Here is a 71,373-nt window from a genome sequence, read left to right on the forward strand (position 1 = left end):
AGTAGTATTTACACTAGCACACTCGAGCACTCTATTAAGTGCTTGGGAAGGGTTCAACTGCCCTAAGATTCGTGCATTTTTAACACATTTTTCTGATCCAGTCCCCAGGGAAAAATAACTTGGTCCTTCTGGCTAGGCCAAAGGACTAGCTAGGTGGTATGCTGGGGAAATTCACAATAATCTGCAAATTCAGAGTAGCTGAGAAGTATTCTTATTTGGGACAAATTAATTAATTGACTCATTCACTGGTATTTATTGAGGGCTTACTGGGTGCAGAACACTGTACTAACCGCTTGGGAAGTACAAAATAACAATAAACAGATACATTCCCTGCCCGCAGTGAGTTTACGGTTTAGAGGACAAAGTGAGGTGGGTGGAAGCCATCATTTAATTCTCTCTGGGTAAGCAGCCTGCCTTAGTGGAAAGAGCCTGGGCTTAGGAGTCAGAGGTCGTGGGTTCTAATCCTGACTCCGCCAATCTGTCTGCTGTGTGATCTGGGGCAAGTCACTTAACTTCTCTGTGCCTCAGTTACCTCATCTGTAAAAATGGGGATTAAAAACTGTGAGCCCTACGTGGGACAATCTGATTACCCTGTATCCACCCCAGCGCTTAGAACAGTGCTCTGCACACAGTAAGCGCTTAACAAATACCATAATAATAATAATGCCTCCATTTCCTCCTCCAAAAGTATGAACGGCTAAAGGGCCCTCAGAGAGCTAAATTGCCTCGATCCTAAAAAGAGAGGCCGAGGTTGCCAACGACAAGCCTCAGCTCTCTGCCATGAACTTTTAACAGACAAAGCAAGATGTGCAGAGAACCAGTAGCATCTTTAAGGAAGTGAATTATACGAACCTAGTGCTTATCCTGAAAATGCTCCAGTAATATGATAACAGTCCTGCCTTCTACCTTGGTTGCCATTTCTATTTTTATAGAGGAAGCCACTGGATCAGCAAACGAGCACCCAAGCGGGAATCAGTTGTGAAAGCAGGCCCGGCCTGAGTTTCCAGCAACAGCAATTCCCAGAAGGGGCAGATCCAGTGTCGGTTCCTGCGCTGGAGGGGTCTCGGACACATCGAGCTGGAGGGAAAAGGCTGGGGTGAGGTGGTCGGGGGAAGGCACTTTGGCTCGCTTTCAGGGCGGTCTAGTGGAAATAGCACGGGCCTGGGAGTCAGAAGGTCACACAGCGAGACCGGTGGCAGAGTCGGATTTAGAACCCAAGTCTTCTGACTCCCAGCCTCTGCTCTTTCCATTAGGCCACACCGCTTCCCTTCCGTAACGATTTCCCTTTATGAAATCACATTACCCCCAGGAGTCCTCCCCAGATAATCTTTTATCTCTCCACCTTCTTTCCCTTCTAACGCCACTTCAGTACCTCTGGGCCCTCAAGCACTTAAGTACTCACAGCCCCCAGAGCGCTTCTGTCCTCTCTACTAATTACTTCCTCCTATCAGCGATGTATTTCATTTCTGGCTCCCCCAGAGGACTGTAAGCTCCTTTAGGGTAGGGATTGTCTACTAACTCTTGGGGACCCCCCACATGCTTAGTACAGCTCTCACCACACGGCAGTTGTGCCACCGATACTGTTGATGGACTGATTATCTGGAGGATGGATCCTTGTGCCCCTCTCACCCTGTCCTCGTTATGGATACGAGGGCAGTACCTTGTTTCTCCTGGCAGGAAAGTGATTGGCATAGCTTCCTGGCAGCCTTGTCCTGGGTGCCAGCTGGCTTTGCAGGCAGAGCAGAATTCCAGGTGGCAAGCTTGGCACTGGACGAGCTGGGGAGCCTGGGGCCCCGCCTCCTGGAGCTGGCAGACTGCCTGGCAGGTCGAAGACGGGCACCAGGTCCGGCAGGGGTCCATGAGCACCTCTAGCAAGGAAACACAAAGCCAGTCCGTCAGTAGCAACCGGGAGATATGATCGATCCATCCATCCATCAGCTGGATTTACTGAGCATTTACTATGCGCAGTGTGGCTCTCCCTGAGGGACAGGGACCAGGTCTAATTAATTCCCACCTATATTTTCTCTCCCAGTGCTTAGTATAGCTCTGAGCACTTGATTCATCCATCCATACTACTACTATTAATAATAATAATAATAATGATGATAATAATTTTGGTATTTGTTAAATGCTTACTCTGTTCCAGGCACTGCACTAAGCGCTGGGGTGGATACAAGCAAATCGGGTAGGACACAGTCCCTGTCCCACATGGAGCTCACAGTCTCAATCCCCAATTGACAGAGGAGGTAATTGAGCCACAGAGAAGTTAAGTGACTTGCCCAAGGTCACATAGCACACAAATGGCAGCGTGGGGATTAGAACCCATGACCTTCTGACTCCCAGGCCTGTGTTCTAACCATTATGCCATGATGCTTCTCTAACATTTACCACCAAGTGCTTGGTAGAATATAGAGCTGATAGACATGATCTCTGTCTACAAGGGGCTGATAGTCTACCTTCCTGCAACTGAATATTTTGGAGTCTAGGCTGTAAACTCATTATGGCCAGGGAATGTGTCTGTTAATTCAGCTGCTTTGTCCCCTCCCAAGCTCTTAGAACAGTGCTGTGCACATAGTAAGCACTCAATAAATGCCAGTGATTGACTGATTGACACTTTTAGCATCGGGCTACTCAGGTGGCAGACGATTCTGTACTTAAATCTAGAGCCAGGGCAGAATTTATTTTAGGGGGTGACCACTCATCATTTGGGATGAATGCCTCATTTTGGATGTACTAAGAGCTTAGTACAGTGATTTGCACACAGTAAGCACTCAATTAACATGATTGAATTTTGAATGGTAAAATGGGGGCCTTTTGCTAAAAAGAAGCAAATTTCCTCCTGCCAGTAGCACCAGCCATAATCAGCCCTTGCTAAGCCCTATTTAACTCCAGGGATTACACTTAAGCACTTACTATGTACCAAGCTTGGCTCAGTGGAAAGAGCCCGGGCTTGGGAGTCAGAGGTCTTGGGTTCGAATTCCGGCTCCACCACTTCTCAGCTGTGTGACTCTGGGCAAGTCACTTAAATTCTCTAGGCCTCAGTTACCTCATCTGTAAAATGGGGATTAAGACTGTGAGCCCCACGTGGGACAACCTTATCACCTTGTAGGCCCCCAGCACTTAGAACAGTGCTTTGCACATAGTAAGTGCTTAACAAATACCATCATTGTTATTACCAAGCACTGTATTATGTACTTGGTAGATACGAGATAATCAGGTCCCACACAGGACTCACAGTCTAAGTAGGAAGGAGGGCAGGCATTAAATCCCCCCTTGGCGGATAAGGAAACTGAGGTACAGATAAGCTAAGTGACTTAGTACAGTGCTCTGCACACAGTAAGCACGCAATAAATACAACTGAATGAATGAAGGAATGAATGTCACTGTTACTATGAACCCCGCTACTACAACTCTCACTACCGGTATTAGACATGAAAGACACAGATGGTTCCCATGAAAGCTGTTTTCATTTTTCGACTAGGCCTCAGCAATCTCATCTCATCAGAGAAGGGTTGGAGTCTCTACAGAGGGGGTATTTCCCTCATCATTCTCTACCCGAAGCAAAGTCTTTATACCCAAATTTGGGACAACTGGGTGATGCCGAGAGGCTCTTCGTGCCCTCGGGTAGTGATTCCCAAGATTCGTTTGGGGTATTGGGTTTGGGCTGGAGCCATCTTGGAAGAACCACTCAGGGTTTCAGGCACCTGGTGATCTGGTCTGAGCTGGATCCTCGCTCTGATTGAGCAGCCCTCTAGGGCTGGGTCAGCCCAGAAATATCTGAGATTCTACTGGGTCAGGAAAAGGAATCCAAGGAAGACAAAAAAAGAGTTCAAAATGGCAGCTGCCCTCCTCCGGGTTCAGGAGCACCAGAAGGCTGGAGGGTTACAAGTAAAAAGTCACAGGTTACCCTTGTAAGTCACCCTTACCAAGATCCTTTGGCCCCATGATGGTGCAAACCCACCAAAAGATGAGGGGAAATGGCCTTTCTGAGCCCAAACTTTTCTGGGGAACTGTTCACTTCATGCTATGAAAATTAGGCTTAATGACCCTTGGCACTAAGCAGCACGGCGTAGAGGATAGAGCACGGACCTGGGAGTTGGAGGTCACGTGTTCTAATCCCGGCTCCGCCACTTGTCCGCCTGTCTGGGCAAGTGACTTCTCTGTGCCTCAGTTACCTCATCTGTAAAATGGGGATGAAGACTGTGGAGCCCTATGGTAGGACCAGGGACAACTGATTACCTTGTATCTACCCCAGAGCTTAGAACAGTGCTTGGCACACAGTGAGTGCTTAACAGATGCCATAAATAATAATAATAATCATATTTTTATTTTAGCACAACACTCCCTGATTTTTAATTCTGTTTCTTTAGCAAAGGAATTATTAATTTAAAAAAAATGATTTATTAATCTATCCATTAAAAATTTAAAATTTATGGTCTTCTAGCAAATTTTCTTAACAAAGCACATGATACATTTTTCTCTAACTGTTCCCTGGCCAAGGCACATGGATTTAGTCTTTGAAATTTGGCTTTTTCAGAAGAATTCCCATATGTTTGTCTCAAGTGTCAAAAATGACAAATAGCAGTTCATTTTTTGCTTTGTTTTATTTTTTAGGGTTGACAGATTTTTCTTCAATTCTACAAAAATTTCTAGCTTGACTGGATCAAAACAAGAAACTTCAGTCCTAAAGATTTTTTGGATAGAAAATGAAGTTGCCCAATGCTGTTTGACAAAAACTCAAAGTCATTTGGAGTTCATGGGCTCTTGACACAAATATATGCCAGATTCTGTCAAAATTTTCTGCTGAGGAATGCATCCCCATCTTACAAAAGTTCTGATTTCTCCAATGTTAAGCCTCAATCCGATGAATTCCCTTCCCATTCACTGCCCCAAGGCATCCTGCTCTTCAAAATCTACGTAAGGCAGTGCTATTTAATTATTCCAGAAGCCTTCAATAAAATGGACTTTAAAATAGGCAAATGTTATTAACAATTTAGAAAATGTCTTGACTATCGTATACTTTTTAAAACTTATTTTCGTGCAATATGTCCTTCCCCACTCTCCTGTACACCAAAAATTGCATGAATTGTTCCATTTGTTTTTTGCAAAGTACTTGCTTTTGTTTTCCATGTACAATTTGAAGAAAAGGGCCTTCATTCACAGATATAAATAGAAACATTCAGGGCTGAATATTATAGTGACCACACAATGGTGAAAAAATAGAAAAAAAAGATGAATCTGAAGAAGAAACTTGAAAATTCATTAATGATCAAATTTTCTCTGTGCAGATTTTGCATAAACAAAATCATATAAAACAAATTTATTTTCATATTTTGTAGAATTCCCCAGTCAAAAAGACATATGATTTCAAGACACCCATTAGAAATCAAGAGGACAAATTGATCAGAGTATCATACTCAAAAACACGTCTGAAAAGATATGACTTTCTTCAGAAAGGTCTTTATTTGAGCATGATATGGGAACTCCAGATACTAGGATTTCAAACTTAGCTCTGCTTTGGGTCTGCTATGTGACCTCAGGCAAATTTAATAATAATGTTGGTATTTGTTACGCGCTTACTATGTGCGGAGCACTGTTCTAAGAGCTGGGGTAGATACAGGGTAATCAGGTTGTCCCACGTGAGGCTCACAGTTAATCCCCATTTTACAGATGAGGTAACTGAGGCACGGAGAAATTAAGTGACTTGCCCACAGTCACACAGCTGACAAGTGGCAGAGCCGGGATTCGAACTCATGACCTCTGATTCCCAAGCCCGCGCTCTTTCCACTGAGCCACGCTGCTTCACATCATCATTATTTCAGTGCTTAGAACAGTGCTTGGCACATAGTAAGCGCTTAACAAATACCACCATCATCATCATCAAATTCACATACCCATTCACAAAGTCAGTTTCCTCATCTATAAAATGGGGCTAAGATACCTGTTTTCTGTTCCTCTTAGACTGCGAACTCCAAGTGGGACAGGCTGTGTCCGATTTAATGATCTTCTATCTTTCCCAGTGCTTAGCACAGTGCTTGGCACGTAGGAAGTACTACGCTAACAACGCAACGAGCTTACAGTTCCCTCTGGACTATAGGATAGCTGCGGTCAGGGAATGTGTCTGTTTATTGTGGTACTCTACTCTCCCGAGTGCTTAGTACAGTGCTCTGCACAGAGTAAGCGCATCAATAAATACAACTGAATGAATGAATAAATACCGTCATTCTTATCATCTCAAATGGCCAGGACTTTATTAAATGTAATAACATACCTAAGTAGGACCCCGGACCCGCACTTCTGTTCTGTTCCCCTAGAGCTATTTAAAGAGGTGCACTGGGCCAGCCACGCAGAATAATAATTCTGGTATTTGTTAAGCGCTTACTATGTGCAAAGCACTGTAGCGATGCCCATTTCTGGTTGAGCTCCCCAAGAACCAGGGCTGTGGGAGGCATTTGTTGGTGGATCCTGGAGTTGCAGCAATATCGTGTCAAAGACGTGCAGCTTTTGGCTCTGCTCAAACGCTGACGTTAGGACAAGAACATTTCTCCTTCAAGGAGGTCATTTTCTGAAGCAACTAGATAAGAAATCCTCTCTTAGTCAAACCGGTTCCAGTCAATTGTATCAGCCAGTTGGGATATTGGATATTCCCTCTTGGAATCTTTAGTAAGGATGGAAAAGGGATTTTCATTCATTCATTCATTCATTCAACAGTATTTATTGAGTGCTTACTCTGTGCAGAGCACGCTTGGAATGTGCAAATCGGCAACAGATAAAACCTTTAACGGGCTTACAGTCTAATCGGGGGAGACAGGCAGACAAGAACAATGGCAATAAAACAATGGCAAATAAATAGAATCAGGGTGATGTACATCTCATTAAACAGAATAAATAGGGTGATGAAAATATATACAGTTGAGGGGACGAGTACAGTGCTGAGGGGGTGGGACGGGAGAGGGGGAGGAGGAGAGGGAAAGGGGGGAGAAGAGGGTTTAGCTGCGGAGAGGTGAAGGGGGGGTAGAGGGACTAGAGGGAAAAAGGGGGGAGCTCGGTCTGGGAAGGCCTTTTGGAGGAGGTGAGCTTTAAGTAAGGATTTGAGGAGGGGAAGAGAATTAGATTGACAGAGGCGAGGAGGGAGGGTGTTCCGGGACCACGGGAGGATCGATAGGAGAGACCGAGGGACGGTGAGGAGGTGGGCGGCGGAGGAGCGGAGCGTGCGGGGTGGGCGGTAGAAAGAGAGAAGGGAGGAGAGGTAGGAAGGGGCAAGGTGATGGACAGCCTCGAAGCCTAGAGTGAGGAGTTTTTGTTTTGAGCGGAGGTCGATAGGCAACCACTGGAGGTGTTTAAGAAGGGGAGTGACAGGCCCAGAGCGTTTCTGCAGGAAGATGAGCCGGGCAGCGGAGTGAAGAAATAGACCGGAGCGGGGCGAGAGAGGAGGAAGGGAGATCAGAGAGAAGGCTGACACGGTAGTCTAGCCGGGATATTACGAGATTTTAAGCAAGGATATTTTAAGCAAGATGGCCAGCTATTTGGATTTCTGCTGCTAGCTTGGGAGTGTCCATCCATTGCATCTGCTGCCACCTAAGTTTCTAACATGATGATGCAGCGGAAAGCAGCATGGTCTAGTGGACAAGCCAGAGGCCTAAAGAGTCAGAGGACCTGAGTTCTAATCCCGGCTCCCTCCTCACATCCACCAAACTAGCACACTTCCCCCCTTCAAAATCTCCTCAAAGCTCAAGTCCTCCAAGGAGGCCTTCTCAGATTGAGTCCCCCTTTTCCGCTAGAGAAGCAGCATGGCTCAGTGGAAAGAGCCCAGGCTTGGGAGTCAGAGTTCATGTGTTCTAATCCCGACTCCACCACCTGTCAGCTGTGTGACTTTGGGCCAGTCGCTTCACTTCTCGGTGCTTCAGTTCCCTCATTTATAAAATAGGGATAAAGACTGTGAACCTCATGTGGGACAACCTGATTACCCTGTATCTCCCCCAGCGCTTAGAACAGTGCTTGGCACATAGTAAGCGTTTAACAAATACCAACATTACTCCTCTGCTTCTCCTCCCCTCCCCATCACCCCGACTCCCTCCCTCTGCTCTACCCCCGTCCCTGCCCCAGAGCACTTGTGTATATACATAAATATTTATTATTCTATTTTATTAATGATGTGTATATATCTATAATTCTATTTATTTATATTGATGCTATTGATGCCTGTCTACTTGCTTTCTTTTGTTTTGTTGTCGCCTCCTTCCTTCTAGACTGTGAGCCCACTGTTGGGTAGGGATTGTCTCTATTTGTTGCTGAACTGTACTTTCCAAGTGCTTAGTACAGTGTTCTGCACACAGAGAGCGCTCAATAAGTATGATTGAATGAATGAATGAACTTGTCTGTCAGAGAGACTTGTTTGATCTTTCGCTAGCCATTTAACTTCTCAGTTACCTCATCTGTAAAATGGGGATGAAGACTGTGAGCCTCATGTGGGACGTAGACTGCGTCCAACCTCATTAGCTTGTATCTACCCCAGTGCTTAGTATATTGCCTGGCACATAGCAAGCACTTAACAAATACAGTAAAAAAAATAAAATAAAGGAGAAGTGACTCACCCCAAAGAGGGGAACCTAGAAATCAGTAAGGCCTGCATCCTGAGACACATAAGCATGCTGTCAGTTTCCTAGTCATTTAAATTTCCGTTACATACCTTTTTCAAACTGTAGCTTTTTATATCTCTGCATAATTTCGGTTGCAACCATACACTCGATCTATTAAAAATAAAGACAGGAAGGTCATAAGTTTAGAGCTCCAAAATTGTCTGCGGCAAGTTCAAACATGTCACATGACTTTTAACTTCGGCAAAAACATCAGTTATCCCAAAGCACAGAAGAAACCAAGGCAGGAGCCTTTCGGGCCATAAGATACCGATTTCCAAGATGACATGCCTCGTTTTCTTGCAGGTGGCCTCGTTTGGGGCAGGTAGCATCAGGGCAGCTAATTGCCGTTTCTAGTCCTTCTCTGATCAAAAGTTCAACGTACTGTTTCAGGCACTAAAGGGAAACACAGAAAACGATGATGAAACACAGAAAACACTCTTCCAGTTCTATGCCAGAACAAAGAATCATATGAATGATTTGAGAGGTAATAAGACTGGTTAGTTAAAACGACGGGCGGATAGCTAGGTAAGACAGTATTAGTAAAACAGACTTCCTCATGAAAATCGACTACTTTAGGGTCATTCAATCAAAGTATTTATTGAGCATCTACTGTATGCAAAATCACTATTAGAGGAGGCAGGCTGGTATAGTGGAAAAGTGTCGGTCTGGAAGCCAGAGGACCCGAGTTCAAGTCGGATCTCTGCTACCAGCCTGTTGTAGGACTGCAGGTAAGTCACATAACCTCTCTGTAACTCAGTTTCCTCATCTGTGAAATGGGAATGACAATACCTACCTACCTCACAGACTTGTCGTGAGGACAGAAGTGAGATAAAAACATGACAGCACTCTGGGAACAAAAGTACCAAACAAAAACAAAGGTATTATCGTTTCTATTAATAATGTTGGTACTTGTTAAGCGCTTAATATGTGCTGAGCACTGTTCTAAGTGCTGGGGAAGATACAGGGTAATCGGGTTGTCCCGCATGAGGCTCACAGTCTTAATCCCCATTTTACAGATGAGGTAACTGAGGCACCGTGAAGTTAAATGACTTGCCCAAAGTCACACAGCTGACAGGTGGCAGAGCCAGGATTAGAATCCATGACCCCTGACTCCTAAACCTGTGCTCTTTCCACTGACCCACATTGCTTCACAATATTATTAGTGAGCATGTGGGAGAGAACAATAGAGTTAATAGACATGATTTCTCTTAAAAGAGTTTACAGTCTAGCGCAGGAGACAGACGCTAAAGTAAATTGCCAGTGGGATGAGCACTTTCAATAAACAATCGCATGATCCCTGATACTTAGTAATAATAATAATAATAATAATAATAATAATGGCATTTAAATCCTTACTATGGGCCTAGCACTGTTCTAAGTGCTGGATTATCAGGTTATCAGGTTGTCCCATGCAGGGCTCACAGTCTTCATCTCCATTTTACAGGTAACTAGGCACGAGAAGTTAAGTGACTTGCCCAAAGTTACACAGCTGACAAGAGGTGAAGCCGGGATTAGAACCCACTACCTCTGACTCCCAAGACCGTGCTCTTTCCCCTAAGCCATGCTGCTTCTCTTCGATTGGGAGCCCCACGTGGAAAAGGGATTATGTCCGATGGGATTATTTTGTACCTACCCCAGCACTTGAAATAGTGTTTTATACAGAGTAAGAGTTTAACCACGAAACAGTGTGGCCTAGTGGAAAGCATACGGGCTTGGGAGTCAGGGGACCTGAGTTCTAATCCCAGATCTGACACATAAATGCTGCCTGGCTCTGGGTGACTCAACGTCTCTATGCCTCAGTTACCTCATCTGTAAAATGAGGTTTAAGATTGGGTGCACTAGTTGGGATCGGGACTGTAATCGACTGATTATTCTCTATCTACCCTACTGCTTAGTACAGTGCCTGGCACATAGTAAATGTTTAACAAATACCATTAAAAAACAAAAACAAAGAAGAAATAGCATAGGAAAAAAATACATCAGTGGGAAAATTGGGTGGGCACATCATTAAAGAATTACTGCCTCAGCAACAGTCTTCTACATAAAAAAAAATCCCTAGCATATGGGCGAGTTATGCATACAAGTTTATTTTGTCACTTAGAAGCTGAATGACTTTCATACTAATCTCCACCAGAGATATCTTTACATCACTATCACCAACACGGTGTACCTGAAATGATACACATTTGCCCTTTGACAAATCAAACACTCTATTTTTAATGATCAAATTCTGAAAGCAAATCTTCAAAGTGAAAAAAAAATCTCAGTTGTAACCAAGAGGTGTGTATGTGTGTATTCAATAATTATAGTTCTAAGGCTGTTGCTTTGTTCCCTTTGTGGAAGTTTACTCTCGAGCCAGTTTACTCTGAATTCCTGTACAGAGAGAGAAATTAAACCAGCAAACGATGAAGTCGTTTAAATACACAGCCTCAGCAGACACTACGCCCCCAAGAACCATAAATTAAGTGGCTTAAAAATACAGCCTTGGGTCCTGACTCAAACAAACAAACAGACAAGGAGTGGGTGCGTGCTAATTAGCAAGGCAGCCATTAGTCATGTACGTGTCTCTGGAGTTCAAAGACGACCTGGGTGAGGTGCAGCTGGAGAAGTCGACGTGTCACGGAAGACGTGTGTCGGGACGGTGGGAGTCGGTAAGACAGTGAGGTGGCCATTTCGGGGCAGCCAGTCAGAGATGGGCCGGGGGGGGTCCAAGATGGGAATGTATCCATGGGCCCCTCTCCCGGCATCATTGCTCGGTGGCCCGGGCCGGCCAGCCCAAACCTCTGCAGTAGTCGACACTGTGGACCCTACGGCTCCCCTAGAATGTAAGCTCCTTGTGAGAAGGGAGCACGACTACCAACTCTATTGTATTATACTCCCCCAATTGTTTGATACAGAGCCTCTGCGTGCCGTAAGCACTCAATAACTACTACTAGAAGGAAGCCGGACTGCTCTGGTGAGATGCTAGAAGGGGAATGGGAGAGGAAGCTTAGGACACTAGGGGCTAAGTTTCCTCCGCTTCAGTTTTCGGTACTGTTATCAGCGCTTTGAGGGCAGGGATCGGATATAACTCTATTACCTTCTTCCAAATGGCTAGGGCAGTACGTTGCACACAGTACTGCTGCTACTGTGCTTCCTCAACCTCTCCTTCCCTCCTAACCATCATAGCTGAGCGAAATGCATCCTGCACACTCTCAGCCCTCCCACCGCGACCAAAGAATTCTCCGCCTGCCTCGGGCCTGCTCTGTGCTCCAGCCACGTTGCCTCCTCAGGAGCCCACGTCGGCTCCCCCGCACACCAGCAAGGAGACTCCATCCCCTCCTGCTTATTATAGGAGGTCTGATATAACTTCGGGAAAGCTAGTGCTGTGGCTACGAGAATGCCGTAGACTCCGAATCATGAGGAACCTGAAATTCCCCTCCTCTAGCCACAGAGCCCTACTGACTTTCGTTTTGATTTTGTGTATCTGACCTTGATCTTCTGCTGTTCAGTGTTTCATTGTTTCACTGCTTCCAATGCATCTAATGTCATCTTCCCCACCTTGACACTGCGTGCCCCAAGTACTTAATAATAATAATAATTACACTAATAAATAACAGCCGTATTTGTTAAGCACTTACTATGTGCCAAGCACTGTTCTAAGAGCAGGGACAGATACAAGGTAATCAGGTTGGACAGTCTTAATCCTCATTTAACACTTAAGGTAACTGAGGCCCAGAGAAGTAAAGTGGCTTGCCCAAGGTCACATAGTAGACAGGTGCCGGAGCCATGATCAGACTCATGTCCTCAGATTTCCAGTCCCGTGCTCTTTCCACTAGACCATGCTGCTTCCTGAATAATGATAAATACGATTATCATCACAGAAGGTGATCAATACATCACAATGATTGATGTACAGCAAAATGATCATATTAATATTAGTAGTGGTATTATCATTATTCTATTTGTTCGGTGCTTACTTAGTGCCAAGGACTGCATTAAGCACTGGGATAGATACCAGACAATCAAATCAGATACCCATCTCTTATCTCATATGGGGCTCACAATCCAAGGGGAAAGGAGTACAGATATTGCACCCGCATTTTACAGATGAGGAAACTGAGGCAGGGGCCTGTTGAGCGATTTGCCCAAGGTCCCACAGAAGGCAAGTGACAGAACTGGGATTAGAACCCAGGTCTCCTGACTCTCAGTACTGTGCCCTATCCTCTAAGTCTCACTGCTTCTCCCTGCTTTTGGATAACTCATCATAAATATGACATTATATACTTTCTATGCATATGCAAATAAGAAGAAAAAGCCAATACATAAGTAATCAATCAATCATATTGGTTGAGCACTTACTATGTGCAGAGCACTATATTGAGCGCTTGGGAGAATACAAAAGAATCGGCAAACACGTTCTCTGCCCATAATGAGCTTTACAGTCTAGGGGGGAAGCAGACAATAATATGAATAAATAAGTAATTTATAAAATATAGTTTAAAGATATGGACATAAGTGCTGGGGGAGGGGATATCAAATGTCTAAAGGTCACAGATCGAAGTGCCTAGACGACGATTCGGAAAGGGAAAGCCTGCCAAAATTTCCCCGATTAAGCCCTCTTGGAAAAGATGTGACCTAAATAATGCTTTGAAGGTGGATAGAGTTGGGGTCTGGCATATAGGCAGGGGGAGGGAGTTCCAGGCTAGGGGGAGGATGTGGGAAAGGGGTCAGCGGGGAGATAGATGAGATTGGGGCACAGTGATTTAGCTGGCACAGGAGGAGCAGAATGTGCGGGCTGAGCTGTACTGGAAGATCAGGGAGGCGAAGAAGGATGGGGCGAGCTGACTGAGTGATCTAAAGCCAACGGTAAGGAGTTTCTATTCTATGTGGATGTGGATGGGCAGCCACTGGAGGTTCTTGAGGAGTAGGGAGACATGGCCTGAACCATTTTGTTGATAAATGATCTATGCTGCAGGATGAAGTATGGATTGGAGTGGGGAGAGACAGGAGGTCAGAGAGGAGACAGATGCAGTAGTCAGGCGGGATAGGATAAGTGCTTGGATCAGCATGGGAGCAGTTTGGCTAGAGAGGAAAGGGCAGATTTTAGCAGTGTTCTGCTAAAATGATCCACTTTCACCATAGGGACCAAATATCTGGGATATCATCAAAGTACAGTGAAAACAGTTCAAATTCATTTCATACTGAAAAACTGTCACAAAGTCTTTTTCAGTTAACAGAGAACACGGAAAGATTTTAATTTTACAGGGAAAAAAAATGAAAGCAACGACTTCTGTTGCATCATATGAATCTGATTTTGTCTCAATTCCAAATCCAATTGTCCATTAGCTCCCGTAAAATGCACGGTTGTGGCACTTTGGGATGGGTGCTTGAGTTAATCGGCAGACTGCAGCACTGGAGTTCAGTCGCACAATTGCAAAATGACTATCACTTTCTGGGCTGGAGGCAGAAAGATGAGTGTTTACGGGTGTGGCCGGAGCACCTGGGGTCACTGAAAAGCCAACCAGCCTATTCCCAGATGCTACGTGGGACAAGACTTCCAGATTATGCTTGAAAATCTAATAGCAAATGTGCTATTTGAATGAACAGAATGAATGAGTCAAATGATACATACACACGGAGGTTTCTCAAAGCCACAGTCCCATTCCAAAATGATGATTTTACTTTTCCTAGTGTGCCACTGTTATGTGCAGGGACTGCGTCTGATTATTGTTGTATTGTGCACTCCCTAGCGCTTAGTACAGTGTTCATTCAGTCAATCATATTCATTAAGCGCTTACTGTGTGCAGAGTACTGTATTAAGCACTTGGGAAAGTACACTACGACTATAAACGGTGACAATCCCTGCCCACAATGAGCTCACAGTCTGGGGGCTGCCAGGGGTGGGGAGACAGACATCAATGCAAATAAATAAAATTCAGATATATACATAAGTGCAGTGGAGCTGGGAGAGGGGGGAAGAGCAAAGGGAGCAAGTCAGGGAGACGCAGAAGGAAGTGGGAGATGAGGAAACATGGGGCTTAGTCTGAGAAAGACTCTTGGAGGAGAAGTGCCTTCAATAAGGCTTTGAAGGAGGAGAGAGTAATTGTCGGATCTGAGGTGGAAGGGCATTCCTTCACACACAGAAAGCACTCAATAAATATAATTGAATGAGTGAATGAATATCAATATATAGAAATTACCCACTTAAGCTTCTGGTTTTAAGCAGGCCTTCAGGGAGAGAACTTCATAATCTAATATCACACATATAATGGAGTCACAATTGGCACAAAAGCACAGATAAACACTGTCAATCCTGTATTTCAACTCTGGCCCTAATGATGATGATGATGATAGCCTCTGAAAGAACAGAAAAATTTGACTGATGGCAAACAGTTCTGTTGCCACTTTGCCCTGGGGTGGTTGCCTACTCCAAGGGGTGGGGAGGGGGACTCTTCCTCTCAAACACCACCCTTCTGGCACCTCCAATGAATCTAAAATGGCAGCCCTTGGAGTGGGATTTTAAGTGGGCAATGCCCTGACTCAACTACATTCCAGTCTAGGGGCTACTCCATCCCAGCTCGCTCCAGAATCATCAAATCTGTGACACTTTAAACTTCGCGACCATGAAGAATATCTACTAGTTTGTTGCTGATCTTCTGCTTAAAAGGATTTAAAGAGGTCTTACCTGATTTTTAAGATATGCAAAAGATACAGAATATTTGATTTGTGCATTTTAAATTCAATTTCCAGGTTCTTGTGAGAAAAGAAAACTACCTATATATGTATATATATATATGTATCACATAGTAGGCTCTTAACAAATAAAAAACATATACATTTGTTATGTGCCTACTACATGTGTGTCAGATACTGTTCTAAGTGCTGGGGTGGGTACATGAGAAGCAGCGTGGCTCAGTGGAAAGAGCACGGGCTTTGGAGTCAGGGCTCATGAGTTCGAATCCCAGCTCTGCCACTTGTCGGCTGTGTGACTGTGGGCGAGTCACTTCACTTCTCCGTGCCTCAGTTCCCTCATCTGTAAAATGGGGATTAAGACTGTGAGCCCCACGTGGGACAACCTGATTCCCCTATGTCGACCCCAGCGCTTAGAACAGTGCTCGGCACATAGTAAGCGCTTAACAAATACCAACATTATTATTATTATTATTATTAATTAGGTTGGACACAGTCCCTGTCCAAGATGGGACTCACAGTGTACTTGGAAAGGATAACAAGTATTTAATCCCCATTTTACAGTTAAGGAAACTGAACCACAGAGAAGTGAAGTGACCTGCCCAAGATCACAAAGCAGGCAATTGGCACCGCTGGGATTAGAACCCAGGTCCTCTGACACCCCGGCCCAGACTCCAATAGGCCATGCTGCTTCCTGTTCCCATTTCATATCTCGATTTTTCCTCTCACTCCTCCTAGCCCAATATTCTAGACCTCTTTGCATTTTCCCATAATTAACTTCTTCCCATAAATAGCTCCTTCCCTTATCACTGGTATAACTTTGGAGCCATGAATAGCCATTTTCTGCTCAAGAGAAATTACGTGCAAGTTAGGGGAAACATCAGCAAGGTTGCAATTATCAAGTACAAAACACCCCGGTGTGTTCTTGCTCAGGTAAATGGTACCCGCAAGGGGACAACAAACCAGCTCTGCTTATGGCAGGAACCAACACCGAAGCTTCACCGATGCCTGGTGGGAGGTTTAGAAAAACATATTTGGAGGCAATTTTGCATTTTGAGAACCTGAGAAATATTTTGAGGGGGTGCGTATTTCTCTTGTGGTTACGACAGGAACTCAAGTCAAAGCCTCCATTTCTATTTCTGGCTCTGAATGTCACTCTCTTTACTGTCCACATAGTATTTAACCTGGTTTTCCAACTGGGAAATCGGAATGTCAATCCAGCACTTGACTACTCTGAGATGCCCCCCAAGACACTGTCTTCTCTTTATGGCCAGCACTCAGTCCAACCACGTCAATAACCTGAGCTCTGAAATTATCCTTCCTTCCAGAGTTTGTGGAGCGCAGGGAATTTGTCCCTTTATTCTTGTATTGTCCTCTTCCAGGTGCTTAATACAGTGCTCTGCATACAGTAAGCACTCAATAAATATGACCGAATGAACGATTAAGACTCTGGACTATGGCCCTAGCTACCTACCTAGAGCAAAGCCCTTGAAAACTACTGCACAGATAAAGATTAAACTCAACTGCTGTTTATTCCTTCCCATCTCCCCCCTCCCATACACACCCTTCCGGATCAAAATCGTATTTCCTTTATCCCTGTTGGGGATGCCACATGGTGTGGGTTTGTCTAAGCCTCCTTAGAAAGCAGGTGAGACCCATAATTTAGTAGGGTATTTTTAGGGTTTTTGGTCTACTCTCATAGACTCTATCACAAGCCTATCTGGAATTTATTGAAGTGTCTGCTTTCCCCACTAGCCTGTAAGGGATCTTGCCTTTTAACTCCAACTCTTCTCTCTTGTATTTTCCCAAAAGTTTAGTACAGTGTATACAGAGTAGGCATTCAATAAATGCCACTGGATTGATATGAACTCATTCAATTGTCCCATCGATTATTCATTTGCTTACTCCATTTGTAAATACTTTTATGTAGGTCTTCTGTACAGCATAAGGTCCTGTGGATGGGGATGTGTCAGGTCTTTGTTTTGTATCTCAGTGGGTGCTCAATAAACACTACTACTACTATGGGGAATATCTTCAAATTTAATCCAAATTTGCAATATTTTAGCCTAGGCATCTCATTCATTATCTCCAACAATCTATCAATCAATACATTGTGTTTATCGAGTACCTACTGTGTGCAGAGCACCGTACTATGCGCCTGGGCGTGGCTTGGTGAAAAGAGCCCGGGCTTGGGAGTCAGAGATCGCGGGTTCTAATTCCGGCTCTTTCACTTGTCAGCTGGGTGACTTTGGGCAAGTCATTTAACATCTCTGTGCCTCAGTTACCTCATCTGGAAAATGGGGATCAAGACTGTGAGCCCCACGTGGGACACCCTGATTACTTTGGACCTACCCCAGAGTTTAGAAAAGTGCTTGGCACATAGCGCTTAACATATACCATTGTTGTTATTATTACTACAACATAATTTGTCATCTCGATCCCTCCCTTCAAGAAGCTTAAGCTCTAGCAGAAACAACTGGAAACATCTGCCTCCAAATAAAGCAACTTCCCACAATAATGTATGGAAGTACTTCTCTCCCCTGTCCCAACACCAAAGAACAAGAAATGGCAATTCTCACCCTCCTGCATGTGCGGCCTGATATCCTCACTGGATTGTCTCCATCCTCTTTCCTACTCTCTAGTATCACTTCTCTTCCCTGTGCTGATTATTCCCAAACAACTTCTCCCTTTCTCTCCTTCTACTCCCATGTCACATTCTCCCACTCCGTGTCATGGCAGACTGCAGTGACCCCCCATTAAAAAGGGCAAGGCAATGAGATAATAGTAGTAACAATAATAATAATAGTGGTATTTGTTAAACATTCACTATGTGTCAGGCACTGGTCTAAGCACCACGGTGGACACAAGCAAATCAAGTGGACAGTCCCCATTCCACATTGGGCTTACAGTCTCATTCATTCAATAGTATTTATTGACCGCTTGCTATGTGCAGAGCACTGTACTAAGCGCTTGGAATGAACAAGTCGGCAACAGAGACAGTCCCTGCCGTTTGACGGGCTTAATCCCAATTATATGGATGAGGTAACTGAGGCACAGAGAAGTGAAGTGACTTGCCCAAGGTCACACAGCAGACAAGTGGCAGGGCCGGGATTAGAACCCGTGACCTTCTGACTCCCAGGCCCATGTTCTACAGCCTACTCACAGCCTGCTAGCTCCCGCCAGATTCACACTCCCGAAGTCCCGGCGGGGAAGCACACTCATCACTTGTAACACTATCAGAGTATGTTCGAATGGCTAAAAATATTTGTCCAATTAAACAACCTATGCTCTAATACAGACAAATGAGAATTTCACCTATTCGCAGGGCCCTGGTTTAGAAACGGGTTGCACAAAAGAGGTGGTGGGACATTTTTGCTTCAATAGCAAAAATCCACTCCCTGTTTCACTGAAATGATGTGTAGAACCGCCACCGTGGAGAAGCGGGAGCCGACAATAGCCCATCCTTCCCAGGTGAGGAAGGCTGTGCTTCAGGAGGAGACTATCTTCTCTGCCTCTCGTAGTGGCACGGCTTGGGAGATGGAAGACCCTGTGCCCAATCTGTACGTTAGTCTCCGGTGGACCCTCACACACTCCCAGGCTGCCCTGAAGGAATCTCTGTGGGTCCCGCAGCATCTCAGCGACAAGGCCCGGGACTTCCTGCTTCCACCCCACCATTCATTAAAGGGTCCGGATGGGTGCTCTGAAGGCCCCTGAGGACCGGGCAGGGGGCGAGCCAGCTCGGCCTCGCGAGCCGCACGAGGTTCCCTCACTAGCTGCACAGCTCGGGGTCTCAGTTTCCTCATCTGTAAATTGGGGGTTAAGGCTGGGAGCCCCACATGGGACATGGACTGTGTCCAACCTGATTAGTCTAGACTGTAAACTCACTGTGGGCAGGACATGTGTCCGTTTGCGGTGATACTCTCCCAAGTGCTCAGTACAGTGCTCTACACACAGTAAGTGTTCAATAAATACAAATGAATGAATAAGAACTTAGCACAGTGCCTGGCACACAATAAGCACTTAACAGATACCGTTAAAGAAACCACAAAGCTTTACGACGACTCTGCCTTATCATTATTATTATTACATTTGTTAAGGACTTACTATGTGTAAAGCACCATTCTAAGCACTGGGGCAGAAACAAGTTAATCAGTTCAAACCCACTTCCAGATCCATACCGGGCTCACAGTCTAAGTAGGAAGGAGAACAGGTGTTGAATCCCCATTTTACAGGCGGGAAGACTGAGGCATAGAGAAGGTGAGTGACTTGTCCAAGATCACATGGCAGGAGATTTCGATGCCGGGATGAGAACCCAGTGCTCTGTCTCCCAGGCCTGTGCTCTTTCCACTACACCAAGCTGCTCTTGCCTAAGCCTTATTAAAGTCACATTTCTCTAACATGCCTGCGCTACGCCCTTTTTTCCCCAACTCCCTCTCCCTTCTCCTTCACCTATGCACCTGGATCTGAACCCTTTAAGCACTCGATATCCACCGCATCCTCAGCCCACCCGCCCCGGGACTCACGCCCACATCCGTAATTTATTTTAACAGCCGTCTCTCCCTCTAGACCGGAAGCTCCTTCTGGGCAGGGAACGTATCTACCAACACTGTTTTACACTATCCTCCCCAAGCGCTTAGCACAGTGCACCGTACAAAGTAAGTGCTCAATAAATAGGACTGACTGATTGCCATGAGCCCAGCCCTTTGGTCAGCGGGTGAGGGATGGCATGTGGCATGTGCCCGTGGCATGTCTGGTCTCCATCCCGTTCCCCCCACCTCCCCAAACCACCACACTGGAAAGCCAGTTCGCCCTTCCGGTTCAAAGAATGTTTTTGAGTCTGCAGCTTTTGGCCACATTACGTCTTGAGCTCATGAGACCTGGCAGCTCCTGGGGTAAACAATGAATCCAGCATCGCTGGATTCTCGACGATCCAAGGAAACTCTCCTCTGGGGACAATGGACGTCTGATCATCTCTACAACCACTCGCTTCAACTTAACTCTGGGGTCCAATTTAACAACGCCTATTAATTTTTATTACAATTCTCTAGAAATAGACAATAAGAAAAAACCCCAAAACAGGAAAATTGGCCAAAAATTCTGGAGGGAGGGAAGAGCAGGCAGAGTCTGTGGAAGCTGGACAGTCAGTAGTTCTGGGTGTTCTCATTTGGTGCCCATTAGGACAGAAGCACCATGATGAGCTTAGGCTATAAAACTATTTGCCCAAGAAAACATTTATCCAATCCACTTTCACGAGCTTCACCACTTCAGATTCCAGGAGAAATACAGGAGTCAATTCTAACCGTGTTGATGAACGGGAAGAAGGAAGGTTCGCTGTTCTAAACCTAGACAGCTCTAATAGGTGGAGGTATTCAAAGTTTATTTTAGACTTGGGTGATAAACAAAACTTGTAAGAAAATGCTCTTCTATTTGGGAGATGAAATCTAAAATTCTTTTAACTAGGACCACTATCAAGTGTTTTGCAGTGACTATTTTTAGAGAAGCAGCGTGGCTCAGTGGAAAGAGCACAGGCTTGGGAGACTGAGGTCGTGGCTTCAAATCCCGGCTCCGCCGCTTGTCAGCCGGGTGACTGGGCAAGTCACTTAACTTCTCTGGGCCTCACTTAGCTCATCTGTAAAATGGGGATTAAGACTGTGAGCCTCATGTGGGACAACCTGATTACCCTGTATCTACCCCAGGGCTTAGAACAGTGCTCTGCACATAGTAAGCGCTTAACAAATACCAACATTATTATTATTATTATTAATAAAGACATACGACATTTTAAAATGGGATAGGCAAAGTATGTTTACGTGAGATTCCTTGAAAGTGGGACATTTTAAAAATTGGGAAACGACTGTAAGTCACTAGCTTGGAGGGCTCCACAATGAGCTAGTGCATTTTGCTCTATGAAATATTCAGGTGAAATCCTTCAAGATGACATATTAATAATACTTATAAGAACTGTGGTATTTGTTAAGCACTTATTATGTGTCACAGTCTAAGTACGAGAGAGAGCAGGCATTGACTCTCTATTTTACAGAAGAGGAAACTGAGGTGCAGAGAAGTTAAATAACTCGCACAAGGTCCTACAACAGTCAAGTGGCAGGGGCAGAATGAGAACCAAGGTCCTCTGACTCCCAGGACAGTGCTCTTTCCACAAGGCCATGCCACTTCCCATGATCGATCTGTCTCATAGTTTGAATTATGAGGTCACTCGATCTCCTGAGCAGGGGGTGGCACTTATGAAGAGGGAGGAGGGACTTTTTTGGGTAGCTCAATAAGAGGAAAGAACCCAGGCCCACCACGGCCGCATGGCCTGCCCACTGAAGACATGAGCATATGGGTTCCTCTGAAATCACAGCGAGCAAGGGTGAACCAGGAGCCGACCCCCATGGCAGGGGCAGGGGAACCCTGCTCTGAGCCCCCACAGGCAGGGGAGCCCCGGCTGAGGACGGAGAGCTGTTGGGACTACCGCCGTCACTGCCAGACTGTGTGTGGAGGGGAAAGGCACGCACGTATGAAGTTTCCATCACTCCATGGGATAGAGTGGTCAGTCGGTCTGGCAGGGCCGCAGAAGGGGAAGGGGTCCATCTCCACACTAGACAGCCGGGGCTCTAAAGCAGGAAAGTCTTTTGTCCTCCCCTCACAGAAGAAAAGTGGCACAAAGCCAAGTGGTTCTGCCCCACCTTCTCGGGAGGGTTTGCTCTGCCCGAGGTCCATTTCCCTCTGAGGGAGATAAAATGAGAAGCCTCACTGTTTTCTATCTTAAAAAAAAAAGAATCGATAAAAATGAATCCCTCCCTCTTGCCAGCAGCACTCTGAGGCACAAATAACTTCCAAACTGGGCAGCGCCGTAGCCAGTGCCCAGCTGGGCGAGGCTGCATGATGGGAGTGGGGACCAGGCCAGCTCCAGATGACATACTATGCCCGGTAGGGGAAGGCGGGTAGTGCCATGGTGGATCAGAGTTCAACCCTTTTGCCTTGGGATTGGTAAAATCGATAGGGAGCCCGGATCATTTTATAAACCAACTAAACACCTCTTGTGATAATCCCACCCCGGTTACGGACCCGTTTGGAGTAGATTTACTAACAGACACTTTCAAAGAGGTCTAATGATGCTCTCAGTCAATCAGTGGTATTTACTGAGCACCTACTGTGTGCAGAGTTCCATGGGAGAGTACCATGCAAACTTTTTCCAGAATTCCTTAAAATGATCAAAAGGTTCACTAACCACTGATTGACATGTTAGAGTGCCTACGATTAAAGACAAATTACTGTTGAACATTTACACCCTAACCTCATACAGTGCTCTGCACAGAGGAGGCACTCAAATACTACTGCACTCAATTTTATACTACCAAGCACTTAGTGCTTTGAACAGAAGAGGTGCTCAGGAAATACTACTGATTGATTCCCTGAAAACTCCTTATGGGAAGGGACAATGTCTACTAAATCTACTGTACTCTTTCCCAAGGACTTAACTTTTTTGAGGGGGCAGATGGGTATTTGTTAAGCACTTACTATGTACCAGGCACTGTACTGAGCGCTAGGGTAGATACCAGCTAGTCAGGCTGGACACAGTCCATGTCCTATATGAGGCTCACAATCTTCATCTCCATTTTACAGATGAGGTAACTGAAGCACAGACAAGTTAAATGACTTGTCCAAGGTCTCACAGCAGATAAGTGGTGAAGCTGGGACTAGAATCCATATCCTTCTGATTTACAGGCTTCTGCTCGATCCACTGGGCCACGCTGCTTCTCGTGGTATTTATCATTCCTCAGGGATCAGAGATGTTATCGTGTCTGTTATCAGATGCTATCTGATGTTCCCATAAGAAATGTTATTTTCATTGGTATTTTCTGAGTGCCTTCTATGTGCAGAACATTGAACTAACGGCTTGGGGGAGTTCAGTGTAACAGAACTGGCGGACACATTCCCTGCCCACAATGAACTTACAGTCTAAAGGATGAGCCTGCAGTCTAGAGGTCTTAATACAGTCTTAAAACAGTGCTCTGCAGACAGTGGGTGCTCCATAAATACTTCTGGTTGATTAATTAACTCTTGATTGATGCTGGATTTAAAATTGTGTAAAGAACCTCTTTTTAAGAAAGAACCCCTTTTTAAGAAAGATTAAGCTAAGGTAAAATTCCTATTGCATTACTTTGGGAAAAAAATGTACTTATTTACTCGATGTTATTATTTTACTTTATATCCCTCATTAGTTCTTTCCAAAGAACGTTTAAACCACAACCTTAAACATAACGACTCAACTGCCTACACATTTCATTTAAGAACATCTTCTTAAAGGCATAAAAATAAGCTCAAACAGTTTATAAAAAAAAATGGTTCAAATATTGTTTTTATGCAAATAGAAAATAAAGGAACATCTGGCCTTGTGCTTCATTTGAAATGTTTCTACACCCTATTACCACAGTGAGGATGTGGTTAGTTAATCAGGAACTCACAATCCTCACAGTCCTCTAGACTGCAAGCTCGTCCTGTAGAGTGAAAGCTCCTTCTGGGCAGGGAATGTGTCTGTTGACTTTTCTATTTTACTTTCCCAAGAGCTTGGTAGAGTCCTCTGCACACAGCAAGCGCAATAAATTTGATTGAATTGAATGAATACTGATGGTGTTGCTCACTGCCTGCTGAAGGAGGAAGTTTCCATTACTGTCTGTATCCCCCTCTAGACCGGGAGCAGGGAACGTGGCCGTTTATCGTTGTAGCGTGCCCTCCCGAGCGCTCAGGACAGCGCTCTGCCCAGGGAAAGCGCTCAGTAAATACATCCGACTGACCGGCTCGCTTGCCATTGTTTTTACGAGATATTCTTCCCCTTGACTCTATTTATTGCCATTGTTCTTGTCTGTCCGTCTCCCCCGATTAGACCGTAAGCCCGTCAAACGGCAGGGACTTACTCTATCTGTTGCCGACTTGTTCATTCCAAGCGCTTAGTACAGTGCTCTGCACATAGTAAGCGCTCAATAAATACTATTGCATGAATGAATGAAAGTTTGCTCTGAGGAGCCCCAGCAGGAAAGACAGAAATGAGGACCAGGGAGAGAGGAAGACTTGTCCATGACCAAGGACAGAAAGGCCACGCCAGACAGGCTCCCCATGATTAACTTGCCACGGCTCCCAAGACTAGCCTGAGGCTGCCCAAGGCTTCTTCCCAGGTATCCTCAGAGCTATGACCCCTCAAGGCTCCCCTCCCCTAAACTCTGTCATGACCACGCTTGATTCCAAGGCTATTCCCTCCGACGTGCTCCAAGGCTCCCCAAGTCGAAAATGTCCGTGACCTTGCGAAAGACTGGGAAGAGGAGGGTGAGGTCAGGCTCCTCACGACTGGAGCTGTCACACTAGGTCCAGCCTCTCTTCCCCCAGGCTTCCAGGAACCGGGTTCCTCAAGGCACCTGTCCCACAGAGCCTCATACTGCAACAGCAGCTCCATCCCCCCAAGATGGGGCCCCCGGGTGAGTTTGGGGAAAAAGTCCGACCAGAGAAAAAGAAGATCCATTGGTGGGAACTACTAGCCACCTTTGGGAATGGACCAACCGATGAACCGGTGAACCCGTGAACGGAAGATCCAACGGTGAGGCCCACGGGTTAGCTTTGGGAAAGGACCAATTAGAGAACGGACGGTCCGCTGGTGGGGCCCAAAGGCTAATTTTGAGAAAGGACCAACCAGAGTACAGAAGATGCACTGGCATTGTGCTATCGTTGTCATCTGCTCCACAGGATATTCCCCAAGGCAGAGCTTACAGGACACCAGAGGATCCAGGGCCAAGTCCCACGTGGGCCTGTACCTTGCTGTCATCATCGCAGAACAACCTAGAAGAAGAGAAGCACACACGCCAACCATTACCACCAAGGCGGCGGGCCACCGGCCCGGGCTCGGTTACGGTCCCTGGGAGGAAGGCTGCCTCAGCGGGATAGGCCCCACCCTTCCTTGGACTTTGGGCCTTCTCTCATGGGCTACAGGAGGGAGACATGGCCGGGGCTTAGATTCCCTCAAATGCCACACCGGTGCCCCCATGCCACCCAACTCCCCAGTTTTCACTCTTGAGGGTATCTTCCATATCAAATTACTAAAGCACTGACTCAGAATCAGGCCCCTTGATCCGTATTCTCGTTGTCTGTCACTCCTGACTGCCAATAATTAGAATGATTAATAAAAATACACTGTGGAATTTGTGAAGCATTTACTCCAAGCACTTTTTTCCCACTACCCAACCTTCTCCCCTCTCTGTCAACTATGAACCTAGCTGTGTACCCCTTGCCACTTTGATATTCACCCCAAACCCATAGTATTTATGTAAATATTTTTATACTCTACCATTTCCCCTCTCCCTAATCTATTCAAATGTCTGCCTCCCACATAGACTTTAAGGTCCCCGTGGACAATTTCGTTGTGTTGTACCTGTCCAAGTGCTTAGTCCAGTGTTCTGCACACACAGTAATTGCTCAATAAATACCACTGACTGATTGATTGAGAGGGTAGACACAATATAAGCAGGCTGAACCCAGTCCTGTCCCTCCTGGGGCTCACTGTATTACAGAAGAGAGAACAAGTAATTCATTCCCATTTAACAGATGAGGAAACTGAGGTACAGAAAAGTCCAATGACTTGCCTAAGGCTACACAGCAAGCAAGTGACAGAGCTGGCATTATGATCTAGGTCTATCTCTTAGTCCTATACTCTTTCCACTCAGCCACACTGCTTCTCGATTGGAACCAAAAAGGCTTCTTTTCTTCCACCAGCTACTAGTTGATATTCAACCATTATTTTTTATTTTAATGACATAGTTTGGAGCTACAGAATTCCTTCTTTCCTCCATTGCTTCTGTCACCTCTCCTCCCTCCTTCCCCCACCTCCCCCCAGCCCCCGCTCCAATTCTCCCTGGCTCTTTTTCTCCAAATGTGATTCAGCTCTCTGCTATTATAATGCTCTTGTCATTATAATAATGATCTTTGACTATGGATCCATCAAATTTCACCCATCAAATGGAGAAACATCATGGTCTGGTGGATAGTGTCATAAGGACCTGTGTTCTCATTCCAGCTTGTCTGCTGAGTGACCTCGGGCAAGTCACTTCACTTCTCTTTGCCTCAGTTACCTCATCTGTAAAATGGAGATGAAGACCGTGAGCCCCAGGTGGGGCAACCTGATTACCGTGTATCCATCCCAGCACTTAGAATAGTGCTTGGCACATACTAAGCACTTAACAAATACCATCATTATTATTATTATTATTATTATCTACCCCATTGCTTAAGACAGTACCAGGCACATAATAAGGGCTCAACAAAAAAATTTTTATTTTAAAAAATCACTGTCCATTTCACCTAAATGATGTACCCTGAAAGCGGGGGTTTGTCTCTGGGCATTTCTTAGATCCAGGCACGTTAAAATGAAACAAACAGACACACTGAGTCTTGCTATGAATGCCATGGTTCGAATGTGTAAACCTATGAAAGCTATAGCTTCCATGCACAAAACATACACAAACCCCAGACAAAAGTTCTCGCACCCCTTAGGGTCTCCACGGGCAAAGTTATTACATTCCCTAAGGTCCCACAGACAAAGTTATTCCACCCCCAGGGTCCCAAAGTCTCACCCGACAATGGGGCGGTTGACACACATGTACCGACCTCTATCCCAGACGGACAGATCCTCGAACCCTTTTTCCTCTCTAGTACTCGGCGAGTGCTCTGGGTTATCCTAGCCTCCCCTCTGGGTCGCAAGGAACAGCACTTTTTGCAGTTGCATATGGCTTTTTTCACGGGGAGGAGGGGTGAAAGGGGAGAGATGCGTGGATTCCAGAGCTGGGCGCCTGCATCCCACTAATCAACCAGGCAAGGATGCAGTATCATTGCCATAGAGAAGCAGCGTGGCTCAGCGGAAAGAGCCTGGGCTTGGGAGTCAGAGGTCATGGGTTCGAATCCCGGCTCTGCCACTTGTCAGCTGCGTGACTGTGGGCAAGTCACTTAACTTCTCTGTGCCTCAGTTACCTCATCTGTAAAATGGGGATGAAGACCGTGAGCCTCATGAGGGACAACCTGATTACCCTCTATCTACCCCAGCGCTTAGAACAGTGCTCTGCACATAGTGAGCGCTTAACAGATACCAACATTATTATTATTATTATATTTTGGAAAATACTATCTGCCTTTAGCATGTGACATCAAGCTTGTTCCACATGGACCATAATCTACACATAAGCATTTCATGGAAATGGCAGACGGGAGGTTTCAGGGACTTGGGTAAGATGTTGAGTTGCCGTCAAGCGCAACCTTGGGCCATATCTACAAATGGCGGCCTTCTTCCCGCAAATTTCCAATCCGTTGCACAAAGCATTTCCCCAGGCTTAAACAACTAAGAGTACGTAACAATTCCCGGAAAGCAGGAGATGGCAGGGCTCCCCACAATGGAAACTTTGGTTGGCTCTGGTTTGGCGACTGTGGACATATCTCAGACTGGTCTCACACCTACAGCACTTTTTCATTTGGAGGTAATGCTGCAAAATTTAGCTTGGCTTATGGCTTGGTTTTTAACACCTTCCTTCCTCTCCTCCTCAACTTTTAAAGCACACTGGCCACTCGGCCCTCATTTAGATCCGTTAAAATGACACCATGCAAATATGCCCGTCCAAAGATGGCTTCAGTCAATCCAAACAGCAGCCTGAGGTCGCAAGAATGAGGGCCCCTCAAAGGCTTAGGGGACAAGTCAGCAGTGACTACTTTACATTTGATCCTGAATAAATAATGGTGGAATTTAAGTTCTTACTGTGGACCAAGAACTGCACCAGGCGCTGGGGGAGATGGAAGATAATCACGAGGGACAGTGTCCCGATTATTCGTCTCCTCCTGGCACACTTGTTGGGGAGTTCGGACAGGCGAGTGACAGAAGGAGTCAATCAATCAATGGAATCTATTGAGCACTTACTATGTTCTGAGCACCATACTAAGCAGTTTGGAGAGTAATTATACTATCTGTGGTATTTGTTAAGCACTTACTAGGTACCGAGTACTTTACCGAGCGCTGGGGTAGATACAAGTGAATCGGGTTGGACGCAATCCCTGTCCCACATGGGACTCGCAGTCTTACTCCCCATTTTACAGATGAGATAACTGAGGCACAGAGAAGTGAAATGACAGCAGACAAGCGGCGGAGCCAGGATTAGAACCCACGACCTCCGGACTCCCAAGACCCGTGCTCTATCCACTACACCGTCCTGCTTCCCGTACAATGCAATAGAACAAACTCGGCAGGCGTTCCCTGCCCGTAAGAAGCCAACGGTCTAGAGGGGGTGGAAGTGACAGGGCAGACTCTCCTCGCCACCTACTTGTCACCTTTCCATTGGGTCACCTGGGAGGGCTAAGACTGCCAACCCCCAGAACAGCACCGATTTCACCCTGGACAGCAGTCACGCTAGAGGCTCTCATTATACTGTCTTTAGTCAGTTAAAGATAGAATCCCGCAGTTGAGGGATGGGGACGGGAAATGAAAGTTTGGAGGCGGAGCGCCTATTAAGTAGAACAGATACACTGGGAATTATGAAACCCGGCAGAAATCCACCTCGTCGGATGACATCAAGGCCCTAGTTATGTAAAAGTGAAAGGAAAGAGATTCCCGCTAGGACCTGGGTGGAGTTCAGTTTGAAGTTAATGTTTCCTATTTGCTTTTCCTGATTTTTCCAGGGAGGAACACACGGTGGACTTTTAATTTCTATGGTATTTTTTAAGTGCTTGCTATGTGTCAAGCACTATCTTAAACACGGGGATGATAAAAGGCTATCAGAACGGACCCCACATGTGTCTGTTATATTGCTGTACTGTACAATCCCAAGCACTTAGTACAGCGCTCTGCACACAGTAAGCGCTCAATAAATGCGATTGACTGAGGGACACAGAGTCTAAACTGGAGGGAGTAGGATTTAAATCTTCATTTTACAGGTGAGGTAACTGAGGCACAGAGGGCACATAGCAAGCGCTCAACAAATACCATTAAAAAAGGAACGAGAGAAGTGACTTGTCCAAGGTCACACGGCAAGAAATCGGCAGAGCCCGGGATTAGCTCGGAGATCTTCTGACTCCTAGGCCAGAGTTTTTTCCACTCGGCCTCGCTGGAGTCAATGCTACTCTCTTTGTTCAGACCAAAGGCCTGTATGGGGACTGGCTTGCAGATTACAAAGCACAACAGCAGGCTCCTCCACAGGGATACTCCCCCTCTTGGGAAACAGTAAACAAACCACTTGAGATGCAGAGACAAGCAGAAAACTTGAATTATTGCAAAGTTTCATTCAGCCCATTAATTACTGTGGTTCAAATGCCGAACTGAAGGCCAAGCAAAACTTAACAGGGACAGAAATCCTCTTCTGCATTCTGGCTACTGTGGGTAAGGAATGGGTCTACCAACTCTGATACACTGAACTCTCCCAAGCGCTTAGTACAGGAGACCGTGAGTCATTATTGGCAGGAATCGTCTCTGTTTGTTGCTGAATATTACTTTCCAAGCATTTAGTACAGGGCTTTGCACACGGTGAGCGCTCAATAAATAGGACTGAATGAATTAATTTGCTTTCAGTAAGCACTCAATAATATAATTGATTGAATGAGTCAGACTGATTTATTTCACAGAACTTAAAAGTAACAACCCCAGCTCCAGGTTTTTCCATTTTGGCCGAAGACTTTCCACCACGTACCCCTGGACCTGGACTCCTGAAGTCAGTCCCTGTCTGGGGGGCTGGAAGCCCCTGGAGCCGGTCATTCACTCATTCATTCAATCAATTCTATTTATTGAGCACTTACTGTGTGTGGAGCACTGTACTATGCGGTTGGGAGAGGACAGTACAATACACAGACACGTTGATTGCCAGTGGGCTTGGAAGTCCCTGGAGTCAGTCATGAAGCGGGGCTGGACACCCCTGGAGTCGGTCACAAAGCGGGACTGGACACCCTTGGAGTCGGTCACAAAGCGGGACTGGACACCCTTGGAGTCGGTCACAAAGCGGAGCTGGACACCCATGGAGTCGGTCACTCAGTGGGGTTGGACAGCCCTGGAGTCGGTCACAAAGAGGGGCTGGACGCCCCTGGAGTCACTGAGGAATGACAGCAGCAGCCGCCAATCCCACTATCCCAGAAACCTTTTGCCACGAGAGATGGGAAGAGGACCTCATGTTCGCTTAACCACTTTTATCCACAATTCTACACTTGTACCAAAATGATCCTTTTCTTTAGCCAAGTGTTGACTTAAATCAAATTCTCTAAAGTTCCACATCAGCCCGGTGGAAATTCCTCTGATGGCACGGATGAGGCTGGGCTTTCCGTTTGGGCAGTTGATCAGGAAGGTGCATTTTCTCCCAGACTCACCAGTCCCGCCTACCCCACCCCACCCACATTCTATTTCTACCCCGATCAATTGGCCCCACTGTGAAGTTCTATGGGCCTCACTGTTATCAATCAGGGCTCTCACCCCATCTCCTCCTTGCCCCCTTCCTTTTTCCCTTTCTGCCAGTCTTTGGGATCAGCTCCGAATAACTCCGGTATTTATGAAACACCTATTCTGTGCCAGGCGGGGGGGGTAAATCCACGATGCATTCAATCGCATTTATTGAGCGTTTACTGTGTGAAGAGGACGCTAAGCAGAGGAGACAGTCCCTGACCCACATGAGGCTTTCGGTCTAGGAAGGAGGGAGAAGAGGTATCCTAACCCCGTTTCACAGAAGAAGAAAATGGGTCACAGAGCGAATAAGTGACTCTCCCAAGGTCACACTGCAGGCCAATGGCACAGCTGGGACACCCAGCCTCGCACGCCTTCCACTAGACCACACTGCCTCCCCCGAGGCAGCGAGATCTAAATCTACCCCGGCAGAATTTAACCTAGACCTTGAAGAAAACAAGCACAATCACATCGATAATAATAATCATAATGATGATATTTGTTAAGTGCTCATTATGAGTCAAGTGTGCTGCTCAAAGTGCTGCAGTAGATACGAGGCTAACAGGCTGCCCCACTTGGGGCTCACAGTCTTTATCCCCATTTTACAGAGGAGGTAACTGAGGCACAGAGAAATTGAGGGATTTGCCCAGAGTCACACAACCGACGAAGAGGCAAGGCCGGGATTTGAACCCACAACCTCTGACTCCCAAGCCCGGGCTCTTTCGGTCCCAGGGGCCCTAAACTCACACACTGCACTTATGCTCACTGCAGAAGGAGAGAGAATTTTCAGAGTCCACAGTTACACTGATATTTAAACGTGCTTAAGCCTTACTGGCAAGTGTTGAGTGAATTTCCTTAGGCAAAGTAAGCGCTTCAGACCCCAAGCTCTCTCCGAGGGTCTTCGGCAGACCAGGAGAGAGCCAGACCTCCCCCCAAGCCCCACCCGATCAAGACTATTCTATTTATTTTATTAATGATGTGCATATATCTATAATTCTATTTATTTATATTGACGCCATCGATGCCTGTTCACTTGTTTTGGTGTCTGCCTCCCTCCTTCTAGACTGTGAGTCCATTGTTGGGTAGGGATTGTCTCCATTTGTTGCCGAATTGTACTTTCCAAGCGCTTGGTACAGTTGCTCTGCGCACAGTAACCACTCGATAAATACGATGGAATGAGTGACAGGCTAAATTTTCCAACCCACCATGTAGAATCCCCCGTGTTCAAGGACCGGCACATATCCCCCTGGTTCTGGTGGCGGTCCCGGGAGCCCTCCACTCACACACTGTGCTTACGGCTCACTGTAGAAGCAGAGAGAATTTTAGGACTCCACAGTTAAACCGATGTTTAAGCGTGCTTATTATAGCTGCAGAAATGTTTCTGCTTCCAGCATGTGGTTGGGAGAAGGGGATGGGCAAAGGGTTTGGAAATTTATGGTGCTAAATTAAAATGCGGTTCAGCTGGCCACAAAAATTAATTCCTCTGGGACCAAAGGGAACCAGATGGGAGAAATGGAGGAGAAACCCTAGCCCCTTTGAGGGGAGTCTTTCCCAAACAGATGAAGGCATTCCGATTCGCCTCTTCTCCCGCCCGCGTCCTTCCCCCGGCGCCTCCTCCCTTCCCACATCAAGAGCCGGACACTTTTGGTCCCGATCCCGCTGTTGCAAAGAGAAGTCAGGAGAGGAAACATTAAGATAAACGGATTCTATACAGAGAGCTTACTGTATGCACAGTCCAGTTCCCAGCTCAGCAGAACTTGGCATAATGAGAAGATCCCGTCTGTTTCCTCATTCCTGCTTCCCACATCCCTCCCTCCCTTCGATACAAGAAAATACACCGAAGAAAACCTTCAAGGACGCGTGGCACGGGTGTCCTGAGGTGACACTCAGGTCTCTTCGTAGTATGACTATTCCCTGCAATTCAAATTTTCAATCCTAAAGAATGAATTTTTAATGGTCACAATCTGATGAAAGGGGGTTTTGCATCTTCTATTTTCTTTTACGGTACTTAATAATTATGGTTTCTGTTAAGTGCTTACTCTGTACCAGGCACTGTACTAAGCTCTGGGGTGGATACAAACAAATCAGGTTGGACGCAGTCCCTGTCCCATGGGGGGCTCACAGTCTCAGCCGCCATTTTATAGATGAGCTAACAGGCCCAGAGAAGTAAAGTGACTTGCCCAAGGTCACACAGCAGACAAGTGGTGGAGTCGGTGTTAGACTCAAAGACATTTTGACTCCCAGGCCAGCGCTCGAACCACCACACCAGGCTGCTTCTGTATGTTAAGCGCTTACTATGTGCCAGGCACTGTACTAAGCGCTAGGGTAGTTACAAGATATTCAGGTTGGACACAGTCCCTGACCCCCATGGGGCTCACAGTATTAATCCCCACTTGACAGATGAGGTAGCTGAGGCACAGAGTTAAATGTGGCTCAGTGGAAAGAGACTGGGCTTCGGAGTCATGGGTCATGGGTTCGACTCCCGGTTCTGCCACTTGTCAACTGTGTGACTGTGGGCAAGTCACTTCTCTGTGCCTCAATTACCTCATCTGTAAAATGGGGATTAACTGTGAGCCTCTCGTGGGACAACCTGATCACCCTGTATCTCCCCCCGTGCTTAGAACAGTGCTCTGCACTTAGTAAGCGCTTAACAAATGCCAACATTATTATTATTATTAAATGATTTACCCAAGGTCACGCGGCGGACAAGTGGCAGAGCCAGGATTAGAACCAAGGTCCTTCTGACTCCCAGTTTCCATGCTCTGTCCACTTAGGCCACGCTTCGAACAGTGCTTGTCACAAAGTAAGCGCTTAACAAATACCATCATTATCATCTCACTTTCATAATGATAATACAACAGATGATGATAATAACAGATAACTGCCATATCTGGTAGGCGCTTACTAATGCCAACTACTCTACTCCTTCTGGGTGGGTTTGAGTGGCCCTGCAGGAGATGGGAGGAGGGGCAAGGAGAGCAGCCACGAGCGGGGGGCGTAGCCAAGCTGCGGGTTGCCAAGGAAGATCTCTGCTTGCAGAATATAAGTGAAACATTTGGAAGGGAAATTCCAGTAGGAGAGAGGCCACGTCTGCCAGCCTGGTGGGTCTTCCTCTCACATGGGATGGGTTCCCGGCAGAACTGCGCTGGAGGGTTCACACCCTCGAACCCGCGTCGCCCACCGGCTCGGGCTGTGGGACTGGGATCCCCAGTAGCCTTGAGCATCGCTCCAAAAGCCAGGTGCAACCCCACACTATGGCGAGAAACTGGACTAGAAAATAGAACTGATTTGAGAATATTCACGATGTCCTTTCTCTATGTATAAGGCAGGCATGTATGTAACAGTGTATGTAATAACGGAAGCATCGTGGCTTAGTTCTAATCCCGGCTCCTCCACTCGTCTGCTGTGTGACCTTGGGCAATCCCTTAACTTCTCTTTGCCTCGATTTCCTCATCTGTCAAATGGGGATTAAGACCGTGAGCCCCACACGGGACAACCTAATTACCTCGTCTCTACCCCGGCGTTTAGAACAGTCCTTGGCCCACAGTAAGCGCTTAACAAACACCATCATTATCATTATCATCACTAAATAGCACTTGAAAGAAACAAAATAAGGCTGCAGCACCACGAGAAAGGTTTCTCCGACAGAATCTGCTCCAGTGAGTTTGCTGTGGAACCGACAAAGCGCTGGCTGTGTCTTGACCTGATGTAGAAAAATGTGCCTGTGCCAGTCCCAAGCATGCGACAAACAGAAACAATGGATTCACAAGAAGCGTTTGCCGAGCGGGAAGCAAGATGCCAAATGACTCTAACAAACTAGAGACCGAAAATGTCTCCCCACCAGTTTCATTCAGTTGCATTTATTGAGCACTTACTGTGCGGAGAGCCCCGTATTAAGCCCTTGGGAGAGTACAACATAACAGTAAACAGACACATTCCCTGCCCATGACGAGCCTACAGTCTAGAGGACGCCAGGGTGGACGCTAACGGCCCTCGGGAATACCAGACGAGATGGCACTCGGGAGCTTACATGTGAAACGCCGGAAATGCGGGGAACGGTGCTGACATCACGTGCTGTCTAGAGGAAATAGGCCCACTGTTTTTCTGGGGCTTCCCTGGATCCCCACTTGCACTGGAGGCATCACCTCCCTTCCCAGGGGTCTCTGAACCAAGGCAGGGAATCTAAGCGGAGGCCCTGGGGGGAAGAATCGAGGAGAAGGGAAGGGGACCGGGGGCTTCTAAGAACAATGGGGGCATTCAGGGACCGGGACCAAAATCCATACTCAGCTAGGAACCTTCTAAAACTGGACGAATGACCATCCTACCTACCAGCTCTGACTCAGGCAATATGCCAAAAGCAGCAGCATGGCCTAGCGGAAAGAGCACAAGCCTGGGACTTAGAGGATCTGAGTTCTAATCTAATTGCTTGCTGCACGACCTTAGCCCAGTTACTGAACTTCTTGATACTTTGGTTCTCTCAACTGTAAAATGGGGATTAAATACTTGTGCTCCCTCCTACTTAGACTGTGAACCCCAGGTGGATCAGGGACTGCATCTGACCTAATTAATGTGTACCTACAATGAAGTCCGACACATGAGAAGCAACACGGCTTAGTGGCAAGAGCAGGGGCTTGGGAGTCAGAGGACGTGGGTTCTAATCCCAGCTCTGCCACTTGTCTGCTGTGTGACCTTGGGCAAGCCACTTAACTTCTCTGTACTTCAGCTATCTCCTCTGTAAAATGGGATATAGGCCGTGAGCCCCACATGGACAACTTGATCATCTTGTATTTACCCTCGTGCTTAGAATAGCGCTTGGCACGTAGTAAGCAAGGGTTTAATAAATATCCTAAAAAAAACCACCTGGAAAAGACAGTCACCCTCTCCCCTTCCCCGACCCCAAGTAGATTGCCACTGGCTACTGTCCTTATCTGAAGCGTGTTCTGGCCAAGACTTCTCTGGCCCAGAAATACTCAGTAAAAATTACTCTGCAGTAGAGGCTCAAAAACAAACACAAAAGACCAAATTCACTCCAATGAGATCCAAAATAATGCTTAGCCATAGACTGTTCTGATCAATTTTTACCACTGGTCTAATCCGATGACAACACGCGAACAAAAATTTGATAATATAGTGGCTCTATCCTTGTTCAAGTTCTCTACCTTGGGCTAAAGAAAGATGATGTACAACATGTGCAGAATATTAAGTTGATTTTCTTAGATTGGTGCAAAAGGGCACCAAAATAGCTGTTTATTGCTAATGCTGTTGAAATCTGGAAAGAACCAAATGAGATCTTGAAGGGAAAAATATGCAGTGACAGTTAAATTGCCTCTATTTTGAAAAAAATAAATGGATCAAGCACTGATCCTTGCCAATGGTCAAGATAAAGGTCAATCCCTAGCAGCTGAAGGTAAATTAGTGGTTAGAGGGGAAGCCAGCAAAAAATCCCTCCATAATATCAACAGTATTCAAAGTCAGAGCAATGAGAGAACCATCCATCAAATATGTTTGCAGAGAAGGCTTTAAGAGGAACCATGCTAATGAACCAATAGAGGCCATGGATTAAATCCCAGGTCCCAAAGATTACAAAAGGAACAAGCTGGTGTCTTTCAGCTATTCTGGAAAGTGCAGGGAAAAGATTTGCTTCTGGTGAAATAATTCCTTCGAAGTCGAGGAAGGTGACTACCAGAGGAGTGAGTTTGGCTCCTTTAGAAGGCTTGCTGGCTGGCTAGTGTTCTACTCTTTCCCTAGTCCCCTCCCCTCTGCAGGGCAGAAGGCTTAGCCCCGAAGCCCTCAGAGTTCTACCGCTACCCGGATAAGGGTGGCAGGAAGAGGGAGAAGGAGGAGTCCCCCTTTCCTGAAAGCTGCGCCACCCCCATCCTGGGTCACCATGCTCGGGTCTCCTACCCAGTTCGCTGGGCCCCCGGCACCTCCGTAGCCCAAGGGTGGACACGATGGCGGTGATGGCAGTAAAATCTGGGGGCCCGGAGAAGAAGACGCACCTCCCATCCTCTCCCACAGTCCAAAATCCAGCACTCTGAGGGAGGACGGTGACTGTGCCACCATACTGAGGGGGGGGATGGGAGGCAGTGGGCCCCCCTCCTGAAAACCTTCCCCACAGCAGCCCACCGGTTTCGGACCTCTCCTTCTCCTCCACACCTGGACTGGGCTCGAGCCCATACGGCAGACCAGGCAGTGCAGAAATGAGAACCCAGGTCTCTGGCCTCCCAGTGAGCTCTTCCCACTAGGCCACACTGCCTCCAGAGACGCCGTAAGACCCGATATTTAACAGCAGCAAAGCACGGCAGACCCCCACACAAAAATCCAAATACTGAATGCTCGGGAGACTACGACAGTTAGCAGTCGCAAGCCCTGCTCTTGGGGTGCTCGCAGTTAAGGTGTGCAGAGCACCGTACCTACACTTTGTAGGGTAAGACAGAGTTAGTGACCACAAACCCTCCCTCAGGGAGCTTACAGTCTGCTCTGCGTGAAGCATTGTACCGCCACTTGGGAGAGAACAGTAAGAGTTAGCAATCGCAATCCCTGCCCTTGGGGAGCTTAGAGTCTACTGTGTACAGAGCACTGCATCTCTGCTTGGGAGAGTACAACAGTGTGGACAGTCATGATCCCTTCCTTAAAGGAGTTGACATTCTAGTCAGAGCACCAAACCAGGTGGCTGGGAGAGTCCAAAGGGTCAAAGCTCCATCCACAGACATAAAAGAGGAAAGCCTCTCTCCATCCTTCCCTCTCCTTTACCCTTAGAAGCTCCTGGCTAGAGTACGGGAACTAAACCAGGCTAGTTGATGATGATGATGGTATTTGCTAAGCACTTACGTTGTGCCAAGCAGTATTCTAAGCATACAAGATCCAAGGTCATCAGGTCGTCCCACTTGGGGCTCACAGTCTCAATCCTCATTTTCCAGATGAGGTAAGTGAGGCGCGGAGAAGCGAAGTGACTTGCCCAGTCACACATCCGACAAGTGGCAGAGCAGAGATTAGAACCCATGACCTCTGACTCCCAAGCCCAGGCTCGTTCCCCTCCCGCTAGACCCAAGAGTCGTGACCGATACCTGAAGATGAAAAGGTTTGGCACTGACAGGTGAGTTTATGCAGAAAATCTCAAACAAGAACAGAAGAGTCAAAATCCTAAAGGCCTTACTGGAACTCAGATTTCAAGGCGAGTCAGTCTGTAACATACATTTTTCATGAGTCAAGTTTCTGTGGCCAAAAAGCACATTAAAACAAAAGCAAAAAGAGGAATAGAAATAATAAGTATGGCACTTATTATGTGCTTATTGTGAGCTAAGCACTGGGATAGCTCCTGGTTCTCCTATCTCTCTGGCTGCTCCTTCTCAGTCTCACCTGTGGGTTCCACCTCTGCATCCCACCCTCTTAATTGCGGGAGTCCCTCAAGATTCAGCTCTGGCTCCCCTTCTCTTCCCCATCCACACCCACTCCCTTGGAGAACTCAATTGGGTCCCACGGCTTCAACTACCGCTTTTATGCGGATGATACCCAAATCTTCTTCCTCGCCAGCCCTGACCTATTTCCTTCTCTGCAGTCTCTCGTTTCCTCCTGCCTTCAGGACATCTCGATGCCCCGCTAACACCTCAAACTAAGCAAGTCCAAAATAGAACTCATCTTGCCAGCCAGCCCCCTGAACCATCCATCTATCTTTCCCATCACTGTAGAAAATACCACTAACCTCCCCGTCTCAAAAGCCTGTGACCTCGGCGTTAATCTGGACTCCTCTCTCTCATTCAACCCAAGTATGCAGTGTCACCAAATCCTGTTAGTTCTACCTTCACATGGCTAAAATCCACCCCATCCTTTCCATCCAAACTGCTACTATGGTGATCCCCGCACTTGTCATGTCCCACCTTGACTGGCATCAGCCTCCTCGCTTACCCGCCTGCCCCCTTTATCTCCTCCTCGCTGACCCGCCTGCCCCCTTTATCTCCCCAATCCATTTTTCGGCATCCCAGACGAATGCTCTAAAAAGATTATTCAGTCCACATCTCTCCAATTCTCAAGCACCTCCAGCGAATGCCCATCCACCTCTGCATCAAATTCCTTATCACCTGCTTTAAAACACTCAATCGGTTCACTCCCTCTTACACTGCCTGACTGATTTCCTACTACAATCTAGTCTGCACCCTTCACTCCTCCAACAGATTTATTCACTGTACCTCAATCTTATCTATTTCACGGCAGAAGCCTTGCCCCCCATTACCCCTCTGGCCTGGAACTTCCTCCCCCTTTGTCTCTGACAGACCATCACTCTCCACACCTTCAAAGCTTAATTAAAATTACATCCCCTTGAAGAGGCCTTCCCCGATGATTAGTTCCTTTTTTCCCCTTGAGCACCTCTCCCTTCTCTGTCACCTATGCACTTAGATCTGTATCAATCAGTCAATCAATCGATTGTACTTGTGGAGCACTTATTGTGTGCAGAGCAACTGGGAGAGTTCGATATGACAATATTTAACAGACACAATCCCTGCCCAGAACAAACTTACAGTCTAGAGGGGGAGATGGACATTAATAGAAATGAATACACTATGGATGTGGATGTAAGGGTGGTGGGGCTGAGGCGGGGGTGGTGAATAAAAGGAGTTAATGAAGACGATGCAGAAGGGAGTGGGAGAACAGGAAAGGCGGGCCTAGTCAGGGAAGACCTCTTGGAGATATGCCCTCCATGAGTCTCTGAAGCAGGGGAGAGTAACTGCGGGTCAGATATGAAGAGGGAAGGCGTTCCACGTCAGTGGCAAGATGTGGAGGAAAGGTTGGTGTCGAGATAAACAAGACTGAGGTGCAGTGAGTAGGTTGGCATCAAAGGAGCAGATGGATTGGAGTAGGAGAGCAGAGAAGTGAGGTAGGAGGGGGCAAAGCGAGTGAGTGTTTTAAAGCCAGTGATGAGGAGTTTCTGTTGTTTGCAGAGGTGGATGGGCAACCGTTGGAAGTTCTTGAGGAGTGGGGAAATCTGGACTGAATGGTTTTACATAAAAATGATTCAGGCAGCAGAGTGAAGAATGGACCGGAGTGGGGAGAGGCAGGAAGCGGGGAGGTCAGCAAGGAGGCTGTAACAGTAAGGAAGGTGGAATACAATAAGGACTTGGGTTAACGTGGGAGCAGTTTGAAGGGAGGGGAAAGGGTGGATTTTAGCCACACTGTGAAGGTCGAAAGAACGTATGTCTTACTAGTGAATGGGAGGACATTTCCCAGTTTGGGAGAAAGAAGCCAAATGGAGCCCAAAGATAGCTTGGCATTGCTGACTGCATCCATCACCTTGAGAAATTCCGATTCTCAGCATCCCGCTGGACTCGTCGCCTCCAAGGTTTGGCTAGGACAGACGGACGGACGGACGGAGAGCTACTTGTCTCGCGCCCGAGCTAATCCCTGCTCCATATGACCCTGTATGACCTTGGACAAGTCATACAGGACAAGAGACAAGACAAGAGAAGCAGCGTGGCTCAGTGGAAAGAGCCCGGGCTTGGGAGTCAGAGGTCATGAGTTCGAATCCCAGCTCCGCCACTTGTCAGCTGTGTGACTGTGGACAAGTCACTTTACTTCTCTGTGTCTCAGTTACCTCATCTGTAAAATGGGGATTAACTGCGATTCTCACGTGGGACAACCTCATTACCCTGTATCTACCCCGGTGCTTAGAACAGTGCTCGGCACATAGTAAGCGCTTAACAAATGCCAACATTATTAAGTCACTTCACTTTTCTGTGCCTCAGTTACCCCATCTGTAAATGGGGATTAAGACTGTGAGCCCAATGTGGGACATGGATTATGTCCAACCTGATCATCTTGTACCTATCCCAGCACTTAGCACAGTGTCTGGCACATAGTAAGTGCCTGACAAATACCATTAACTGACTTGTTAAGTCAGTCAGCCCAGGGATGGATGGCATAGGGATGCCATCAAGTACTGTCTGCCTCCCCCTTTTAGACTGTGAACCCGTGGTTGGGCAGGGATTGTCTCTATCTGTTCCCGAATTGTACATTCCAAGCGCTTAGCACAGTGCTCTGCACACAGTAAGCGCTCAATAAATACAATCGAATGAAGGAATGAAAGACACGGAGCTGCTGCAGATTCGGCTCAAAGAGTGTCTCTTCTCCATCGCTTTGGCTTCTCATCTTACGGAGCTGACTCTCTGTACGCTCGCAGCTGGCCTCCATTCCTCCTTTAGGAGGGCACGTGCGGGGTAGAGGCTGAATCATTACTGGTATTGCTTTTACGGTGTCTGTTTGTATCCCACTGTGATAATAATAATAATGATAATGATGGTATTTGTTAAGCGCTTACTATGTGCAAAGCACCGTTCTAAGCGCTGGGGGGCTACAAAGTGATCAGGTTGTCCCACGTGGGGCTCACGGTCTTAATCCCCATTTTACAGATGAGGTAACTGAGGTCCGGAGAAGTTCAGTGACTTGCCCACAGTCACACAGCTGACAAGCGGCGGATCTGGGATTCGAACCCACGACCTCTGACTCCCAAGCCCGGGCTCTTTCCACTGAGGCACGCGGCTTCTCACTGCACTCTCCCAAGCACCTAACACAGTGCTTTGCACACCGTAAGCGCTCGATAAACAACAGTGAATGAGTGAATGAATGAATGTCAAGCCCTGAGCTAGGGGCTGTTAAAAAAGAAGAAAGCTAAAGCTCAGGCAGAGGTCAGCCAAGGGGGTGGTAGGCAGGGGTGGGGGATGGAGGTGAGGACAGAGAGGGGAGTCACCGGTTCAGGGGCCAGGGGCCAGAGGGGCAACCTACAGACAACCACAAGGCACAAGGCCAAGATGCTAAACAAGCTGGGGCCTCAGACGAAGCCAAGGCCGAGGAAGTTTGCCCTCAGGAAAGTCCCTCCAAACCTCCCAATTTTCCTAGTTTTTCGTTCTCCTCCCCTTCCCCCCTCCGGCTGCTCATCCTGCCATCCTCCTTGTCCCTTTCCAGATCTCCGTCTTACCGTCCTTCTTCGTCTCCTCCTCCTCCTCCCTGTCCTGCCATCCTCCTCCCCCACATCCTCCCTCCTTCTCTTCCTCCTCCCCGCCGTCCTCCACCTCCTCCGGCTCCCCGTCCTGCCATCCCACTCCTTCTTTCCCCGGGTCCTGCCCTCCTTCTCCTCACCCCTGTCCCGCCTCCCTTCTCCAGTTTACCATCCTGCTGTCCTCCTCCTCCTCTTCCCCACCCTCCACCTGCTCCTTCTCTGGGTCCCCGTCCTGCTGTCCTCCTCCTCCTCCTCCTCCTCCTCCTCCTCCCCATCCTCCATCTCCTCTTCGTCCTCCACCTCCTCTGACTCCTGGTCCTCCTCTTCTTCCTCCTCCTCTGGCTCCCCATGCTTCCATCCCCTCCTCTTCCTCTCATTCTTCATCCCACTGTCCTCCTCCTCCTCCTCCTCCCTGTCCTGCCATCGTCCTCCTCCTCCTCCTCCCCATCCCTACCCTGCAGTCCTCCTCCGGCTCCCCATCCTGCCATCTGACTCTTCCTCCCCATCCCTGTCCTACTGTCCTCCTCCGCCTTTCCATCCCAGTCCTGCCACCCTGCTCCCCCTCTTCCCCATCCTTTCCTCCTCCTCCTCCTCTCCATCCTGCCCTCCTCCACCTCCTGCCCTCCTTCTCCTCCCCATCCTGCCCTCCTCCTCCTCCTGCCCTTCTCCTCTCCATCCCGCCCTCCTCCTCCTCGCGGTCCTCCGCCCTCGCCATCCTCCCGGCCCTTCTTCCTCCTCGGCCTCCCGGGCCTCCTCCTCCTCCTCCTCCTCCTCCTCCTCCTCCTCCCACCTCCGGAGGCCCCCGCTTTAAACCCAACGGAGCCAGCAGCCCCGGGCCCGGATGCCCCCGAACCCCCTCGCCTCCATCCAGCCCCCCATCCCCCCAACCGTGCATCCCTCCATCCCCCCAGCCGTGCATCCCTCCATCCTCCCCCTCCCCCCAGCCATGCATCCCTCCCTCCCTCCCTCCTCCCTCCCTCCCTCCCTCCCCCGAGCCACGCACCCCTCCGGCCCCCATGCCCCCGCAGCCGGCAGCCCTCACCTCTGCCCTCGGCGGCCTGACCTCGCCTCCGGACCCGGACCCCGCTGCAACGGGCGCTGCAACGGGCGGTGCAACGGGCGGTGCAGCGGGCGGGCGACGGTACTGGAGCGGGGCGGTGCACATGCACCGGTGGGCGCGGGGCTCCTCCCCTCCCCTCCCCTCCCCTCCCCCGCCCCGCCCCCGTGACCAGCGCCCACCCGGCCCCGCTCCTCCGCCCCCGCCCTCTCTCACAATCAAAGCCGGCCAGGAAGAAAGAAGAGCAAAGACGGGAGGAAGGGAGGGAGGGAGGAAGGAAGGAAGAAAGAAAGGGGAGCACCAAGGGGCCGTCGAGCGGGGTCCCCTTGCAGCCGCGCTGCCCTTCGAAGGCGGCGCCGGCTCCCCCCGGCCCGCAGCGCCCTCTGCCGACCACCTGCCCGCCCTGCAGGCACCACCCCCCCCCGGCCCGCAGCGCCCTCTGCCGACCACCCGCCCGCCCTGCAGGCCCCCCCCGGCCCGCAGCGCCCTCTGCCGACCACCAGCCCGCCCTGCAGGCACCACCCCCCGACCCCCCCAACGGACCCCGCAGACAGGCCGCCTCCTGACGCCCCAGCCTCTGCACCCCCAGCACCCCCCTGCCCCCGCACCCCCTGCACCCCGAACCCCGAGGCCCTGCAGCCTGAGCCCCTGCAGCCCGAGCCCCTGCACCCTAAGGCCCTGCAGCCCGAGCCCCTGCACCTTAAGGCCCTGCAGCCCGAGGCCCCGCACCCTACGCCCCTGCAGCCCGAGCCCCCGCACCCTCAGCCCCTGCAGGTCAAACTCCTACGGCCCGAGTTCCCGCTACCCTAAACCACTGCGGCGCGAACCCCTAAACCCTAAGGCCCTGCACCCTAAGGCCCTGCAGCCTGAGCGCCTGCAGCCCAAGCCCCTGCAGCCCGAGCCCCCGCACCTTAAGGCCCTGCACCCCGAGCCCCTGCAGCCCGAGTTCCTGCCACACTAAGCCACTGCAGCCCGAACCCTAAAACCCTAAGGCCCTGCACCTTAAGGCTCTTCCCCCCAAGGCCCTGCAGCTTAAGGCCCTGCAGCCTGAGCCCCTACAAGCTCAAGCTCCTGCAGCCCGAACCCTCGCTGCCGGAGCCCCTGCACCCTAAACCCCTGCTACCCTAAGTCCCCGCACCCTAAGTCCCTGCGGCCGAGCCCCTGCACCCTGAGGCCCCGCAACCCGAGGCCCTGCACTCTAAGCCCCTGCAGCCCAAGCGCTTGCATCCCAAGTTCCTGTCACCCTAAGCCACTGCAGCCCGAACCCCTAAACCCTAAGGCCCTGCAGCCGCAGCCCCTGCACCCTAAGGCCCTGCTACCCTAAGCCCCTGCAGCCCAATCTCCTGCTGCCAGAGCCCCTGCACCCTAAACCCCCGCTACCCTGAGTCCCTGCGCCCTGACCCCCTGCAGCCCGAGCTCCTAAACCCTAAGGCCCTGCAGTCCCAGCCCCTGCACCCTGAGGCCCCACAGTGTGACCTCCTGCAGCCCGAACCCCTGCAGCCCGAGCTCCTGCGGCCCGAGCCCCCGGGGGTCCACGGGTAGGGCCTCTCGCCACATCCTCTCCTGCCCCGCCCCCCACACCCATCCAGCTGCCCGCAGGGGCCACGCCGACCGGGGATGCCCTCCGCAGATAAAGCTGGCAGCGGGCGCGTGGGTGAGGCGGCCGGAGCTAGTTGGCACCCGCAGCTGCAGTCTCAGTTCTTTTCTAGACAATCGGAGACTAGGGGGTTGCCGTGTGACCTCGGACGAGTCACTTAACCTCTCTGTGCCTCCGTTTCTTCACTTCGTCCGGTCCTATTTATCGAGCGCTTACGGTGTGCAGAGCTCTGTACTGAACGCTCGGGAGGGTGCAATATAGCCGATTGATTTTTATCGACGTCTGTTGACTTGGATCGATGTCTCTCCCCACCGCCCCCTCACCTCCCAGAGTGGGAATTCGCCGTGGGCAGGGATTGTCAGCGCTTAGAACGGCGACTGGCCCGTAGTAAGCGCTTAAATGCCGTAGTTTATCATTATTTCTGTATTGTGCTTTTCCACGCACTTAGTACAACGCTGTGCACACAGTAAGCGCTCAATGAATACGATCGAATGAACAGATACATTCCCTGCTCACCGTGAGCTTCACCTGCTCACCGATGATGGTATCGATTGGTATTTCGATGGTATCGATCGGTATTTCGATGGTATTGATGCCCGTCTACTTGTTTTGTTTTGTTGTCCGTCTCCCACTTCTAGACTGTGAGCCCGTTGTCTCTATCTGTTGCCGAATGGTGCTTTCCAAGTGCTTAGTACAGTGCTCTGCACCCAGTAAGCGCTCGATAAATACGATCGAGTGAATGAATGAACTTGCCAAAGGGGGACAGAATATCTGTTTTCCCTCCATCTCAGACCACGAAGCCCATGTCAGACACGGGTGTGTCCGGTCCGGTGTTCTTCTGCCTTCCCCAGAGTTTAACGCGGTGTCGACTCCATAGTAAACGTTTAATGAATGCCACTATTATAAAAGATGAGGGCAGGGAGCTACCTCTAGCTAAACCAACATCTGCTGGTGGCATTGAAGTAGGAGAAAATGCCGATCGTCGAGGAATTGTACATTCCTAGCGCTTAGTACAGTGCTCTGCACATAGTAAGCGCTCGATAAATACTATTGAATGAATTGATGATTAATCCGAGATCCAATAGAGCCTTCTGGGTATGGAATATTGTTACGGTATTTGTTAAGCACTTACTAGGTGCCGGGCACTGTACTCAATTCTGAGGTAGGTACAGACAAATCAAGTTGGGCTGGGTCCCTCGCCCACACGGGGCTCACGGTCTTAATCCCTATTTTTCAGATGAGGCACAGAGAAGTGAAGGGACTTGCCCAAGAGCATTCATTTATTCAGTCAATTGTATTTACACGGCAGTCAAGTGGTAGAGGCGACATTAGAACTCAGGTCCTCTGAGTCGCAGGCCCTGGCACTTTATCCACCAGGTCACGCTACTTCCGTGTAAGAGGCCGGCTGGCCTGCCTGATCCCGCCCTGGTGGAAGCAGGGAAGTCCCCGCTCTGACTTCTGAAATCCAAATCCCGGGAGGGTCCATCCTGAGTCCAGGGTCCGCGTCATGACCAGGTGGGCCAAATGGGAGTTCCAGTCTCTTCCACCTTCCCCATCTTTCGGACCACCTTTCACGGAAGGAAACAAAAATCCCTGAGAGGATTTTCATGGAGCAAGTTGACTTTCCCTGTGGCCCTAAGAAGACAGGTGTAGTAGAAGGTCACGGAGCTTAATAATAAAAATGACGGTGTTGGGTAAGCACTTACTGTGTGCCGAGCACTGTTCTAAGTGCTGGGGTACTAATGATAATAATGATGGTATTTGTTAAGCGCTTACTATGTGCGAAGCACCGTTCTAAGCGCTGGGGGGATAAAAGGTGATCAAGTTGTCCCACGTGGGGCTCACGGTCTTAATCCCCATTTTACGGATGAGGTAACTGAGGCCCAGAGGAGTTCAGTGACTTGCCCAAAGTCACACAGCTGACAAGCGGAGGAGTCGGGATTAGAATCCACGACCTCTGACTCCCAAGCCCGTGCTCTTTCCACTGAGCCACGCTGCTTCCGATGAGGATGAGGAAGACGGAAAGCTGCCTGAGGTTAAAATTTACCGTGGGTTCTGGGAACTTCTGCTCCAAGTCCCAGAATGTTGTGGGACCTAAAATAAGCATGTAATGAGGGAGGGCCATCCAGGCTGGAAAGTCCAAGCCCTTCGAGAGAGTAAAAGCGGCTGGAATTGGGGCAAGGAGGTGACCAGGTCATTCAATCAATCACATTTATTGAGCGCTGATTGTGTAACAGTCAGTAAACACTCGGGAAAGTACAATACAACGATATAATAGACACATTCCCTGCTCGCAACGAGTTTACAGGACAGTCCTATGTTTATCTTCTAAGTTGGCTCTACCCTCTTGACGATTCACTGCGGTGCACTGAACCCCCTAGTTGCTCAGTAACAGCCATGGATTGATCGATCAAAAGCAGGGACCTTTGGAGCAAAACCGGGGCACCGGCTCGGTCGGGGTCGCCGGTCTTATTTTCCCATCCCTTAATCACCACTGGGAAAGATGGGAAAGAAGTGCTTTCACTGATGGGAAAGAAGTGCTCTTTCTCACCTGCTCACCTGCTCACCTGCATCACTTAGGACATGCAAGGGGTTTTGCTAGCAGAAATGCAAGGACAAGAGGGGACGAAGAAAGATTATTTATTTGTGGTATTTGTTAAGCGCTTACTATGTGCCGGGCACTCCGCTAAGCGCTGGGGTGGATACGAGCAAATCGGGCCGGACAGAGTCCCTGTCCCACATAGGGCTCGCGGTCCCCACTTTACAGATGAGGGAACTGAGGCCCGGAGAAGGGAAGTAACGATAATTATAATAATTATGGTATCTGTTAGGCGCTTACTACGTGCCAGGCACTGTACTAAGCACTGGTGACTTGCTCAGGATGACGCGGGAGATTCTCGGCAGAGGCGGAATTAGAACCCATGACCTTCTGACTCCCCGCCCCTTGCTCTATCCACTAGGCCTTGCTGCTTCCCTCGATATAGCCAAGCCCTTCTCCCTCCCCATCCACATCCTGCAGGCAGGACTTTTCCCAGAAACACGCGCCTATTATTTTTCTTAAAAACATCTTCTCTTCTTGTCAACGGGCTCAGAGTCCTTTCAGTCCTTCCCGAATCAACCATTCCATAAATAAAGCGATCCGTCGGCTTCACGCTTGCGATACGAACGGGAGACCGAACGTGGCTCCATCAGTGATGCCTCGGTCCCTCTTCAGCCAAGAGGACGGCACTGGGGGAGGCTTGGGAGCCTGAGAACTCGGTGTCTCGGGCCCATTCATTGCCAGGTCCCGCCTCCCACCCCCGTTGGGGGGGAAAACTCCCTATTCAGAGCCGTTGGCACGTCTCCCCCGTTCCCCTGGCGCTCCTGGTTGGCCTTTTCCTTCCAGAAAAAGCGAGAGGATTAAAACCGACCAGAAGAGGAAAATACCACCGGAGGGTGTGCGTGTGCGATGTGTCGGATGTGCAGAGGAGGAGAAAATGGAAATGGACTCCTAGGTTTCTGTTTGCCACTGTCTGGGAGCAGCGGTCTGGAAAAGTGTGTGTTGTTTGGTGCCTCTTGTGGGGGCAGTGCGGGTGAGGGAAGCAATTAAAGGGACAAATGCAGAAATCGGTTTGACGGAGCAAAGGAGGAATGTAGAAAGAGAAGTCGGGGCAGAATTACAGGGACCCTGAAGAAAACGGGAAAGGAAATGAGAAGATATGACTGGATTAGAATGGGCAGAAGCAGGAGGCAAAATGAGGACAGGAGAAGGAATATAAAGATCTGGAATTTTATTGATATAGCTGTAATTTTATTTCTTTTTATTAATGTCTGTTTATCTGTATTGATGTCTGTCTCCCCACCCCCCCAGACTTTGAGCTCTTTGTGGGCAGGGACTGTCACTCTTTATTGTTGTACTGTACTTTCCCAAGCACTTAGTAAAGTGCTCTGCACACAGTAAACGCTTAATAAATACGATTGAATGAATGAATAAAAGATTATTCACACATTCAATCATATTTATGGAGCGCTTCCTATGTGCAGAGCACCGTACAAGCGCTTGGAATGTACAACTGGGCAACAGATAGAGACAATCCCTGCCCAACAACGGGCTCACAGTCTAAACGGGAAGACAGACAACAAAACAAAACAAATAGTCTGGTGTCAATATCATCAAGATAAGTAGAATCGTAGATATATACACAATCATAAATATGTACACAATAAATGAAAAATATATGAAAAAGCAAAGTTATGGGGTGCATTATTCACTTGGAGTACACAGATATATTTCTGCTCACGTTAGATTTCGCTACAGCAGAAACGTGGACTCTGACCTTCAGAATACTCTAGTGTGTGTTGAAACATTCCATCCCTTGGCCACATATTCTGATTCTTCTTCAAATGTTTGGCTTTTGAAAAATTTCCTCAAAATGAGTCTCATCCTCAAAGAACTTAGCCTCTCCATGAAGAACTCGGGAGTTCATTTGATCTGGCCCAATCTATCCCTAGAGCCATTGATATTTCTAATTTAGTCCTGCTCCGGAACTAGTCACTTCATTTTCCTAGAAGTTCTATCTGTGTTTTGATCTTTGCAAACGTTTCCTCCCCTCCTGTAAACTCTTCTGTTGTGTCAGGTCGGTGTGGCAAACGGAGTCAAGCAACTCGGAGAAGCAGCGTGGCCTTGTGGACAGAGCCTGGGCATGGGAGTCAGAAGGACCTGGGTTCTAATTCCAGCTCTGCCACTTGTCTGCTGTGTGACCTTGGGCAAGTCACTTAATTTTTCTGTGTCTCAGTTACCTCATCTGTAAAACGGGAATTAGGATGTGGGACATGGACTTCGTCCAACTCGACTAGCTTGTATTCCTTCATTCAGTCGCATTTATTGAGCACTTACTGTGAGCAGAGCACTATACTAAGCACTTAGAAAGCACAATTTGGCAACAGATAGAGACAATCCCTGCCCAACAACGGGTTCACAGTCTAGAAGGGGGACTGTAAGTCCCACATGGGACAGGAACTGCGTACAACCCGGTTGGCTTGCATCCACCCCAGCGCTTAGTACAGCGCCTGGCACATAGTAAGCACTTAAATACCATAATTATTACTATTATTTGACAGATGAGGTAACTGAGGCACAGCGAAGTGACCTGCCCAAGGTAACACAGCAGACAAGTGCTGGAGCCAGGAGCAGCGTGGCTCATAGGAAAGAGCCTGGGCTTCGGAGTCAGAGGTCATGGGTTTGACTCCCGGCTCTGCCACTTGTCAGCTGTGTGACTGTGGGCAAGTCACTTCACTTCTCTGTGCCTCGGTTACCTCATCTCTAAAATGGGGATTAACTGTGAGCCTCACGTGGGACAACCTGATTACCCTGTATCTACCCCAGCGCTTAGAACAGTGCTCTGCACAGAGTAAGCGCTTAACAAATACCAACATTATTATTATTATTAGAACCCAGGTCCTTCCAACTCCCAGGTCCACGTTCTATCCACTAGGCCACGCTGCTTTTCAATTTCAATCAATAACTCAGTGCGATGTAAACGTGTCCTGAACGTTTCCATAGAAGAATGATCCGGGCAGCAGACTGCAGTGTGGACTGGAGTGGGGAGAGACGGGAGGCAGGAAGGTCAGCAGGGAGGCTAATACAGTAATCAAGACGTGACAGGATAAGCACTTGGATTAACACAGTGCTTTCTGTGTGCAGAGTCCTGTACTAAGCCCCAGGAAGTAGAGTAGACTAGAAAAGACAGGTAGAATCCCCGCTCTCCAGGGACTGACAATCTAGTGGGAGAGCTGACAAACGTGGCATCTTGCATTCTAGGCTCATTCATTCAATAGTATTTACTCATTCAATAGTATTTATTGAGCGCTTACTATGTGCAGAGCACTGTACTAAGCGCTTGGAATGGACAAATCGGCAACAGATAGAGACAGCCCCTGCCCATTGAGGGGCTTACAGTCTAATCGGGGGAGACAGACAGACAAAAGCAATAGCAATAAATAGAATCAAGGGGATGTACATCTCATTAACAAAATAAATAGGGCAATAAAAAATATGTGCAAATGAGAAGACGAGCACAGTGCTGGGGGGCAGAAGGAAAGGGGGCTTAGCTGATGGGAGGTGAAGGGAGGGTAGAGGGGGAGCAGAGGGAGCACAGGCAAAAGGGGGAGCTCAGTCTGGGAAGGTCTCTTGGAGGAAGTGAGCTCTCAGTAGAGCTTTGAAGAGGGGAAGAGAGTTAGTTTGGCGGAGGTGAGGAGGGAGGGCGTTCCAGGACCGCGGGAGGATGTGGCCCGGGGGTCGACGGCGGGATAGGCGAGAACGGGGGACGAGGAGGAGGTGGGCGGCGGAGGAGCGGAGCGTGCGGGGTGGGCGGTGGAAAGAGAGAAGGGAGGAGAGGTAGGAGGGGGCAAGGTGATGGAGAGCCTCGAAGCCTAGAGTGAGAAGTTTTTGTTTCGTGCGGAGGTCGATAGGCAACCACTGGAGGTTTTCGAGAAGTGGAGTGACATGCCCAGAGCGTTTCTGCAGGAAGATGAGCCGGGCAGAGGAATGAAGACTAGACTGGAGCGGGGAGAGACAGGAGTAAGGGAGATCAGAGAGATGGCTGACACAATAATCCAGCCGGGATATTACGGGAGCCTGTAACACTAACAGAGCCATTTGGGTGGAGAGGAAAGGGTGGATCTTGGCGATATTATAAGGTGAGACCGGCAGGTCTCGGTGACGGATCGGATGTGTGGGGTGAACGAGAGAGCCGAGTCAAGGATGACACCGAGGTCGCGGGCCCGAGAGACGGGAAGGATGGTCGTACCATCCACGGTGATAGGGAAGTCAGGGAGAGGACAGGGCTTGGGAGGGAAGATGAGGAGCTCAGTTTTGGCCATGTTTAGGTGGTGGGCAGACATCCAGGGAGAGACGTCTTGGAGGCAGGAGGAGATACGAGCCCGAAGGGAGGGGGAGAAGACAGGGGCAGAGATGTAGATCTGTGTGTCATCTGCATAGAGATGATAGTTGAAGCCGTGAGAGCAGATGACTTCACCGAGGGAGTGAGTGTAGATGGAGAACAGAAGAAGGCCGAGAACTGACCCTTGAGGAACCCCAACAGTTAGAGGATGGGAGGGGGAGGAGGAGCCCGCGAAGGAGACCGAGAATGAACGGCCAGAGAGGTAAGATGAGAACCGGGAGAGGCCGGAGTCCGTGAAGCCAAGGTGAGATAAGATGTGGAAGAGAAGGGGATGGTCTACAGTGTCAAAGGCAGCTGAGTGGTCAAGGAGGATTAGGATAGAGTAGGAGCCATTGGATTTGGCAAGAGGGAGGTCGTGGGTGACCTTAGAGAGAGCAGTCTCGGTAGAGTGGAGGGGACGGAAGCCGGCTTGGAGGGGGTCCGGGAGAGAATTGGAGTTAAAATCGGAGGCTCCCCCTCCAATCTCTCTGGTCTCACTGTTCACCCCCCTCTTTATCCTTCCCCGACCCCGATCCCCACCTCCAACTATTCTAATATCTTTTTGAGTTGGGTTTGTTGTTTTCCTCACCACTTGTTGCTGCAAAAGAACCTTTCTGCTGCTACCACCTGGACACCCCGGCCTCTCCCTGGCAAGGACCCCACATTTACGAGGTTATAAAGTCAGGGGTCAATCAATCAATCTTCTTTATTGAAGGTTTACTGTGTGCAGACCACTGTACTAAGCGCTTGGGAGAATACAATATAACAGAGTAGGGAGACACATTCCCTGCCCACAACTCTGAGCCCGTCACTGGGCAGGGATTGTCTCCATCTGTTGTCGAATTGTACATTCCCAGTGCTTAGTACAGTGCTCCGCACATAGTAAGCGCTCAGTGAATACCACTGAATGAATGAATGAGCTCACAGTCCAGAGGGGGAAACAGACAATGAATAATAAATGATAAATGAATAAATTACCGATATGTGTGTAAGTGCCGTGGGGTGTAGGGAGAGATAAATAAAAGGAGCAGATCAGAGTAAGGCAGAAGGCAGTGGAAAAAGAGGAAATGAGGGCTTTGTCAGGGAAGGCTTCTTAGAGGGAGATATGCCTTTCATAAAGCTTTGAAGATGGAGAGAGTAAAATGTCTGTCAGACATGAAGAGGGAGGGCGTTCCAGGCCAGAGGCAGGATGTGGGAGAGAAGTCGATGGCGAGATAGACGAGATGGAGGTACGGTGAGTAGTTTGGCATTAGAGGAGTGAAGCGTGTGGGCTGGGTTGTAGTAGAAGTGCAGCAGCAAGTTGACTGAGTGCCTGCCTTAAAGTCAATGGTTAAGACTTTCTGTTTGATGCAGAGGTGGATGGACAACCACTGAAGGATCCTGAGGAGTGGAGAAACGTGTCCGGAGCGTTTCTGGAGAAAAACGATCCGGGCGGTAGAGTGAAGTATGGACTGGAGTGGGGAGAGACAGGAGGCGGGGAGGTCAGCAAGGAGGCTAATACAGTAATCAAGGCATGGCAGGATAAGTGCTTGGATTAAGATGGTAACAGTTTGAATGGAGAGGAAAGAGCAGGTTTTAATGGTGTTGGAAGGTTTAACAGACAGGATTTAGTGGTAGATTCACTAGGTGGGTTGAAAGAGGGAGAGGAATCAAGGATAATGCCAAGGGTCGTTCATTCATTCATTCAGTGGTATTTATGAAGTGCTTACCATGTGCAGAGCACTGTACCAGGCCCTGGGGAAAGTACAATACAACAGTTAACAGTGACATTCCCTGCCCACAACGAGCTCACAGCCAGATCGGGTAGAAGGGGGAGAGCAGGCAGTAGCTGCAGAGGAGGAAGGGGGCAGGGAAGACCTACAGGCCATCTCCACCCAGGCCAGCCTTGGCCTCCAGCTTTGCAGTCCCAGAGGTGGGGGTCACGAGGTCCAGAAGGGACCAGGGAGCTGGGCCAGAAGACACGAGGCCCTGGCCGGTACCCCAGTGGGAGAAACTGAACAGCTATAAAACAGAGGGGAGGTGAAACGGAGGTGGTCCTAGGATGGGATAGTCCTCTTCAGGAGGAAGGCAGGTGACTAGCTCAGGGCCACCAGATCCACCGGACTGGGGAATCAATCAAAGCCATTTATTGAGTACTTGACTTGTGTAGAGCATTGTATGAAGCACTTGGGTAAGTACAATACAATAGATTTTATAGACAATATACCTGCCCGCAAGAGGTTTACAGTCTACAGAGAAGCAGCGTGACTTAGAAGATAGATCACGGGCCTGGGGGTCAGAACAATCTGGGTTCTAATCCCGTCACCTGTCTGATTTGCATCCTTGGGGAAGTCATTTAACCTATCTGGACCTCAGTTCCCTCAACTGTAAAATGGTGATTAAGAGTGTGAGCCCCGCGTGGGACAGGGACTGTGTCCGAACTGACTGACCTGCATCTACCCCAGCGCTTAGAACAGCACCTGGAACATACTAAGTGTTTAACAAGTACCACAATTATTATTATTATTATTACGGGGGAGACAGGCATTCAAATGGATTAGAGAAAGGGGAAATTGTAGAGAATAAGAATACCGACGCAAGTACCATGGGGCCAGTGTAAGCACTAAGAGTGTTCAAGTGGTACACAGCCCAGTGCAAATTCGAGGTAGAGAGGGGAGTGGCTAGGGTTAAGGGAAAGGAAGGGCAAAAGGAGAGTGAGGGCAGGATTTGTGATTAATATCTTTTAGGGTTGGGTTTGTTTTTTCCTCAGCTCTCATTGCTGCAAAAGAATCTTACCGCTGCTGCCAACTGGAACCCCCGGGGCCTCTCCCCGACAAGGAACCCACTTTTACGAGGCTATAAAGTGAGGGGGCAATCCATCGTATTCATTGAAGGTTTAGTGTGTGCAGACCACTGGACTAAGAGCTTGGGACAGTACAATAGAACAGGTAGACACATTCCCTACCCACTGTGAGCTCACGATCCAGAGGGGGAAACAGACGAATAATAAATGATAAATAAATAAATTACTGATATGTGTGTAAGTGCCGTGGGGTATAGAGAGAGATAAACAAAGGGAGCAGATCAGAGTAAGGCAGAAGGCAGTGGGAAAAGAGGAAATGAGGGCTTTGTCAGGGAAGGCTTCTTGGAGGGAGATATGCCTTTCATAAAGCTTCGAAGGTAGGGAGAGTAAAATGTCTGTCAGACATGAAGAGGGAGGGCGTTCCCGGCCAGAGGCTGGATGTGGGTGAGAAGTCGATGGCGAGATAGACGAGATGGAGGTACGGTGAGTAGGTTGGCATTAGAGGAGTGAAGCGTGTGGGCTGGGTTGTAGTAGAAGTAAAGCAACAGAGCAGCGTGGCTCAGTGGAAAGAACCCGGGCTTGGGAGTCAGAGTTCTAATCCTGGCTCCGCCACTCGCCAACTGTGTGACTTTGGGCAAGTCACTTAACTTCTCTGTGCCTCGGTTACCTCATCTGTAAAATGGGGATTAAGACTGTGAGTCCCACGTGGGACAACCTGATCACCTTGTATTCCCCACCCCTGCCCTCAAGGAGCTCACAGTCTAGAGCGGGGAGACAGCCAGATCGGATAGGAGGGGGAGAGCAGGCAGTAGCTGCAGAAGAGGAAGGGGGCAGGGAAGACCTTCAGACCATCTCGACCCAGGCCAGCCTTGGCCGACAGCTTAGCAGCCCCAGAGGGTGGGGTCACGAGGTCCAGAAGGGACCAGGGAGCGGGGCCAGAAGACACGTGGCCCTGGCCGGGACCCCACTGAGAGAAAGAGAACAGCTATAAAATAGAGGGGAGTCTAGGGACAGATCAGAGAGGCCGAGAGGTTTTTTGGGATGCAGAACTTCAGAAGAGGTATTGTCTCCTAATGGAAATAACATGAGCCTGGGCATCAGAGGACATGGGTTCCAATCCCAGGTCTGCCACTTGTCTGCTGTGTGACCTTGGGCAAATCGCTGACCTTCTCTGAGCTTCAGTTACTTCATCTACAAAATGGGGATTAACCCCCTCCCCCCCCCCCCGATTTAGACTATGAGCTCCATGTGGGACAGGGATTCTGTCCTGATTACCTTATATCTACCCCAGGACTTAGAAGAGTGCTTGAGAAGTAGTAAGCATTAAACAATTTCCATTTCTATTATTATTATAGAAGTGGGATGAGAAAGTGGTAAATCCTGGGGAAGGAGTGAGTGGGAAGGGCTGGTTGGACTAAAGTCAGCCTGGACAGATCTGGGAAAGAGGTCACGAGGGTCATGTGTGTAACTCCTGTGGCCCTGATGTTGGTTGACCCCTGAACCTCTGTTTAGAAAAGAAGCCGTGGAAGTCAGAAGGATCTGGGTTTTAATCCCGGTTCCACCACTTGCCTGTGTGACCTTGGGCAAGTCACTTAACTTTTCTGGGTTTCAGTTACCTCGTCTGTACAATGGGGATTAAGACTGTGAGCCCCATGTGGGGGACAGGGACTGTGTCCAATCTGATTAACTTGTATCTACTTAACTTGTATCTACCCTGTGGGGGACAGGGACTGCGTCCAACCTGATTAACTTGTATCTACTTAACTTGTATCTACCCTCAGGGCTTAGTATACTGCCTGGCACACAGTACGTGCTTAAAAAATAACAAAAAAAAAAAATAGGGTGGTGACAGAGAACCCTGTCAAAGACTCACTCCTCTATAAACCTTTCCACTACAGATGCTGTCTCTTTTCCCAGAGCACTGCAACGCTGAGGACTGACTTTAAAAGACTGTAAGTTCTTTATGGTGGGGTACCGTGGCTACCGATACTGCTACATTGTGCTCTCCCAAGTGCTTAGTAGAGTGCACTGCGCATAGTAAGCACTCAATAAATATGACTGGCCGACTGACTGCATGTAGACTATTTCTTTCACCTGTCCTCTCCCAGATTATGCTTCTCCTAAAGGAGCCTTCTCGATGCCAAACAACCTGTTAGAATGATTTATTCTTTATAATTACATTTTTTAATTCACACTTCAAACACACAAAGGAAAGGCATGATTATGTTACAACTTTTAAATAGAATGCAGAGTACAGAAGTATCTAATACAACTTCCAATCTGTAACATAATGCCTTTGCATCTGCTAAAAACAATACCAATAAAACTATCACAACTAGACTCTCCCAAATGCTCAGTACAGTACTCTGCACACAATAAACGCTCGAAAAGTACAGTTGATTATTGATTATACAATCATTTCGAACTATGAAAATCTCAGCACAGCAAAAGGTGTCAAAAACATCTTATTTCAACTAAGCTCTTTCCAATGAAAGAATATATTTTTCATGAATTATGTCCACATTTGTTCCTCAAATGTGTCCACTGTTTAATTACACACACTGGGAAAGTGAACAGATTCTGCACAACATCCATGAAAAACAAGCAAACACCACTAACTTTAAACACACACACACACACCCCTACCCACACAGCACAAAGCAAAACCCCACGTTTCTTTCTTGAGATTGCTCTCTGCCTCCTGGAGCTTCTTCTCTGACTCTTCTTTGACAAAGGAAAAGCAAAGTGAGAAGGGGAAGCTGTGTGGCCTAGGGGAAAGAGCGGGGAACTGGGAGTCACTAATCCCAGCACTGCCATTTGCCTCCTGGGTGACTTTGGGAAAGCCACTTAACTTCTCTGTGTCTCAGTTTCCTCCTCTGTAAAATGAGGATTAAATAGGTGCTTTTCCTCCCCTTAGATTGTGAGCCCTACGTGGGATAGGAACTGTGTCCATCCTGATTAACTTGTATTTAAACGAGCATTGTGAAGTCAGGATGGGGACCGGTGCAAGGAAATTGAGGGTCAAATGCTGAGGACATTAGGAAAGGGCTCCCTAAATACTGACGATAACTGTGGTGACGGCAGTGTAGCTTAGTGGAAAGAGCCCAGGCTTGGGAGTCAGAGGATGTGGGTTCTAATCCTGTCTCCACCACTTGTCTGCTGTCTTGGGCAAGCCACTTAACTTCTCGTGCCTCAGTTACCTCATCTGTCAAATGGGGATTAAGACTCTGAGCCCCACATGGGACAACCTGATTACCTTGTGTCTATCGCAGCACTTAGAACATTGCTTGGCACAGAGTAAGCGCTTAACATATACCACTGTCATGATGATGATGATGATGATGATGATGATGATGATGATGGAGCGGGAGGGGAGGTAGCAGAGGGACCATCCCAGCCTACGTCTGCTGCCTCGACCCTGCGTGACATGGAGGTGTTCCTGGACTGGGGATCACCCTCATCCGGAGGAAGGCAGGTGACTGGTTCAGGGCCACCAGAACCACGGGGCCGGGGAATCAATCAAAGACATTTATTGAGGGCTTGACTGGCGTAGAGCATTGTAGGAAGCGCTTAGGAAAGTATAATGCGATAGATCTGGTAGTCACGATACCTGCCCGCAAGGAGCTTACAGTCTACAGAGAAGCAACGTGGCTTAGTGGATAGAGCACGGGCCTGCGGGTCAGAACAACCTGAGTTCTAATCCCACCTCCTGTCTGATTTGCGACTTTGGGCAAGTCACTTAACCTATCTGGACCTCAGTTCCCTCAAGTGTAAAACAGGAATTAAGAGTGTGAGCCCCATGTGGGACAGAGACTGTATCTGACCTGACTGACCTGCATCTACCCCAGCGTTTAGAACAGTGCCTGGCACATGCTAAGCGTTTAACAAATACCACAATTATCGTTATTATTACGGGGGAGACAGGCATTCAAATGGATTAGAGAAAGGGGAAATTGTAGAGAATAAGAATACCGACGCAAGTACCCTGGGGCCAGTGTAAGCACTAAGAGTGTTCAAGTGGAACACAGCCAAGTGCAAATTTGAGGTAGAGAGGGGAGTGGCTAGGGTTAAGGGAAAGGAAGGGCAAAAGGAGGGTGAGAGCAGGATTTGTGACACCAGTACAGAGGGAGGGGAGGCAGAGACACACCCACTACTACTTCTGTGGACCCTGCCTTGCTAGTTTCCAGTTTAGGGATGCGCAAATCACTTTCTTCCTCTTCTTCCACCTCTAGTTCTTTCCTTTCGGTCATTTCACTGCTCATTAGTAGGTGAATTGAAAGGTGGACAATCAAGCTGTCCACACACGCTTCCATTCGTCACAGTTTTCTTGCAAAACGGAATGAAAGTCCAATTAAAAAATGAGGATATTGGATTGCCCAAGGCACCGAGTCCCTCATTTTCCTGGAATTTCTAGGGTTGACCAGGTAATGAAAAAATCAGATGACTAGAGTTAGTCACCCTAGAACTCCTGAGGAGACTAGAATTCACTTTCCCCAAGAACCACACGTCATCATGGAATCATGCAGTTTCACCACTGTAGATTCAGCTCTGCCTTACTCCACACATATTTTCCTCCTCGCTTTAAAAACATCTTCTCGTCAAATCCACTGAATTTAATGGCTTCTTGTACCCCTACATCCAGGATCGATCGGGAAGGTTCTTTCCGTCCATTTCTACAGTTCAGAAAACGCATCTACAAAATTGGTAAATCAAAAATCCAGAAGGTAGGAAATAAGTCAAATTTGCAAAACCAAATTAAGCTCAGCTTTAAAAATGAGTACAAATGACTCTACGACATCATTATTTTATAAGAAAAGAGAAGAAAAATAACTTGCCACTAATACTTCTGAAGAAATGAATCCACACTAAATTAGTTTAGTCCTGTTAACCAAGGATTAATATGAGCATGATTATATATTATATATGATAATATTAAATATGATTACATATATATCATACTCAAATTAATCATACTCAGATTATATATAATAATCATATGTATAAGAAACAGCATGGTCTATCGGAAAGAGCATTGGTCAGATGGTCAGAGGACTTGGATTCTAATCCCAGCTCTAATATCTGCTGCATGAGCTTGGACAACTCACTTTATTAATAATATCAATGATCTGTTAATAATGTTGGTATTTGTTAAGCGCTTACTATGTGCCGAGCACTGTTCTAAGCGCTGGGGTAGACACAGGGGAATCGGGATGTCCCACGTGGGGCTCACAGTCTTCATCCCCATTTGACAGATGAGGTAACTGAGGCACAGAGAAGTTAAGTGACTTGCCCACTGTCACACAGCTGACAAGTGGCAGAGCTGGGATTCGAACTCATGACCTCTGACTCTAACGCCTGGGTTCTTTCCACTGAGCCACGCTGCTTCTCTGCTTCTCTGTTAAGTGTTTACTATGTGCCTGGCACCGTACTAAGTGCTGAGCTGGATACGAGCAAATGGGGTTGGACACAGTCCCTGTCCTGTGTGGGGTTCACAGTCTCAATCCCCATTTTATAGGTGAGGAAAAGTAAGGTGAAGTAAAGTGACTCACCCAAGGTCACACAGCAGACAGCTGGCAGAGCCGGGATTAGAACCATAACCTTCTGACTCCCAGGCCTGTGTTCTATCCACTATGCCGTGCTGCTGCTCTCTGTGATTTAGCTACCTAATCTGTAAAATAGGGATTATATCTTAACTCCTCCCTGCTTAGACTGTGAGTCCCATGTGGGACAGGGACTGTGTCCAAACTGATTGACTTGTATGTACCCCAGCACTTAGAACAGTGGTTGGCAAATAGTAAGAGCTAGACTGGAAGCACCTTGAGGGCAGGTTTTGTATCTACTAACACTATTATACTCTTCTAAAATCTTAGCACGGTGCTCTGAACACAGCAGACTGAAGTTATTTGAGGGCAGGGATCAGGCCTATTGAGTGTTCAGTATGGCGCTCTGCAAAGAGGAGCCGATCAATGACTACTATTGATTTATTTCAGCATTATGAAATGTTGGCTGAGAAAATGTCATACCAGAGTAAGTGGTTCATCATATCACTATCGTTATATACAACGGATGAATCGCTGCCTTATCATTAATATTTTTAGAGTTCATTTTACTTACATATTCATCCAGAATGAGGTAAGAATCCTTCATCTGTAAGAGAAAAACAACCATGAATTTAATAGAAAATATGAGCTTAGCATGGGAATCCTAATATCTATGGGAACTGATTGGTCAGCTGTCCATCATCCCCTGCTCCAGGCAACGGTTACCGAGAGCAGTTACCCTCTTCTAGACCGTGAGCCCATTGTTGGGGAGGGATTGTAGAGAAGCAGCGTGGCTCAGTGGAAAGAGTCCGGGGTTGGGAGTCAGAGGTCGTGGGCTCTAATCCCGGCTCCGCCACTTGCCGGCTGTGTGACTTTGGGCAAGTCACTTAACGTCTCTGGGCCTCAGTTACCTCATCTGTAAAATGGGGATTAAAACTGTGAGCCCCACATGCTACAACCTGATCACCTTGTATCCCCCCAGGGCTTAGAACCATGCTTTGCACATAGTAAGCGCTTACCAAATACCACCATCATTATCATTATTATTGTCTCTGTTGCCGAATTGTACTAAGTGCTGAGTATAGTGCTCTGCACACAGTAAGTGCTCAATAAATACGATTGAATAAATGAATGAATGAACTAATCCAGGGGGGCAGATGAGTTCTGTCCTCTGTCTCCGGCTAACAGACCAGCCCCTCTCCGGGGACCTGAGCCCGGAGAGGCTGCTGAGGCGTGCTGTTCTTTGGCAGGAAACCACCAGTCTGGAGTAACTGACTGTTCTCCAACTGAGTCATTTGGAGGAGAATCGTGGGGGTGTTCCTATGATTTGGGACACGAGGGGCCAGGTAGTTGCCCCATTGAGGTCAGAGTCCCGAGACACCTTAGCTCTAGCGAGCTCCATTCCTTCATTCCTTCCTTCAGTAGCATTTATTGAGCGCTTTCCGTGTGCAGAGCACTATACTAAGCACTTGGAAAGTACAATTCAGCAACAAAGAGACAATCCCTGCCCACACCGGGCTCACAGTCTAGAAGAAAAGGGAACCAAGAAAGCTGTGAATGGAGACTTCCGAATGGAGATTTCTCTAGAACGTAAGCTGGCTGTGAGCAGGGAATGTGTCTACCAACTCTGTCATATTGTACTCTGCAAACAATAAGTGCTCAGTAAATTCTAAATGACCGATCCTGAATCATCCTTCTATGGAAACATTTCCCCTAAGCAGCAAACGTGGCCAGTTTCCGATGAGAAAGGAAACACAAATTTGTTCATTAGAGATTAAAACTGTTGCTAATAAGTACACACACACACACACACACACACACAAATCCTTCATTGTAGCAAAATACTTTAAAAAACTATTTGAACTAATTATACTATAAAAAGAATATACAATCTTACTCAATAATGAGTTACAATACTAAGTTGTTTTTAGTAAAACTGGTCCAGTTAAAGGCACCTTATGTTACATAAGTGTTTTCTTTAAGAATGAAAAATCACTGATGGAAAGGAAAATCAACCTTAGTCATATACCTAGATAAGTTCTACAAGGGCCCATATATCTTAACTTCAGGTTTTAGTATCCTTTGATCATCTACTAAGATAATTCAGGTGGAAAAAAATCCTTTCTTTGTGTATGGACTGGATGGTGGAGAATTGGGTAAAACCTGGACTCAAACCAAACTTCTAACAGCTAATTTACCTTCTGATTGGACTCGGGCACCAAACATGCTATTTCCTTATGGCGTTCCAAAAATTGTTCAAAATCTTCATCACTGATTATGAACTTTTCTGCTTCCCTCAGAGCATCTTCACCTGAATTCTCACCATCAATTATTAGACACTGGAACACCTGGAAGGCAGAGAATGCAGATTTTTCTTGAAAGATCCTTCAGCTATCGTGTACTTCCGACCGGTACCCCCCGCATCCTTGTTCACCTCTTTGACTTCTGGGCTTCCTTTGAAGCCAATGTGAGTTCTGCATGTAAAAGAGCTATGCTGAGGAATGAGAATCAAACCTCGGTTTCTAAGGAGAAAGATGGATTGCATTTAGTAGCACAATCACTCAACAGCTGACTCTTTTATGCTCCTGGATGTTCGATGTATATAACTGAATTATTATTGTTATTTTTTTGTGGTTCAGTTTTAAATCCATTCAGCTTTATCCTTTGCGGTCTGCAATCTCTCTCGTTTTGGCTGAGCACAGGTCTATGGAGGCCAGTGGAGGAGTTGGGATGTGAATTTGGGTCTTCTGGCTTACACACCCTTGTTTTTTTCCCCTAGACCATGCTGCCTCCCTATCTTTCTTTCTCTGTCTCTGTCTCTCTGTCCCCTTTTCTGCCTATTCTTCTGTTTATCTCTCTTTGTCTCTGTATCTCTCTTTTTCTTCTCCCAGCAATTTTGAACTACAGTCCCCGTGCCCTTGAAAGCTTTGCCAGATGATAATTCATCTGCAAGAAATAATTATTATCAATCTTCTAAAAGATAGCCCGTGTATAAATGCAGGGTTCCATCAGCAGCCATCGTGTTTCTGACTTCAAGCACCGTTGAAGACAGTTTTCAAATACTGCCTCTTTAGAAGAACAAAAATAGGAATGACATATTCAACTCACCTTCCAGCGCACAGGGTTTAATACTTTAATCTGTTCATTCATGTCCTCTTCAAAATTAAATCTGTTTATGACGGAATTTATTTTGAACGCCACACCGTAATGCTGACACCAGTTCCTCAGCTTCTGCAGATTTTCAACGTGGCTCTTTTTCCCTTGTCCCCGACCAATTAGCACGTTGACCTGCTCATCAAAACTATCACAAGAAATAGCTAGGATATCTAGGTGCTCACCTGGGGGAAACAGGAAGTGAGGGGAATCTCCAATTAATATTCCAGTCTTTGAGCCAAAAATCTGGAATTTTTGCATAGCTTGTAATTCTTGTTTATATAACAAAACATCTTCTATTTTCCTTTTCCATCCCACTGCAGGGGGGGGGGGGGGAATATTCCTATTCAGTGAACAGTTCAGAAAATGCAAAATGCTCTAAAGTCTGCCTCATTTTGGGAGGCCTGCCCCTTATTTTTAGGCAGAGATCTGGAAAATGGGCAGAGCAGCAATACCGTGAGCAGTAGGATGCCCCTAAATGAGGCACTGGAATCATGATGTCATATGATGGGAGAATGTCCAAGGCCCTTTGGCTGCTGACTGTCCTGCAACTAGACACAGCTGTGTCACGGAGGACTGGGCTGGCAAGGTCACTGGCCATGACACCTGCTACTTCTGAGACAGAAAATGTGCATGTGTGTGAGTCTGGGGAGGGAGAGAGAGAAAAAGAGAGAGAGAGAGAGTGCCGGTCTGCGGGTTTGAAGACCTGAACTCTAATCTCAGCTCTGTCCTTGACCCGCTGGGTGATTCTGGGCAAATCTACCTCCTTGGATCTCAGTTTCCTCCTCCATCATGTGGGAAAATGTACCTGCTCTCCCTCCCTCTGAGTCAGGCAGTCGATTGCATTTATTTTCTTATTAATTATTATGGTATTTGTTAAGCACTTACTATATGCCAAGCACTGTTTTAAGTGCTGGGATAGATACGAGATAATCAGGTTGGCCCATGTGGGGCTCACAGTCTTAATCCCCATTTGACAGATGAGGTAATTGAGGAACAGAGAAGTGAAGTGGCTTGTCCAAGGTCACACAGCAGACAAGTGGCAGAGTCAGGATTAGAATCCACGTCCTCTGACTCCCAAGCCTGTGCTCTTTCCCCTAGGCCTCGCTGTGCTGACCGCTATATTAAGCGCTTGAGAGAGTGCAATATAATAATATAACAGATCCATCAGGAGCCCAGTCTGACAGGGACCGTGACCTTTCTGATTATGTTGTGTAACCTCTCATCTCCTCCCCTATCTCTGGCCCCTCGCTGCACCCCTTTAGCCCTTGAGTCGTCACCCCTCGAACACTTAGGTACTCATGTGCTCCCAACACACAATTTACTGCTATTGTTCTTGTCTGTCCGTCTCCCCCGATTAGACTGTAAGCCCGTCAAAGGGCAGGGACCGTCTCTATCTGTTACCGATTTGTCCATTCAAGCGCTTAGTACAGTGCTCTGCACATAGTAAGTGCTCAATAAATACTATTGAATGAATGATTGAACACACATATACACACAGAGCATTGACCTACTTATTTTTAAACTCTATCCCTGCTTCCTAGATTGTAAACTCCTTGAGGGCAGGGATCTTGTGTTCTAACTTCACTGTAGTCTTCTAACCCCTTAGAAGAGTGCTCTGCCCAGAATGAGGACTCAATTAGTATCCTTGATTAATTTTATATACCAGAGTATTTAGCACAGCACCCTAGAAATACTATGATAAAAGGAGAGCAGGAGTTGCGAAAACAAAAGCGTAAGAAGTCGGAGTGACGCTTTGATAGAAGCAGCATGACTTAGCGGTAAGAGCCAGGGCTTCGGAGTCAGAGGTTCTGAGTTCTAATCCCGGCTCCACCACTTGTCAGCTGTGTGATTTTGAGCAAGTCCCTTAACGTCTCTGTGCCTCAGTGACCTCATCTGTAAAATGGGGATTAAGACTGAGAGCCCCATGTGGGACAACCTGATTATCTTGTATCTAAACCAGCGCTTAGAAGAACAGTGCTTGGCACATAGTAAGGGCTTAACAAATACCATCATCATCATCATCATCATCATCATCATCGAGTGGGAAGAGAACCGGCCTGGGAGTCGGAGGATGTGGTTTCAAATCCTAGCTCTGCCACATTTCTATTGTGTGACCACTTAGCTTCTCTGTGCCTCAGTTACCTCCCCTATAAAACGGGAATGAAGTCGGTGAGCCTCATGTGGGCCAGGGACTGTGTCCAACCTGATTACCCTGTATCTACCCCAGAATTTAGAACAATACTTGGTCCATAATAAGCGTTTACCAAATAGCACAATTATTAGGAGATACACAATATCGTTGTTCTATTCACTGACACATATTTAGTGCTTGCTTAAGAATACTGTAGTTTTTCTCCACTTACCATAGCACTTGAACCAGTTTTCTCTGATCAGACTCCCATTGCTCACGACGCTGACACTGGATAATCTCAGCTCCTCTTTGCAGAATTTGACCATCTTTCCCAGGAATTCTCCTCTGTTTTGTAGGAATGGCTCTCCTCCCGAAAAGTTAATTTTCTCCATTCCTGTCTCGTGGTAAAAGAGAAAGAGATTTTGGTTCTGATTCTTTGCTGGGGGAATAAAATCTCATTGCAAGAGACCTTCCATTGTTACATATGGGAATGCTAATAATAAAAATAATACTTATGGTACTCATTAAGTGCTTATTGTGTGCCAAGCGCTACTCTCAGCCCTGGGGCAGATACCAGTCCCTGTCCCACGTGGGGCTCACAGTCTCAATCCCCATTTTACAGATGACATAACTGAGGTCCAGGGAAGTGAAGGGACTTGCCCAAAGTCACACAGCAGACAAGCGGCGGAGCCAGGATTAGAACCCGTAGCCTTCTGACTCCCGGGCCCATCTATCCATTACACCATGCTGCTTCTTTAGAGAAGCAGCGTGGCTCAGTGGAAAGAGCCCAGGCCAGGGAGTCAGAGGTCATGGGTTTGAATCCTGGCTCTGCCACTTGTCAGCTGCATGATTGTGGGCAAGTCACTTAACTTCTCTGTGCCTCAGTTACCTTATCTGTAAAATGGGGATGAAGACTGCGAGCCTCACGTGGGACAATCTGATTACCCTGTATCTACCACAGCGCTTAGAACAGTGCTCTGCACATAGTAAGCGCTTAACAAATACCAACATTATTATCATTATCATTATTCTCAGTGGGAATGAGAATAGCAGTGGGAAGAGAAGGGGACCAAAGATGAGAATTTTAGCTAGGTTTCTGGCTCCAGCAGGGTAAAGGAGACCTACCTCGTAGGAAGCAGTATGGTCTAGCGGAAAGAACACAGAGTCAGAGGAGTTGGCTTCTAATCCTGACTCCGGCACTTACCTGCTGCGTGATCTCAATCGAGCCACTTCACTTCTCTGTGCCTTGAGTCCCTCGTCCGCAAAATGGGGATTCAATACCTGTACTCCCTCCTATTTAGCATGTGAGCCTTTTGAGGGAACTATCTTGTATCTACCCCACTGTTTAGTACAGTGCTTGGCACAGAGTAAGTGCTGAACAAATACCACAACTGTTACGATTGTTAACTTCATGAGTTGGGGGGAACAGCAGGGCACGGGCTTTGACTCTTTTGGAAGTCCCGTAGCCGCATCATCCCACCTGGCGTCTCCAGAAGACGATGGAGTAAAGCCGTCTCCTCCCTAGCCCTTGTCTCTGCCCGCCACTCTCCTCCACGGAGAATTTTCTGGAGCGTTGGTGGGGTCAAGCAGCAGGCGGCACCAGACAAGCGCAGATTTCCAGACTTGGCCCATTGGGAGGATCCCCCAGTGCCTCATGACCACAACAAGTCTCAGGAGAGACTGTGGGAAATCCCCATACCTGGTCTCAAATGAGCCCACCACCTCTTATCTGTTTGGTCTGTCTAGAAGATCTCGGGGGTGAGGCACGCCCTAATAATGTTGGTATTTGTTAAGCGCTTACTGTGTGCAGAGCACCGTTCTAAGCGCTGGGGTAGACACAGGGGAATCAGGTTGTCCCACGTGGGGCTCACAGTCTTAATCCCCATTTTACAGACGAGGTAACTGAGGCACAGAGAAGTGAAGTGACTTGTCCACAGTCACATAGCTGACAAGTAGAGAAGCAGCGTGGCTCAATGGAAAGAGCATGGGCTTTGGAGTCAGAGGTCATGGGTTCGAATCCCGGCTCAGCCGCTGGTCAGCTGTGTGACTTTGGGCAAGTCACTTCACTTCTCGGTGCCTCAGTGACCTCATCTGGAAAATGGGGATTAAGACTGTGAGTCCCACATGGGGCAACCTGATTCCCCTGTGTCTACCCCAGCGCTTAGAACAGTGCTCGGCACATAGTAAGCGCTTAACAAATACCAACATCATTAACATTATTAAGTGGCATATCCGGGATTCTAACCCATGACCTCTGACTCCAAAGCCCGTGCTCTTTCCACTGAGCCACGCCATGTGTGCTCAACCTCAGGGGAGCCCACCCGGGGAAGCGCCCACAAGCGCTTAGTACTATTCTAAACACTGGGGTAGATACAAGTCAATCAAGTTGGACGCGGTTCCTGTTCCACCTGGGGCTCACAATCTTAATCCCCATTTTAAGCGCTCAATATTGAATGAATAAATGAATGAATGAGGTAAGTGAGGTTAAGAGACTTGTCCAAGGTCACACAGCAGCCACGTGGCAGAGTGGGGATTAGAACTGAGACCCTTCTAGACTCCCAGGCCCTTGTCCTACCACATATCTACTCCGGTGCTTAGGTCGGTGCCTGGCACATAGTAGGTACCCAACAAATACCATTTTTAAAAAATCATTAGAAACACATTCAGAGGCGAATACCACTGACTACAGTCACCACTGCTGGAAAATGAGGCCCCAACAGTCCCTCTCTAAGTATCAATTGATAGGAGACCAAGTTACTGGGATCAGTCAGCATCACAATTTCAGAACCTGGATCCAAAACACAAAACATCTCTCCCCGGGTCAGCGATGGGGCTTCGGACAGGGAACGAGTAGCTCCAAGGTAAGAGTGGTTAGACACTTTCACTCACTGTACCTGTTTCAGGGTCTGTGTACCGAGACGACCCCAGTAGTTGGAGACGAAAGAGAACAGTGTGTACTCTAGGCCCCTCGGGAAAAAAAAATCATCCGGTAAAAGGGCTATCACCTGCAGTCAAGTGGGCTGGAGAGATGGATGGAGGAGAAAGTCGGGAATTTTCAAATACCGTCAGTATTCCCTGAACAGTAACACCTCGATTTAACCTTCACGGCATCATTAAAATCCACCCTTTCCTCTCCATTTAAACTGCTTCCATGTTAATCCAAACACTTATACCGTATCAGCCTCCTTGCTGACCTCCCTGCCTCCTGTCTCTCCCGATTCCGGTCCGTACTTGGGTCCGCCGTCCGGTTTATATTTCATATTTCCTGTGGTTGTCCATCTACCTATGCATCAAACGTAAACCCCTTACTAACGGCTTTCAAGAACTAAGTATCTTGCCCCCTCCTATCTCACCTCCCAGATTTCCTACTCCCTGTCACTCAGTCTCATCTTTCTGGCAACCTTCACTCACATCTTGTATCTTCCTGGAACACTCTCCCTGCTCTTATCAGACGATCACTCTCTCCACCTTCAAAGTCTTATTAAAAGCACAACTCCTCCAAGATGACTTCCCCGACACCGGTCTCTTTTCCTCTTCTCCCACTCCCTTCTGCCTCGCCCTGGCACTTGGATTTGCATCTCTTACTCACCCCTTCCTCAATCACATGGTGCTCCCATACATATCTGTGAGTTATTTCGTTGATATTAATGTCTGTTTCCCCCTCGAGACTCTAAGTTTACTGTGGACAGGGAACGTGTCTCCTAACTCTCTTATATTGTACTCTCCCAACCACCTAGTACGGTGCTCTGCACACATTAAGTGCTCAAGTGATATGATTGACAACACCTCGGTCCATATCACTGGCATAGGCTCAGTCAGTAGCCCTAGCTCAGAGAAGCCGTTCCCCAAGGTTCATCTCTGGCCAACCTGAAGATCCTTCATCTGTCGGTCGGTCAGCCGATCGTATTTAGTGAGCACTTAGAGTGTGCAGAGCACCGTACCAAGCACTTGGAAGAGTACAATATAACGATATAAAGGATACATTCCCTGCCCTCGTGGAGCTTACCGGTGTAGCGGGGGAGACAGATGTTAATATAAATAAATCAATTACAAGTATGGACCTAAGTTCTGGGGGGCTGGGAGGGAGGATGAATAAAGGGAGTAAGCCAGGGGAATGCAGAAGGCAGTGGGAGAAGAGGAAAGGAAGGCTTAGTCAGGGAAGTCCTTTTGGAGGAGATGTGCCCTTCTATAAGACTTTGAAGAGGGGAGAGTCTATCGAACAGTAATTGTCTGTCCCAAAGCCTCGTAGGCGAGGAGATAACTCGGGGATATAATAATAATAATAATAATGTTGGCATATGTTAAGCGCTTACTACGTGCAGAGCACCGTTCTAAGCGCTGGGGTAGATACAGGGGAATCGAGTTGTCTCACGTGAGGCTCACGGTCTTAATCCCCATTTTACAGATGAGGGAACCGAGGCACGGAGAAGTTAAGTGACTTGCCCACAGTCCCACAGCTGACAGGTGGTGGAGCCGGGATTCGGACCCATGACCCCTGACTCCCAAGCCCGGGCTCTTTCCAGTGAGCCGCGCTGACACTGACCTGCCTCCTTCAGCATCCTGAGTCCCCTTTTGGCTTCCTCCAGCGGTAGCACGAAAGACGTCTTGGCGGTGTGGAAGCAGAAGCCACATTTATAGTTGCACTGGCGAGTGAAGTGGTAGTTGACGCTGATGGGAATGGTGGGCCCTGCTGGAACACCCTCTTCCACCTTCTTTTCCTCTTCCCTCTCCCTCTTTTCCTCTTCTTCCTGGGGACGGCTCCGGAGGCTACCCTCCACAATCGACACTGCTCTAAACCAGCGGGAAAGCCAGCGGATGCTCTTCCACAAACCCTCCAGGTGATCTCGGAAAGCCTGGAGCAGCAGCTTCCCGGCCAACACGACGGGCACCAGCAGCCACATCACGGATGGGTGGAGTGGAGTGGAGTGAACGAGGGGCAGGATTTGGAGCCGACACTCTGACTCTGCTCAGTTAAATAGCGTCACTGAGCTCACGAGCTGAGGTTGGAATCCTGGGGACCGCCTCTCTGAGCCCTGAGTTTCAGTTTCCTTCATTAGAAAGTGAAAATTGTACCAGAGCCAGGACAACAGTTTTGGTAGTTGGCAGGAAAACATTTCTCTGCCGTTGAAACCTGACCTAGTGGCAGTTAAATCTCGTCGATAGAGCATGGGCCTGGGAGACAGAAGGACCTGGGTTCTAATCCTGGCTCCGCCGCTCGTCTGCTGTGTGTCCATGGGCAAGCCACTTAATTTTTCTGTCTCAGTTACTTCAACTGTAAAATGGGGATTTTAATAATAATGTTGGTATCTGTTAAGCGCTTACTATGTGCCGAGCACTGTTCTAAGCGCTGGGGTAGACACAGGGGAATCAGGTTGTCCCACGTGGGGCTCACAGTCTTAATCCCCATTTTACAGATGAGGGAACTGAGGCACGGAGAAGTGAAGTGACTTGCCCACAGTCACACAGCCGACAAGTGGCAGAGCTGGGATTCGAACTCATGAGCCCTGACTCCAAAGCCCGTGCTCTTTCCACTGTGCCACGCTGCTTCTCTGAGTGAGCCCCATGTGGGTGACAGGGACTGTTTACTATCTGATTATCTTGTATTTACCCCAGTGCTTAGTACAATGCCTGGCACATCTGAAGCGCTTAACGAATATTCTTCTTATTATTACAGAATTGTTACAGAATTTTGGGGTCTGAGCCCAACTAGGTATTGGGATATTTTGGATATTATTTTTCTGTACTTTACAGAAACTAAGTTACGTGGGTGATGTTACCTACTAACAAGATGACACACAACATTAAAGCAAGAGAAGATTCAAGAAGCAGCACGGCGTAGTGGAAAGATCACGGGCTTGGGAGTCAGAGGTCGTGGTTTCTAATCCCGGCTCTGCCACTTGTCAGCTATGTGACTTTGGGCAAGTCAGTTAACTTCTCCGTGCCTCAGTTCCCTCATCTGTAAAATGGGGATTAAGACTGGGAGTCCCATGTGGGACAACCCGATTACCTTGTATCTAAACCAGCGCTTAGAACCGTGCTTGGTACATAGTAAGCGCTTAACAAATACCATCATTATTATTATAGAACAAGGCACTAAGCAGTTGGGAGAATAAATACAATAGAGTTCATAGAGAGGATTCCTTCAAGGAGCTAACAATCTAGTGTGTGTGTGTGTGTGGGGGGGGGTAGATATTAAATAAATTATAGGTAGGGAAAATTGTGGAGAGTCTGTTTGAAGCAGAGGTGGATTGGTAAACATCAGAGGTTATTGAAGAGAGGTCTTTTTTTAGAAAAAAATGATCCAGGCAGCGGAATGAAATGTGGACGTGAGTGGGAAGAGATTGGAGGCAGGGAGGTCAGCATGGAGGCTGACGCAGCAATCAAAGCGGCATACGATAAGCGCTCGGACCATCACGGTAACAGTTTGAATGGAGAGAAAGGTATAGATTA

General features: G+C 48.0%; 2 protein-coding genes across 4 annotated transcripts; both read right to left on the minus strand.

Moving 5' to 3' along the window:
• Positions 1-1,218: 1,218 nt before the first annotated feature.
• On the minus strand, positions 1,219-42,925 carry RNF144A (ring finger protein 144A). Of its 3 annotated transcripts, none has more exons than XM_029051648.2 (5): positions 40,039-40,126; positions 24,997-25,142; positions 8,928-9,032; positions 8,690-8,750; positions 1,219-1,868 (listed from the first exon to the last, which is right to left on the minus strand). In XM_029051648.2, exons 1-5 carry the CDS (start codon positions 40,061-40,063, stop codon positions 1,435-1,437), a joined length of 771 nt encoding a protein of 256 aa, XP_028907481.2. In that variant the 5' UTR covers positions 40,064-40,126; the 3' UTR covers positions 1,219-1,434. The 3 variants fall into 3 exon arrangements, with proteins under 3 accessions (XP_028907481.2, XP_039766180.1, XP_039766179.1); XM_039910246.1 differs by lacking the exon at positions 40,039-40,126 and adding an exon at positions 39,951-40,032; XM_039910245.1 differs by lacking the exon at positions 40,039-40,126 and adding an exon at positions 42,783-42,925 and having other exon boundaries at positions 1,220-1,868.
• Positions 42,926-58,403: 15,478 nt separating this feature from the next.
• RSAD2 (radical S-adenosyl methionine domain containing 2) lies at positions 58,404-70,149 on the minus strand. The gene is made up of 6 exons (XM_001510886.4): positions 69,467-70,149; positions 65,156-65,317; positions 62,745-62,974; positions 61,835-61,984; positions 60,211-60,243; positions 58,404-58,789 (listed from the first exon to the last, which is right to left on the minus strand). The coding sequence occupies exons 1-6, from the start codon at positions 69,822-69,824 to the stop codon at positions 58,625-58,627; spliced, it is 1,098 nt and encodes a 365-aa protein (XP_001510936.1). The 5' UTR covers positions 69,825-70,149; the 3' UTR covers positions 58,404-58,624.
• Positions 70,150-71,373: the final 1,224 nt, after the last annotated feature.

The sequence above is a fragment of the Ornithorhynchus anatinus genome, chromosome X1, assembly GCF_004115215.2.
Source record: "Ornithorhynchus anatinus isolate Pmale09 chromosome X1, mOrnAna1.pri.v4, whole genome shotgun sequence".
NCBI lineage: Eukaryota > Metazoa > Chordata > Mammalia > Monotremata > Ornithorhynchidae > Ornithorhynchus > Ornithorhynchus anatinus.

Bases quoted from the DNA above. Each gene is read 5' to 3' on its own strand.
- RSAD2 (XM_001510886.4), bottom strand. From the start codon at position 69,824: ATGTGGCTGCTGGTGCCCGTCGTGTTGGCCGGGAAGCTGCTGCTCCAG. The intron at 65,318-69,466 runs GTCAGTGTCAGC...ACCACGAGACAG, and splicing joins CAGGATGCTGAAGGAGGCAG to GAATGGAGAAAATTAACTTT. The intron at 60,244-61,834 runs GTAAATTAGCTG...TTTCTCTTACAG, and splicing joins TGCCCGAGTCCAATCAGAAG to ATGAAGGATTCTTACCTCAT.
- RNF144A (XM_029051648.2), bottom strand. From the start codon at position 40,063: ATGCTGAGAATCGGAATTTCTCAAG. The intron at 9,033-24,996 runs GTTGGTCCTTTC...GTTTCCCTTTAG, and splicing joins AGTGCATCTTCTGTACTCTG to TGCCTGAAACAGTACGTTGA. The intron at 1,869-8,689 runs GTATGTAACGGA...TTTCCTTGCTAG, and splicing joins AAAGCTACAGTTTGAAAAAG to AGGTGCTCATGGACCCCTGC.